The 72089-nt window shown below is 38.5% G+C and overlaps 1 pseudogene across 1 annotated transcript; it reads right to left on the minus strand.

Annotated features, from left to right (window-relative positions):
• Positions 1–4757: 4757 nt before the first annotated feature.
• On the minus strand, positions 4758–47270 carry LOC308517069 (mixed lineage kinase domain-like protein; annotated as a pseudogene). Its single transcript has 2 exons — positions 47181–47270; positions 4758–6081 (listed from the first exon to the last, which is right to left on the minus strand). The product of its transcript is annotated as a mixed lineage kinase domain-like protein (transcript).
• Between the last annotated feature and the right edge of the window lie 24819 nt (positions 47271–72089).

The raw sequence follows: 72089 nt of genomic DNA on the forward strand, positions 1-72089 counted from the left end.
TTGATGTGAGAGAGAAACACCCATCGGTTGTCATCCAGATGTGTCTAGATTAGGGATCAAACCCACAACCCAGGTATGTGCCCTGACCAGGAATCAAACTGGCAACCTTTCAGTGTATGGGATGACTCAATCAACTGAGCCACTCAATCAGGGTGTGAGCAGCATATCTAAGGTCGCACAGGCATTATGCATTGGAGCTGGCATCTAACCCCAGGAAGTGGGACTATATTGAATGAAAAAAAATGTGCATAAAGATATAAAATATGAACCCATTTTTTCAAAAGCATGTGTTATGTATAGATAAAATACATCTATGTCAGTAACTATATGTGTGAAATATAAATATAAACATATTTTAAATATGTGTGTCTACATATACATATATATTTGGACTACCAAGTTGTAACTGTAGTTACTATTGGAGATTAGGACTTGGGGGTAAGCTAAAATAAAGGTTTATTTTTTTGCTTATTCATCTTTAAACTTTATAATAATTACTCTATTTTATCTTTGTATGGAGTCAATCAAACAGAATTATTGAACTCCCCAAACTTAGGTTCTATCCATCACGTAGCTACTGATGCAACCTCCCTCACTTAGTTAACCCACAGTGAAGATATATTTTAGATATTGAAAAAAATTTTTTACGTCAGTTCCCCCAAAGGTTTATATTTTGATTCTAATCTAACCTTTCTGTTTTTCATTATATCAGACATTCTTATTTCAACACTGAGTTTTCTACCCACAGGAACATTATTTATTTATGAGCTCCTGGATTCACTGCGTGATTCCCTGTCACTAGTTTTCGGTTTTCCATCTGAGCTAATCTGTGCGTGGATATAGGTCAGGTGGATTTAACTTTAGCAGCGAGGAGATCAATTGCAATGCTGTCAGGAAGTCTTTCTCTCTGTGGAATTGGTGTGTATTTTGAATGACTGCACCTGCCCACTGTGGGGGTGAGAGATGTCTTTGCAGGGGTTTTGGGGTTATTACTCATGACTCTGCAGGAGAAGGGCTAAGGGGAGTTGTCAAAGGCACAGCGGAGCATGAGGCATCTTTCTGTGGTGGGGGGCAGGGGGGGTGGGCGTAGGCTGGCAGAGAGCACGCAGTCCGTTTACAGTCTCAAGTGCCCATGTGATCTCTCAGTTCAGTACTTATCTATCTGACCTTTCTGACACCTCATTATTGCTGGTTTCCATCTTTAAAAGTTATGGGCATTAGGTGTGTATGACCTCACTTCCTCCTCTTTCTTCTTTTGTTAAGTGGTTATTTCCTACCCTCTGGGCTTCACACTAAGCTCATCAATTTCCCTGGATAGAATAATCTATTGCCCTAACTGTCTTAGAAAAGAAAATGGCAACACCAAAACAGAGCTGGAAGTAGAGAAGGAGAATATGAAGGTCCATGATCCACTTCGAAGGCGGAGCAATATCTAAAATCTTTTAATTTAACTTGAATCAAGGTACTTAATGTATGTCATTGGGGTTTCAAGGGTTGTCACAATAATTAATGACTTCTTGCAAAAAAGGAATGCAAATTATTGGTGTAGACATAGATTTTGGTAGTTATCTAGTCTATTTATTTTATAGATTAAAAAAGGGATGTAGAAATATTGACCAAATATCTTATGACCATACAATCCTACCAGGAAGGAATTTTGTGAGCTGGAGCATACATACATGATGGTAAGGTTTGACTCTCAGTGTGAACTTCAGTGTCTAGGATACATCGACCACCGAGGCAGAAAGAGTCCAGTGTCTTGTCAGACCTGTGGGCCAGAAAACTCCAAATTCATCCCCAGGGCCACAGGCTTGTCTGTTTCCCTCACTTCTTTTTTTGTTTTGTTTCTTTGTTAATCCTCACCCAAGGGTATTTTTCCATTGATTTTTAGGGAGAGTGGAAGAGAGAGGGAAGGACAGAGAGAAACATTGATATGAGAGAAACACATCTATTGCTTACCTCCTGCAGGAGCCCTGACCAGGCCCTGGGCCGGGGAGGAGCCTGCAACCAAGGCGCATGTGTCCTTGAATGGAATCAAACCCAGGACCCTCTGGTCCGAAGGCCGACGCTCTATCCATTGAGCCAAATGGCTAGGGCTGCCCACACTCTTTTTGAAAATGTATGGTTGATGATGACAGTAGGCTCCATTTTTCCAGATTTAGTCTTAATGTTAAAAAAAAGCATGCTATGCCACACAAAACTTTTCTAACCCTGCAGCAGAAAGTGCCTTTTCATATGGGGGCTTCACTTTTGGGAGAGGAGAGGAGATGAGAGGAGAGGAGAGGAGAGGACATGGGAGGGGAGGGGAGGGGAGGAGAGAGGAGGGGAGGGGAGGGGAGGAGAGAGAGAAACCTTATTTGGAATTAGGGTCTTTGCAGATATAACCTAGTTAAGATGAGATCACTAGGGCTGGCCCTTAATACAATATGTCTGGTGTCCCTATAAGAAGAGGAAGATTTGGACAGAAACACAAACATGCAGGGGAATAGATCATGTGCAGAGGGAGGCAGGGAGGGAAATCATGCTGGCACAGGCCGGGGAACACCCAGGGTTGCCAGCAAACACCAGAAGCTAGAAGAAGCAGGAAGGATGCTCTCCTACAGGTTTGAGAGCATCTAACCCTGCTGATACCCTGATCTTGGACTTCCAGTTGTATCTCTGTCAGGGGTCTCTGGCTGGTGGCCGAACCTGAGTGAATTTCTGAGTCCCTCAGAGAATTGGTCTCATTTCAAAATCATTTATTTAAGAATTTATTTCTTTTCTTTATTGTTTATCACATCTTTTATATTTAGCATTTACTACGTACTCTCTTCTTTTACTCAAATTACTTGTAAATTGGTTACCAATTTAATATTCCATTTTCTGTACTTTGTTCTTATCTGTGCTTTTTGTTTATGACATTATCAGAACAACTATTCTCTTGTTAATGTTCTTTAAAAAATTTTCTCAATTAAAACAAAATCAAATCATCTGTGCTGCTTACTTAGGCGTTGATTTATTTCTTTGTTCTAAGAAACATTACAGTAGTCACTCAATTAATTTATCTCATCTAATTTGTTTTGTCATTTTCCTACAACTATCATTTTATTTTTTCACTCCCATAGCACTTTGTCAATACATTTTAACTGTGAAAATAACATGTTTTATGATAGTTGTTCGTGCTACTAAAAACAGCCATGGAATGCTTATAAAGAAATCTCCTACAAAACTCATGTGGTTAAAATATATGAACAGAAATGATGGATGTGTTAATTAGTTTGATTGTGGTAATCATTTCACAATGTGTACATATTTCAAAACTTCACTTAGTATACCGTAAATACAGACAACATTTATTTGTCAATTATATATCATATAAAGCCAGAAAGAGAAGAAATACTGGTTTAGTTGCTTTGAAATTTTTACTAATTTGGCAATTACAATCATTTTGAAATGCAGCTATGTTCTTTTTACACAGCAATAAATTGCTTGTTTAAGAAAATCTATGTCTTTTCCCTATGAAATAATCTCACAATTATGATACATTAAATGGGTATTCAGTTTACCAAAAAATGTGAAATGGATTTTGTGAACTTTTCAATACACCCATTCAAAATATTTAGTGGAATTATTTGCTTACCAATTTATCATTTAAACAGAAGTTTATGTCTATGATACTCTATATGATCAGGTGCTCTTCTCCATTCTATTAAAGACAGACAAGCCATAAGTGAATACCAGTATAAGATCAACAGAGGAAAATCCTGGTTTGCTACCTCTCTGAAGAACCTTTCTTGGATTGATGAGGAACAATTAACAGGACTAACAAAATTATTATTTCTTTTCCCTTTCAAAAAATCACTTTATTGTGGGAAGTGTTAAGCATCTGCAGAAGAGAAGAGCATATGAACCACTATCTTCCCATCATCTAGATTCAATAGTTAGCAACTCATAGCTAACTTTTTCTTTATAATTATTTCTCCTCCCCCTGGATTATTTTGAATGAAACCAGATATATTCAAAATTGCAACCAGATATGTAATTGCATCATCTATAAACATTTCAGTTTGTAAGAGAGAATATTTCTTTTCCATCCTATATAATAAAAGGTCAGGGGCCATAGGCATAACAACTGGAATGACCACTGGACCAGTCACCATTGAGGTGCATTGACCACTTCTCGATCCTTCCCCTCCCCTCCCCTCCCCGCAGGCTCTGGTAGCAGCATGGCGAACAGGGAACCATGGGGAACCGGGTGGGTGGCAGTGGTGGCTGAAGTGAAGCAGCCTGGGCCCCGGGTGGGTGGCAGAGGCCAGAGTGAAGCAGCCTGGGTGGCTAGAACAAAGCAGCCCAGGTCCCGGGTGCCAGAGGGAAGCCGGTGCTGGCAGCCGGGGGAAGGAAGGCCTAATCTTGCATGAATTTTCATGCATCGGGCCTCTAGTTGAAATATAATTGACATACAATAATATATTAGTTTCATGTGTAGACTCCACTTTGCGATGGGAGGACCTTCAAAGTCACAGTGCTAAGAGGTGTCAAGACAGAGAGAGGTATGATTTTTGCAAAACATCTGTCACAGTGACTACCAAAGGCATATATTTGACAATGTCGTTTGGAGGGGGATGTGCTCTGCATGGCTGGAACTGTTTTCTCTTTGTAACAGAGAAGTGCTTCTTCCCTGCACTCACAAATAACTCCATGCCAAAGGCTAGGAGAGAGAAAGATGCCCAGCTTCCACCTCTTCCAGGTTCTTGTCCAGGGACTCCTTAGTTTCCGTTTCAGTCCCCAGCTTTGTAAAAAATAGACAGCTTCTCTGAGATTTCCTTAGCAGAGGGCCGCCTGGAGGGCTCAAATGCCTGGCTCATCAATGAGCTCCTGCAACGGTGAAGGGCGATCTCCACCCAGTGGCTCCTGGTGCTGGTCCATGGGCACCAGCGGGTGGGTCTTCTTAGAATCACAGCCTGCAAACAGGATCTTCCCAGTGACCATTTCCCAGAGGACAATTCCAAAGCTGTATATTTCAGCTTTTATGTGATATTTATCAGAGCCATTTTCCAGAATTTGAGGTGAGATATACGCTGTGGAACTCCCTGTGCTTTCTTTTCTTTTTCTTTTTTCTTAGTTGTCCTGCTGATGGAAGTCTGTGTGTTGCTCAACTCAAATCCTGAAAGCTTCACTTGGTAGCCATTGGTTACCAGGAAGCTCCTGCTGCTGAGGTTTGTGTGGAGTTTGGGGGTTTGTGAATGGTGCAGCCTGTATGAGCCATTGGCTGCCCCGCACGGTCAGGACGATGTGCTCAGCCAATGTGAAGTCATCTTACTGATCCAGCAGTTCCCTCAGGGTCCCGAGCTCACAGTACTCCATGACAATGGAGGATTGAGGTGGGGTCACTGTTTCATCAATACAAATCCCAAATATATGCAGGATATTAGGAGAATCAAATTTCTTCATGGTTCTGATCTCATGGTTGAAAATATGCCTCCCTGTGCCAGTGTTTCTAGCCTGGACGTTGTTGAGTACTTTTATGGCCACTGGAGATTGGTGGTATTTTCCTTTAAAAACTTTGCTGAATTTATTTTTCCTTAGCCGGATCCAATCAGGTTCTAAAAGCCCCCTCCTTCTTAAACCCCTTGATTTTTTTTTTATTCATTTCGCTAAGTGGTGCTTCCTAATATTTTCCATATCATTTTTCAAGTGCTCCTTTGACGTTTTGGTAATTTCACTTCCACTGAGAATTTGGAAGGCTCGCCAGTCCTCTTCTGCATCCTGCCGATCCCCTTGTCCCCATGCTTCTTGGCTGATGCTTGAACTAGGCACCCACTGATGCACCCGAAGCAGCAGTGAGAGCTCCTGATGGACATCGCTCAGCCTGTTGTTCACATCTCTAAAGGGGCCTTTGTCCTTCCTTGATGTTAGAAATGTGTGGAAATATGATGTATTGCTAAAGTTATCTATCTGCTTCTTAGCTTCCTCTAGGGCAGCCTGGAAACTGTTCAGGGCGGTGATGGCCCCAGGGAGCAGGTTCCCCTCTCCTCGGGCCTGGAGCTCTTGCAGAGGCTGCAGCAGGCTCCTTAGATGCTTGCTCACACTGTTTCTTGCAGTCTTGCAGTCATTTCACATTGTTTGGACACATACAAACAATGATGGTGTTCCCCAATTTATCCTTACCTGGGAGAAACTGATGAAATTGGTTAAAGTCCCAGAATCTCCTGCGTATTTACTACTGGCCTACAGGAACCTCAAGTGTGTCTGTGATTTAAATGGCTAAAGAGGTTTCCCCGAAATTTCATGTAAGGTAGAGATGGCTTGCTGCCCAGGACTAACAAAATTATTAAAAACATTTATGATTATTTCCTTATATATATTTTTATTGATTTTTAGAGGGAGAGAGGAAGGGATATAGAAAGAGAAACATTGATGTGAGAGTGAAACATTGATCAGCTGCCTCCTGCATGCCCCCAACTAGCCATCGCGCACGAAACCCCAGGCACATGCCCTGACTGGGTCTCAAACTGGCAACCTTTTGGTACATGGGACAATGCCTAACCAGGTGAGCCACACCGGTCAGGGCTATTATCATTCCCTTTTAACCAGTGATTTTCATACTTGGAAATCTTGTTAAAAGATACAATTGCCTAGCCATACAAATAGTACGTGAGAATATTCTCCTTTAAAAAAATTAGAATAAAGTGAATGCCCCTTTGACCATTAACTCCCAGCTTGGTTTTCTTTTCCTCATTTCACATCTCCATCTGATGAAACTGCCTTCTTGAGTTTGCAGTGTATTTTCCCTATAGAGTACTATGGGGATTTTGTTTTCATTCTAAAAGATGTGTTAATGAAATAGATCTAACAAGTTTTAATCTGTATTCCATAGTATGTGTTTCATACTTTCCTACTGAGGACTTTCAGTTTATTTTTTCCTTTAATTTATTGTTTTTATAAACGCCATGAAATAGACATCTTTGTATATGTCTCCTGGTGCAAGTAGGCAAGTTTTCCTTTACAGCGTAAGATGACATGGTATCTGGTTCACTGGTACCTGGGTAATTATAAGGGATAGTATCTAATTGTTCCCAAAGTGGCTCTGCCAATTTGTTCTCTCATCACCAAAGCATGGAGGCCTATTTTCCCTACAAGTCCCCTTAAGACTCGATATTAGCAAACTTTTTAAAAGGTCTTGTTAATTTACTTTACATCTTGATTACCAGGGCCTATTAGCATATTTTCATGTGTTGAATATTTGTGCTTTTTTGTGACTTCCATGTTAATACACTTGATTCATTTTTGTGTTTGGCCTTTTACCATGTTCATACTGATTTGTAGGACATTTTAAGATCTGTTCAGTTTAAAGAGTGATCTCTGAGCTGTGTTGCTCTACTGATGGTTTATTTTTAGTCCACCAATAGGTACATAGAAAAACTGAAAGTAAGTGGACTGAGTGAATTTATGGCTATTCTATATTACTTATGAAAAATATATTTTATCTGTCATTAATTTCATTTTCCTGGTAATTTGTTTTTATTGCATTCTAAATTGTGGCTTTTTTCATTTGTAAGATCACTGTATTTTATCTTTATTTGCTTTAATAGTGAATATATCTTGTATGCACGAAGTAATTTTAATTTTTATTTTTCAAGCCTTCCTTTGTGACTTTGTATGTAGTCATCCTTTGTAAATGTTGTATGTCTGTTTCAACTGAATGTGCATTGCTTTTCAAATGCAATAAACATTTATGTTATTAAAATCCTCCCTTGTTTTATGATTTAAAAAAATGTTTATTTTCCCTTTTGTTAAGTTTTAAAAGTTTCATAATTGTTAAATCTTTTCTTGTGTGGGTCTCATTTCTTTTTCAACATGAAATATACCACTTTGTATTTTCCAATGATCTTAACCCTAAATTTTAGTTTTCTGACATAAGTGATGCCACTGACCATAACTATATAGGCTTACAAAGAAAACTCAATAAATAATTCTATGAGGTGTTACCAGTGTAGTACTCTGACCTCAGAAAATGCTAGTTTTGGTGACTGATTATACATGAAGGGATGTAAGAAAGAGATACAAATATGACAAAATGTTGGGTTATAACATAAAACAACCTTTTCAGGGACAATTGAAGAGGGGCTAATGAGTTTAGCTTTATTGATGTTAAGATATGGCAAAGATATTTCTATTATGTCTTTGCAAATGGAGTTTTAGAACTCAAGTTCATGAGAGGGGAGGGGGAAGAGGGTGACTCAGATTCAGTGTCTTGAATTCTTTTCAAGAATTCATCAATTATCCAAGAATTAAACAACCAATCTCTTTTCTCCCTCCTTTACTTCTCCAGCATTTACAGAAGTATGTGGGATACAGTAGGACCATGTTAATGCCAGGAAAGAGGCAGCTTTTCAATTTTTTATCTAGTTTTTCTACTACCACTTTCCTTCTTAATCTACCCCTGCCCTACTGGGTTTAAGTAACACAGGAAGGAGTGAAGTTTACTACAAGCTTTTCCACAGTCTCCCATGAAGCAGCCTTCATAGCTTTTTAATGCAGCAAAGGTCTAAGAGAGAATGTAGATGGAGATAAAGCAGGAACAGAAACCAGATGACAGTATGTAAGACACTGGAAAACAGAAAACAGATGCTTTGGATATAAAGTCTTTCAAATAAATTTGTCAGCAAATAATTCTATCAGCAAGAGGAATGTGGCTATTGGAAGCCACCGGTCAAGTGACATTTGTTTGCAAGGAGAACAGTAGGTAGGAGGAATAGTGCTGAACAAACACAACCGAGTTAGACATCAAAAGCATAGAGACAGAGTTGGAAAATGTGTAAATGGAAGAATGATTTAAATAGAGCGAAGAGAGCCCAGCTGGTGTGGCTCAATGGTTAACTGTGGACCCATGAACCAGGAGGTCATGGTTCCATTCCCTGTCAGGGCACATGCCCAGGTTGCTGGCTCAATTCCCAGTAGGAGGCCTACAGGAAGCAGCCGATCAATGATTCTCTCTCATCATTGATGTTTCTATCTCTCTCTCCCTCTCCCTTCCTCTTTCTGAAATCCATAAAAACATATTAAAATTATTTAAATAGAGCAAAGCGAAGGAAGAGCAGAAAGCCAAGGATTAGATCTTGCGAGTAGGAAAAAAAATCATTCGAGGTGAGAGAGGAAAAACAGAGAGGTGTGTGGGGAACCAAAATAACTTAAATAGCCCTGAAGTCAGAAACCTCTGGCATTCACGACATCAGACAAAACAAATGATTTGATATGTGATGTGGGTAGATGTAATTCCCAGGGCCTGACAAAATTCTAACTGTCTCCATTTCACTTTCTTTATTTCTTTCTAACTTAGAATCCCCAGACACAACCCATACTCACACACTCAGTGCCCTGCTAGCGTTTCTGCTTATCCAGATCTGCATTTCATCTCATGCATCTGAGTCAACTTCCAGACAAGGAGGAGCCCCTTTAGCACTGACTAAGCTGTAGTGCAGTGTCTTGGGAGTCTAGGCCAAGATGAGGGGAAAGGCCAGACTGTAGAGCTTGAAGCCAATGAATTGAGAGGAACTGTATGGGGGAGTCATTTACAACCAGGTCACAGACTGGCCAACTCTGTCACTGTTCAGAAGAGGCCAGGAAAAGACAATTAAAAATGCCTGGAGAAGCGAGAGAATCTTTAAGTGTGGGGGGCTGAAGAAAGATTCTGAGTGGAAGAAGAGAAGGACTAGTTGTTTTGTAAAGGGCACTTGGGGCCTGCAGCATGGGCATCTAAGAAGTTGCTAAAAGTTGCCCTAGCCGGTTTGGCTCAGTGGATGGAGCATTGGCCTGCGGACTGTTAGGTCCCAGGTTTGATTCCTGTCAAGGGCATGTACCTGGGTTGCGGGCACATCCCCAGCAGGAGGTGTGCAGGAGGCAGCTGATTGATGTTTCTCTCTCATCGATGTTTCTAGCTCTCTATCCCTCTCCCTTCCTCTCTGTAAAATAGCAATAAAATATACATTAAAAAAAGAAGTTACTAAAAGCTTAGACTCTGACCTGTGTTTCTTGGTCCAAACATGTTTTTTCAACACTGCTCCTCCCCAGTTATCTCAGCTTTGTACCAAGAAAAAAGCAAAAAAGAAAAACATAGGGTTATCTAAATGAAATTTATGATAGAGTTAACCTCCCTAAAGAGTAATTTGCAAATTTAAAAGGAGTGTTTTTTTTTTATTTTCCTCTCAAACCTAAATGAATCTCTAATCAGTAGGATGTATTGGAGGAAGTGAGCAAAACCCTGGCCTGAATCTCGGTAAGTTAGATCAGTTAACTTGTGGCTTCAATTCAACTATATTTGGATCAGAAATCTGTACTTTATTAGGAGGATCCTTTTCTACACTGCTATTCTTCTCTATTTGCATCTTCTCTATTTTCCTTTACTTTCTCCTTAATGCTTATGAAAGTTATTTTCAAATTTTAGCTTTCCTTTGTTAAGCAAGGAGCTAGATGGGAAAGGAATTTTTGTCCACTTCTGGGTCTTGAAGCAAGGAGACAATTCAGTGCTCCTGGAGGCTGAAGCAAAGACAAGAGAACAAAGAGGGAGTGTGAATCCTGGAAAAAGAAGTAATTTGGACAGCCATGTTTTCTTTTTTCTTTTTTTTACCTATGATGATCTCTGTCTTAATCACTTGCACTGCCATAACTAGACTGGGTGCCTTATAAACAATAGAAATTAATTTCTCACAGTTCTGGAGGCTGAGACATCCAAGATGGAAGTGCTGGCACATTCACTGTCTGGTGAGGGCCCACTTCCTGCTTCATAGATTGTTGTCTTTCACCCCCACATGGTGGAAAAAGTCATCAAGGGGTCTCTTTTATAAGGACATTAATCTAAAAGAGGATCTCTACTCTCATGACCTAATCACCTCCCAAAGGCGCCACCTCCCAATACCCTTCATTTGAGGGTTAGATTTCAACACACTAAGTTTGGGGGGGTTGAGGGGCCAGACACAAACTCTCAATCTATAACAGTTTTACATATAGACTTTCCCCTTTCTTCACAGAGTTTTTTGTTGTTGTTGTATTTATTTTTAAAACCTAGCTCTCTGTAATGCTATGGTAAGAACACGGCTGCATAGTCTTGCTAAAACAGAATTTTCAAGATTAGGATTCAAAATTTGCATGTTTATCAGACTCTTCCCAGGATGCTTAAACTGCCAGCAAGGCAGGCTCTGTGAAGTAACATTCTACTCTCAATGAGGTTTTTATTTTATTTTATTACTAGAGGCCCAGTGCATGAACTTTGTGCGGGGTTGGGGGGGAGGTCCCTCAGCCCGGATTGTGAGAGGGTGCAGGCTAGGCCGAGGCACCCCACCGGTGCACAATCAGGTCCAGGGAGGAACACAAGAGGTTGGCTAGCTGGGGAGGGACCATAGGAGGGCTCCAGGGCATGTCCAGCCCATCTCAATCAGTCCCAATCAGCCAAACCCCAGCAGCAAGCTAACCTACCAGTCTGAGGTCTGCCCCCTGGTTGTCAGTGCACATCATAGCGAGTGGTTGAGCGGCTTTAGCATATCATTAGCATATTACGCTTTGATTGGTTGAATGGCCGAACGGCCGGCCGGGCACTTAGCATATTAGGCTTTTATTATATAGGATTTTATTTTTGGGTTTTCATAAAGCTCTTTGGGAGTTGAAAAGAATTCAACATGAAGATTGTAAGAGTTCAGTTATTTCATGTGGGCTAGGAATTGCTCAAACAAAAATTATCTCTCCCCAACTGTCTTATCACTGACAGAAAAATTTATGAACAGTTGATTTTTTTCTTTCAGTTATTTTTTCTAGTGTTCTTACACATCATCAAGAAAAGGAAACATACTAAGTTCAAACAATTTGTAATCTAGTTAACTAGCTATCTATCTGCCGTAACATATTAGACATAGGAAACCTGAGATTACAGGGCCTAGTATATAATGAATGCTCATCAAATATTTATCTGCTGACTGACAGGAAGAAGAGGAACTTTTTCCATGGAGGAAGAAGAGTAATGTGGTCACTAAAAAGAATAAACATAATTTGATTCTGTCCTTCCCAGAAATTTTGCAATATGTTGCCTCTTAGTAGTTTCCTAACACAATTCTACCTCCTATTTAAAATAAAATTTATACCCTCACTGAGGATGTGCTTAGAGATAGGGAAGAGAGAGAGAGAGAGAGAGAGAGAGAGAGAGAGAGAGAGAGAGAGAGGAGAGAGAGAGAGAGAGAGAGAGAGAGAGAGAAACATTCATAGGTTGCCTTTTGTATGCTCCCTTCCGTATGCTCCCTAACCTACAATGAAGGTATGTTCCCTGGAATTGAACCAGCAACCTTTTAGTGCCCTGGACAACACTCAACCAACTGAGCCATTCCTGCTGGACTCTAGCTCCTATTTTTACATTTTTTGAGGTATAACTTTTATATAAAGGATTACACTAATTTTAGGTGTAGAGTGTGTGACAGATGCATATGCCTGTGTTATCCATACCCTTTTGAGACAGAATACTTTCATCACCCTAGGAACTTTCTTCCTTTTCCCTCTCAGTCCATTCATCCCTCACAGGCAATTATTGCCTGATTTCTATCATGAATCCATTAGTTTTATATTCACATAAATTTATTTTTTAAATCATCCAAGTTCTTGAGTGTATCAATAGTTCTTTTTATTACTGAGTAGTATTCCATTGTATGAATACATTATTATTTGTTTACCCATTTTACTGTTGATGTATATTTGTATTGTGTCCAGCTAAGAGCTATCTATACTAATAAAAGGGTAATATGCTAATTTGGGCAGACGTCTTCTGGACATCCATCCGGACAAAGACACAGCAGCTGCAAGGCTCAGGGCTCAGGCAGCCTTGGGCTCAGGGCAGCCATGGGCTCAGGCAGCCATGAGCCCTAGCAACTGCGAGGCCCGGGGCTCATGGCAACTGTGAGCTCTGGTGGCTGCAAGGCCCCGGGCTCAGGCTTCGCAGTCAACATGGTCAGCAGTGGAAGCAGCAGCAGGGTGATGGGGGTGGTGCCTTCCCCTGATCAGCCAGTTGCCTCCAACAGAGGGAGGCCAGACTGCAGCTTAGGCCCGCTCCCAGTGGAGAGCGGGCCTAAGCCATCAGTAGGACATCCCCTGAGGGCTCCTGGATTGTGAGAGGGGGCAGGCTGGGCTGAGGGACCCTTAACCCCAGTGCACGAATTTTTGTACACTGGACCTCTAGTTATGAATAAAGCTTCTGTGGACATTCTTCTAGAAATCTTTTGCTTGTCATGTTTTTATTTACTGGGGTAAATAAAGGAGTAGAATTGCTCAATCAAAGAGTAGATATGTGTTTAACTTTATAAAAATAGTCAAACGTTTCCCACCAGCAATATATGAGAATTTTGGCTGCTCCAAAAGGCCAATATTTTATCAAGCATTTTTATTATAACCATTCTAGTTTGTGAAGTGATATATTATTGTGGCTTGAATTTGCATTTCCTTGATGACTAGTAATGCAGAGCACTTTTTGTTAACGTACTTACTTATCTTTTGTACATCATCTTTGTCTTCCTTTGTGAAGTGTTTACTCAAGTCTTGTGCCTATTTAAAGACTTTTGGTGGGTTTTTTTGTTTTGTTTTGTTTTTACTGTTGTTACTGAATTGTAACAGGTCTTTGTATCTCTTAGATACAATTCTCATGCCAGATACAGTATTCTGAATATTTTCTCCAGTCTGTGGCTTGCTTTTTCACTTTAACAGCTTTTTTTGAGATGCCCAACTGTTTTAACATTGATAGAATCCAATTTATCTTTAGTATAAAAGCATATTTTATATTTAACTATGTATTAATTATTCCTACTCTCATTCCTTCAAGTAAATTAGGATTTCTATATGGTATCTGTTCCTTCAAAAGAATTTTCTTTAGTAATGATTGAATTTTAAGTCTGCCAGTTACAAATTCTTTCAACATTTATCCGAAATATTTTTATTTCCTCTTTACTTTTGAAGGACTTTTTGTGCAATGTATTGAATTCTAGATTGACTTTTATATTTCAGTGTTTAAAATGCTGTTCCATTGTCTTTTGGAATGTATAGTGTCCTATTTAAAAAGTTAGTGATTTCTATTATATTTTTCTTATACATAATATGTCTTTTTATTTGGCTGCTTTTAGAATTTTCTATTTGTCTTTGAGTTTTAGTTTTTTGATAATGACATATCTAAGTGTACTCTTTGTGTTTATCTGAACAGTGGTTCTTTGATGTTGTTGGATATGTGGGCTGATATTTTAAAAAAACCAGTTTTACACATGTTCATCTGCATTTGGTATTGACTTATATATAGATCACAGACCTTTATTTGCTTTCATTTTTTTTTTAAAGTTTGTGCTTCAATTTGCATAGTTTTTTGAAACCAGTCTTCAATTCACTGATTTTTTTTTAGCATGCTGCCTAATTAGTGATTTTTTTTCCTTTTAGATATTGTATTTTTAGAACATCTTTTTTTATAGTTACTATTTATCTACCAAGATTTTTTTACATATTTTTTATTTGTTATATTTTTGTCTCTAAATTATTGACTATACTTATTATAGCTCTATTGATGCACCTGTCTCATAATTCTACTATCTGTGACATCTCTGTGTTTGTGTCTATTGACTGTCTATTCTTTAGTTTTCTCTTTTTATTCACATGTCTAGTATTTTTGTTTGTATACTGAAAGTGGATGTTACATTACTGAAATCTAAAATATGAGGACTCTTTTAAACAATATTTAAGTTTTGTACTGGCAGGTTATTAATTTACTCCCAGATCAACGTGATCTTGTCAAGGCTTGGGAATATCTAGAATAGCTCTATTCCTAAAACTTGGGCTTTTGGAAGTTGGACATGGAAGTCTGGTTTTTCAACGAAGTTTATCTACTCTGCCTGGTTAGAACTCTAGTACTGTTAGCACAGAGAAACCTCTAGAATTTTCGTTTGACTTCTGTTCAGATCTCTTTCAGATCCCATGGTGCCACACCCTGTGCAGATGCAGCTTAATATTTCACAAAAGAATCAATAGCGACTCCATGCAGATTTCTGGATTTCCTTCTCTACTCTTGTCTCTCGTTCCCAATCATCTGGCTCATAAATTTCAAACACCTCAGCAGCTCCAGACCCTCCTGATGTCTGCCTGTTTGCCCAGCATACTATTGCTCTGTATTTTTCTTCACTTCTCTGTGGCTCAGTTTGGAAAGTGACCTCAATAAGAAGCTGACATAAATATGAAGTTCACCTGGCGTGTGCTTCCTTTTCTAAGGACTATAGCCCACAGTACCTGTTCATGACAACACCATTTCATAGCTGTTTATGGTGGCAAAGCCAATCAACACCTATTCTTCAATATAGGCTCTAATCACAATTTCTCTTTACTCCGTGAAAACAAATAGCTACCTTTGCATTGTGGCTTATTCTTTTTAAAGCACTTTCACACATTCTCTAATGTTATTCTCAAAACATTATCGGATGAATTAACCCTTCTGATGATAATCAGGGGAGAAGGGAATGTTTTTATTCTGTTTTTGCTTCTTTCACGTATTCTGAGAAATTCAATAGCAGGTGTGTCTATATTTATGACTGACCTTGTTAGCAAATTATATGAAAACATGAATGACCACTATTTTATTTTTTATTGTATTATTTTTTTGTTAATCCTCACCTGAGGATATTTTTCCATTGATTTTTAGAGAGAGTGGAAGGGAAGGGGAGGAAACAGAGAGGAACATCGATGTGAGAGATACACATCAATTGGTTGTTTCCTGAATGAGCTGCTGCTAGGGCTGGGGCTCAAGCTTGCAAACGAGTTATGTGTCCTTGACTGGAATCCAACCCAAGACCCATCTGTCCGCAGGCTAATGCTTTATCCACCAAGGCAAACCAGCTACTACAGTTTATTTTAATTAAAATTTTGTTGTGGATGTTACAAATACCAGCATAATTTTAGATTTTTTGGAGTATTATTATAATGTCCAGAGAAAGACATTTCATTCCCTTTGTTCTTATTGTAAATTTATCATAGTTGTGATTTAGTATTAATAGGGTTATCTCTACTGCAGTTCCAGCACTATTCTAAGACAGGTAAAGACTCCATGTCTTGTTTAACCACTAGTCTTTACTATAATAGCTGGTTTATCCCAGGTGCTCATTAAATATTTATTGAAAGAGTAAACCATGAATACTGATTAGTTGATATCTAAAACTTTGCATTTAATCCAAAGCATCACAATTTAACCATGTCATGACAAATTGGATGAAATAAAGGGAAGAATGGGAGGGGTGGTGAAGGGTACAGAAAATAAAGTTAACATTAGAAACATTAAACTGAAGAGACCCCCTAATAGGGCATATAATGACTACTTTAAAATATTGAAGTTATTTTATATAGGTTGAGTGGTAGACTTTCTCTGTGATGCTTCATAGAAAAACAGTAGGCTTAATGGATGTTTCAGAGATACAAAATTTCAACTCATAATAAATAGGAATTCTCCAGGTAAAAGTATACAAGTGGACTCAAGAGGCTTAACAATATAGAAGGACCCATACCTTTTATTTTGTTCTAGAGACTGAATCTGTCTGTTGGGGCATACAAGCCATTTTTGCATATTCTTGGATAACAGATCAAGGGAGCTTTCGATTTAATCTCTAATTAAATTTATTGCATTCCCAGTACGTGCAAACCCCCAAGGAAATTATTTTATACTATAAAGAGGGCTTATTTTCAAACTCTCATTTCAGAAGGGATTCAGAAATTATTTTTCCACTCCCTTATTTGGAATTGTGGCTTCCTTTGAGAGGTGTTACTACTAGAAATGTTTGATACATGCACCCCCGCCCCCTCCACCCACACATACACACACAGGAAAAGAACAAAGGAAGCTCAAAACAACTGTTGACCTGGCATGTTCTTAGCAGAAAAGTAGAGTAATTATATTTTCAAAGTATTGTCAATATTTCAGATAATAACTTATAAGGGCGAAAGATAATTAAAACAGATCATGAAAAACACAAAACACTTAGGTAAGGAAGGATTGTTTCTTGTGCATTAAGCTAAGAACAATCCATATAACCTATTTAGGATCAGATTTCAAAATATAACCTTTCTTAAAGTTTTACATCCTCCGTGTTGCTTTGCAAACAATTTATAGAGGAACCAAATTTCTCCTTGAACTGCCATTAACAAGCATGCGGCATAATTTAATCCAAACTTACTTATGTTTGAAAATGGTGACACTCAGGAACTTGAACTTTCTCTGCCTCACTAGCGTATGAGTATACATGCGGTCAGACACCTGTCTAAATTAATAAGAAAGGTGATTACCCTCATCTACTAATAATTCACGTACTTTAGCTACTAATAATTCATGTACTTTAGCTTCTGGACTCATTTGTTAGTCTTCAAGGGCCTGTCAAACATTCAAAAGTCCACAGGTAGAGCCCTAACTGGACATTGTCAAAAACTGTTCTGTGTCACATAACTGTTCCTTGCTGCTATGGCCACTGTCCATAGTGAGGGGTCTGCAGATCTGGGATGCTCTGCCCCTTTGCTAAAGTCTTATAACCAGGCCAAACTCATGGTTCCATGATTCATGTTACCTCAAGGATAGACTTTCCCTAGGAGGAGGATTTTCAGAGGATGATTTTCAGTTTTGTCCCATTGATCACCCCCCAAGTTCTCAGTTATGTCTGAAGGTCCAGGCATATATACGGTAATGTAGCTCTATACACTCTAAGGCAGGATACAAGATACAGTAACTCTTTAAAAATATATATTTTTATTGATTTCAGAGAGGAAGGAAGAGAGAGAGAGAGAGAGAGAGAGAGAGAGAGAGAGAGAGAGAGAGAGAGATGATAAGAGAGAACTATTTTTTAAAAATATATTTTATTGATTTTTTACAGAGAGGAAGGGAGAGAGATAGAGAGTTAGAAACATAGATGAGAGAGAAACATCCATCAGCTGCCTCCTGCACATCTCCTACTGGGGATGTGCCCGCAACCCAGGTACATGCCCTTGACCAGAATCAAACCTGGGACCTTTCAGTCCACAGACCGACGCTCTATCCACTGAGCCAAACCAGTTTTGGCAAGAGAGAACTATTGATCAGCTGCCTTCTTCACTCCCCATACTGGGGTCTGGGGTCTGAGCCCGCAACTCAGGCATGTGCCCTGACCTGGACTTGAACTGTGAAGTCCTGGTTCATAGGTTGACACTCAACCACTGAGCCACGCAGGCTGGGCAAATACAGTAACTTTGGAAAAATCTCTAATGTTTGGAAATCATTACTTGATTTTCCTGGTATACATTTCAGAAATAACCTATAAAACATACATGAAGCTCAAAGGAAAGAAAAAATGTCATGTTATGGAAAAATCAAATAACTGTTGCTTTTTTTATTTTTATTCCTGCCTCTTTAATTCGCTATACTCTTTGAAAATCATTTGGTGCAATCTGGTTAAAATTCTTTCTCCTTCTTCCCACTTGCTTCCAAAAATGCATTTGCTATTAAATTCAATTTTGTAAATGTGATACATTAATGTGAGTTTTCTTTGCTTTTTAATGATGCTGACACCAGCAAATGCTAAGAGGAGGTTGAAACTGTTGGGGTTTTATATGATGATGATGATAGATATTTTAAGGGTTTTTTTTTTGCTGTGTGATTTGAGCACTAGTACCCCCTCCCCCCACCCCATGTATAAAATACCTTCCCATCATGTTTAGAAGAAGAAACAGTGATTAGAAAGTCTAAGCAGACACCGTGGCTCTAAGAAATGAAGGCATGCTAGAAATGAGATGTGCTACTTAGGTTTGACCAAGGGTATTTCAGGGCTCATGGCTGTTTCTGTCAAAGATTATTTGGGTAATAAATACTTCATCTTCTCTTATAATAAAGCCAGTCTGCTTCTGAGTCAGACATTCTGGTAAACAATGAAATGGTGTTTTAAAATATTCTTTGCTCTCTTAAGAATTGTGAAAAGGAAAATGACATCTAAATCTTTCCATATATTTAGTTTGAAATCATACGGCAGAAGACTAATATTTGGAGGAAGAAGGGATTCTTATAAAAGGAGGCAGATGGGTAGACAGTTATTGGGAATGGGTAGAGTCTAATTTGTGCAGAAAAACACTACTATTTAGCTGTGACACTCATATTTTCAAAATTGTATTCTTTCTATGCCTGTTCTGTTTTCTCTTCCTAAATATTAGGCATGCACTTTTTGTTTATGTGCCTATTTAAAATGCTCTCCTTTATTTACATGAATCCTCATCCCCTCCCCCAATTTGTATTTCCAATCCACTCAGATGCGTTGCATGCCTGTGAATTATACCCCAAGTGTGACAGACGATAACTATTTGGAGGATGCCAAGTAGCAGTTGCCCTAGCAACAATAACCAGGGGATGCTTCTCAGAACTTCTGCCTCATCTCTTCCCCATCATTTTCCCAGGTTTGAGAGTTAGATAACATGGTTACCAGGCTTAGTCGAGGCGGTTCCCTTTCCTCGCCCATAATGAAAGAAAAAACTTAGAAATGTCTGCCTTTTCCTTATTACCAGGGGAAATGCAGCGTATCTATGCAGTTCAGGCGGAAAGGAAGGGAGTTCTTAGAGAGAAAAGAGCTGTGTGCTCTCACTAATAAATACTCAGTGGTGGGAGAATTTATTGTAAGGACTGCTACTGCAAACCACTAGTCAGGAGTGAAAACAATCATTGTTGAATTTCTACGCGTGGGCTAAGGGAGCAGGACGTAACTTGGATTTTAAGATGCATTGTCCTGTGAGTGGAAATTTCTGGTCTGTTCTGAATCTGACATGGCAGATTTAATTTTATACTCTTAAAAGAAGAAACCCTAAAAAAAAAATAAAATGGGAGTGTAATCTGGACAATGAGATGGAAAATGTCTTTTTTGTTATTGTTTAAAGTATTACAAATAGTAGTACATATGTCTCTTTTTTCCCCCATTGACCTCCCCCGGGCCTCCCCTACTCCCCAGCACATGCCGTCACACACTCCCTCCCCCAACCCCCATCCCAATATCATGTCTTCTATTAATTACCTGTGGCTTTATTGAGATGTACATCCTTTCCTCCAAATAAATACTCAGATGAAACCACAGAATGAAATTTAAAGAAAATTCTGTTTGCTAAGAAAAGCAGAGTAGATTTCTGTGGAGCAAAAGACACTTAAGCTTCAGGGTCTCTCACTTGCAAGGGCCCCCATCTGAATTTGCATTGGTAGATATACTACCTTTATTCATAAAAAGACGCTCCCTGATTAGATACACTTTAAGCTCCATAGATTCTGGATCCATATCTGAAGCAAAGAGAAAATATAAAGAGGAAATATAAATGATTTATTTGATCCTATGTTATTGCTATTATATCTTTTTTAAATGACATTCAGATTTCTAACCTTGTAGTTGTGTTTTGAATACTCATGTCTGTTTTCACTTTTTTCTCTTTCTTGCTTTGGGGGATATTATAGATATTCCATTAATCTCATGCTTGCCCATCTTTAAACAACAATATTAAAAAGCACGTTGTTTGCATGTGTCATTGTACTTTCAAAAGCATTTAATAAAATTATAAGAGTAAAATAAAGTGGTCAATAATAGAAAGTAAATGGGACTAATCAAGAGTTATTTTAAGATAGTTAATCTATCTACTAGCCATGTTACTTGGAGTCTATTCCATGTAATTTCTATGGAAAACAGATTTTTGACTGGAAAAAAGTTTCTGTGTAACCTTAACAGTAAATATAATTAAACTAGAGGCCCGGTGCATGAAATTTGTGCATGGGGAAGGGGTTTCCCTCATCCCAGTCTGCACCCTCTCCAATCTGGGACCCCTCGGGGGATGTCTGACTGCGGGTCCAACCGGACATTCCTCTCACAATCCTGGACTGCTGACTTCTAATTGTTCACCTGCCTGCCTGCCTAAATGCCCCTAACTTCCCCCCCTACCAGCTTGATCGCCCCTAACTGCCTCTCCCTGCCGGCCTGGTCACCCCTAACTGCCCCCTCCCTGCTGGCCTGGTCACTCCTAATTGTTCCCCCGCCAGCCTGGTCACTCCCTTCTTACTGCCCCCCTCTGCTGGCCTAGTCGCCCCCAACTTCCCCCCCTGCTGGCCTGGCCACCCCCAACTCCCCCACCCCGCCAGCCTGGTCACCCCTCACGCCTCCCCAACCCCCACCGGCCTGGTTGCCCCACACAGCCTGCTGTTCAGTTGTTTGGTTGTCCCTCACTAACCCCTGCCGGCCTGGTCATCCCATGCAGCCTGCTTGTTCAGTCATTTGGTTGTCCCTCACTAACTCCCCTGCTGGCCTGGTCATAGGCAGCCATCTTGTTAGGGCGTGAGGGTTAATTTGCATTTTACCTCTTTATTATATAGGATAGGTGCTTAGTGCAGGTTTCTTTAGAATTCCTTTTCCATATACTTTGAATGAATAGATTTTATTACATACTGGAGGCCCGGTGCATGGAATTTGTGCACAAGGAGGGTCCCTAGGCTTGGCCTGTGATCAGGGCCTATTGGGGTCTTCCTTCCCTGGCTGCCAGTTGCCAACTGGGGCCTTCTTTCATTCCATGCCACCCCATGGTGGTCTACGCACGTCATAGCAAGCAGTCAAACTCCCAGTTGGTTGAACTCCCGAGGTATCAATTTGCATATTAGCCTTTTATTATATAAGACTAGAGGCCTGGTGCATGAATTCATGCACAGGTGGAATCCCTCTGGGTGGCCTGCAGGGATCAGGCCGAAACCCCCAGTCCAATGCTGCCTGCAGATCCTGCCTGCCACTCTCTCTCATCCCGGCCCCACTGTGCCTGCCACAGACTCACGCTCAATCAATCCCAATAGGGAGAGGCACTCACTGCCACAGCAGCGCTCACCAGCCATGAGCCCTGCATCTGGCATCCTCCCAGGGGGAGTGGCCTCTGAGATCCAGCTGAAATTGACTCTCTGACATCCCCCGAGGGGCCCTGGATTGGGAGAGAGTGCAGGCCAGGCTGAGGGACCCCACCAGTGCATGGTCAGGCCAGGAAGGGATTGCAGGAGGGCTCCAGGGTGTGTCTGGCCCATCTCGCTCAGTCCCAATCACCCAGACCCCAGCAGCAAGCTAACCTACCGGTTGAAGCATCTGCCCCCTGATGGTCAGTGCATGTCATAGTTACTGGTTGACCAGTTGACTGTCGGCCCTCTGGTGGTCAGTGTACATCATAGCAAGCGGTTGAGCAGCCTTAGCATATCATTAGCATATTTCTTTTTTTTTTTTAATATTTTTTATTGATTAAGATATTACATATGTGTACCCTCTACCCCCCCTCTCCCCGCTCACCCCCTCACCCCCCCGTTGTCCGTGTCCATTGGTTAGGCCTATATGCTTGCATATAAGTCCTTTGGTTGATCTTTCCCCCTTGCCCCCACCCTCCCCTACCTTCCCTCCAAGGCCCGACAGTCCAATCAATGCCTCTCCGTCTCTGGATCAGTCCTTGTTCATCAGTTTATGTTGTTCATTATATTCCACAAATAAGTGAGATCTTGTGGTATTTATCCGCTCTCCAGTTCCATCCATGCTGTGGCAAATGGTAAGAGTTCCTTTTTCTTCTTCCTCTTCTTAAAGAATACCTTTCAGCTTTTCATATAATGCTGGTTTGGTGGTGATGAACTCCTTTAGCTTATTCTTATCCGTGAAGCTCTTTATCTGACCTTCCATTCTGAATGATAGCTTTGCTGGATAAAGTAATCTTGGTTGCAGGTTCTTGCTCTTCATCTCTTTGAATATTTCTTGCCACTCTCTTCTGGCCTGCATGGTTTCTGTTGAGAAATCAGCTGACAGTCGGATGGGTACTCCCTTGTAGGTAACTGACTGTCTTTCTCTTGCTGCTTTTAAGATTCTCTCTTTATCTTTTGCTCTTGGCATTTTAATTATGATGTGTCTTGGTGTGGTCCTCTTTGGATTCCTTTTGTTTGGGGTTCTCTGCGCTTCCTGGACTTGTAAGTCCATTTCTTTCACCAGGTGGGGGAAGTTTTCTGTCATTATTTCTTCAAAAAGGTTTTCAATATCTTGCCCTCTCTCTCCTTCTGGTACCCCTATAATTCTGATGTTGGTACGCTTGAAGTTGTCCCAGAGGTTCCTTACACTATCTTCATATTTTTTGAATCTCTTTTCTTTTTTCTTTTTCGGTTGGGTATTTTTTGTTTCTTTGCATTTCAAATCTTTGACTTGATTCTTGGGATCCTCTTGTCTGCTGTTGGAGCTCTGTAAAGTATTCTTTATTTCAGTCAGTGTATGCATAATTTCTAATTGGTCCTTTTTCATGACCTCCATGGTCTCACCATATTCCTTGAGGGATTCATTAAATTTATCGGTGGTTTCCATAAAATTCTTGACAAACCTTATAAACGTGGCCTTGAACTCTATATCCAGTCGTCTGGCCTCCTCCGTTTCTGCCAATTGTGACCTGTTTCTTTGTCTCCGCATTTTGGCTGCTTCCCTGTGTTGATAGAGTGGCCTGCGCACCAGGTGTCCTGTAGGGCCCAGTGGCTCAGCCTCCCCAGTTACCTGGGGTGGACACTCTTGGTGCACTCTTGGTGCCTCGCTTGTTGTAGGATCACTGGGAGGAATTGACCTCCAGGCCAATTGGCTGTGGGAAGCAGCTGTGTCTGAAGTGGGAGAATGGACCCCCTCTGACCACTGGGTACAGTGGCTCCTGGATCTAAGGAGGTGCTAATTCAGCCCCTGCCTGAGGCCACACAGCAGGAACTACAAAGAGGCTCAGCTGTGAAGCAATGCAAGCCGCTGCGGGGCCTTGGGCCTTCTCTTGGAAGTTCCGGGTCTGGCTGGCTCGGCTGCAGTTAGGTAATTATCAGGTTGCAAAGTTCTGGGGCATTCACATGCAAAAGCCTCTGCCGCAGCCCGGGTGGGGCGGGGTCTCAGGGAGTCAAAGGGCAAGAAAGAAGCTGTGGCTGATTCTCCGCGCCCGGAGTCACGCGTCTCAGTGTCCCGGCAATGGCTGCAAGCACCTCCGAGGGAAATCTGCCCCCAAGTTCGCCCGCTGCCGCCTGAGAGAGCAGCCTCTCCCCGTATGAGACCTGGGTCCCCAGAGACTTCCCGGAACCGGAGATCAGAGCAGTCGGGAGCTTGTGATTCAAAAAGACAGCCGTGTCCTCAGATGCCACCCCCTTTCCGCGCGCGCGAGCCGCCGCGTACCTCTGCACTCAGCCTCCGCAGCTCCTCTGGCTCTCAGCGTGCTTTTCTTTTCTTCTAGTTGTAGAAATTACACTCAGCCAGCCTTCCTGTTGTTTTGGACGATGTTTGCTCCGTCCTTTGGGCTAATTTTCAATTGTTGTGGGAGGCGACTATTTCCCGGTGTTTATCTATGCCGCCATCTTAGTTTCTCCCTCATTAGCATATTTCACTCTGATTGGTTGTTTGGTTGTTCTGCCGTTTGGTCTATTTGCATATTTCCCTTTTATTATATAGGATATTTTAATAATATTGGAAGGATACACCCCCACAATACTGTAGGGATTTATATAAAATAACCTGTATTTTATAAATAACACATTGGAAAACTTAGTAATTATTTAAACCCAATACTTCATGGGAACTGAAAGAATTTTGAAAGGTATAATAAAACTTAAAAGTCTTAGTACTCCTACTAATTACTCTAATCACAATTTACTCTTTGCAGAAATAGCTAGTTCATCCACTGAAATATATTCTCTTGAAGACAGACAGGGGCTATATTTTAATTTTATGTCCCAAGAGCAGAGTATCTTGAACTTAATATGTTCTAATGGGTGTTTTTTAGTTGAATCTGACATAATCAATGAATTTTTCAAGAACTTTGTTCTCAGACCCTGAAGCTTAAAGAGTTGGCAATGTGAATGCCAGAATAGATGATATGACTTGGAATTTTTATCTATACAAAAATATTTAAATATTTTAAAACAAATTTATATTCAATTAACTTAAAATTTACAGGTACAAAAAGAAATATAAACATGTACATAGAGAAGAACACTTCTTCCCAATGCACTTTCAGAGATATTTTAGGCATACAGGAATAAGATATATACATTCTATTTAGCATAGTATGTGCACTGTACTGTCTTAATTGTTTACACTTAACACTTTTGGAAACTGGCCCATATCTGCAAACAAACAAAAGACTGTGTTCTCATTCTGTGTCATACATATTTTATATGTGTATAGTATAATTTATTAAACTGGTATTTTGTAATGAATGTTTAGATATTTTCCAATTATTCTTACTAGGAACACATTGCAATGAATAACCTTGTACATGGCACCATTTTGTACAAATGAGAACAAATTTATGAGCCATATTCCAATTTATGAAATAAGGGTCAAAAGTTATGTGTTTTTATACATTGATAGATATTGCCAGATTACTTTCCATCTGGGATGAATTAATTTACATTCACAATCAAAATACTCTTTGTTTCAGTCTGGATGGTAGAATGTGCTATCAAACTTTTCAATCATTATTAATGTAGGTAAAAAATGCTGTCAGTACTTTTAATCTTTTTTCTATTTTAGAATTTAGATTTTTTCATACATTTAAGGACATTTGAATTTGTTTTCACTTTGTCATAACACTGTTTACATCTTCTTTGTACTCAATACACTGTGCACTATCTGTAATTATTTTATTTATTTGTGTCATTGTTAATCATTTGTCTCTTCTATTATTGTACAAGCTCCTTGAAGGTCAATACTTGGCTTTCTTGTTCATCATTGATTCCCAGCTCCAGTATAGCACCTTTTCTAGTAAACATTTAGTAAATATTTATTGACTTCATAATGTGAGCTTATCTGGAGATCTCTCATGTACTGCCCAGAAGTCTGTCTTTGATTCTGTGCCCTATTACCTCTGAATCTCCTAAAACAATTAGTTATTTTTCAGGATTTTTTGGAAAGCTTGTTCAGCTATTTGAAATGAAATTGAGAAACACAGTACTTAATATTTTGGAATAAGACTTTCTTACGGCTTCTTCAAAATATCTAAATTGCAATCACAGTTTAGTTTTTCATAAGGGAGATGATTCTCTAATGAGAATTGCAATTTAACTTTCCCACCAGTACTATCATGAAAAGAAAAATGACGATGAATCTAGGAAATAAGGAAAGAATAAGTATATTTATTTATGACCTCAATATCACATAGTGAGACTGTACACGAATTTGTATCACTGACCTCTGACATTGCATAAGACTGTAGAGTTTCCAGAAATGTAATTATCTTAAAAATTTACTATCAATTAATAATTGGGCTTCAATCATAAAATGGATCATGGTTTAGAATTCCTTCTTTCCACAGGAAATATTGTATCTGCATTATGTAATTCTTTCAGCAATTGCAGACATAGAAGTTGTTAAAATTTAAGGTAATTTTGTGTAGTTCAACGACTAATTTAAAAAATGTATAAGCATTACTGTATTTTTAAGCAGAATTCAACAAATCATCTCAGTATTGCTTGAATATTACTGACTCTAGTGTAAAGAACAAGTGATTTCAGGGCCTACCTAGTCTTGCTAATCATATTAGATTATTAGAAGCCCAGAAATGAGTCTTTGTTTTCCTCTGCGGTGCATCAGATTTACAAATCTGAAGCTTATTCTGCAAGAAGTGTTTAAGATGAGAGACTTTAAAGGGCTTTGTCAATTATATCAAAGTCGGGCTTTATTCTGAGCAGGGCTTCATTTCTGAGATGTTGCCATGTTAACTGACTTTGGGATTTGCAACGAGGAAACCAGAGAAAGGAGGTTGGAGATGTAGGCAGTTGGGACAGAATGGTCTCTGATTGCAGGGGACGATAGAAGGTCCTGGCCTCATGGCTTGAACAAAAAGAGCAGGCATAAGCGATACACTCCAAGAGACATGCTACTTTATAACCAATTTAAAAATATATATTTTTATTGATTTCAGAGAGGAAGGGAGAGGGAGAGGGAGATAGAAACATCAATGACAAAAGAGAATCATTAATAGGCAGCCTCCTGCATGCCCCACACTGGGGATCGAGCCCTCAACCTGGGCATGTACCCCAACTGGGAATGGAACCATGACCTCCTGGTTCATAAGTCGATGCTCAACCACTGAGCCACGACAACTGGGCCTATAACCAATTTTAAATTTCATTTTCTGCATTGTAATTCCTTGATCAATCCTTAAGGCTTCAGTTCAATTTGTGAAACCAATAAATCCCAGGTATACTGCTATAGGGAAGCCAAAGAGTGGGTATATATATCCCTGTCTTGGCGTGAAATTGACTAGACAGAACAGGATCAATAAACATATCCAATGATAGATGGACAGAGGCAATAGCTGAAGAATCCCAGCTCTATGGTCAAAATTGAGAGGTGATAAGTAACAGCCCAAATATATAAGTGCAACCCACATTATGGGGACCTCATAAACAGCAGAGATGGGGTCTGGACTTTCTGTATTCATTATGATATACTTGGGTTATAATTAAATGGTAACAGGTAAGGTCAGAAGACTAGGAAAGTTGGGGGATACACAATTATGGGTTAAAGAAATTGCTTATGAATATCTGCTAGTACAAGTGTAGTTCATGAGTGCTTCTTGTCTCATATTTGGTGCTTACATTATCCACTTTCAAAAAGTTATGACTACATTCATGTGCATTAGAACCTTCCCCCTAACCAGATTATAAACTCCTTGAAAACATAAGGCTTAATTTGTAGTATACATCTTGCATACCTCTCATAATGTCTAAGGTGGTACTCAGCCAATATTATGGTGCTTAGCATATATGTATTAAATGAACACTTTATTGGACAATTCTTTTTATGACTATATGGTCCATAGTCTCAAATGACTGTAATAACATGAATAAGGATCTTAAATATGCTTTACATTGCCTTTCTTTTTGGAATGTAGACTTTTTGCTTAGGATGCATTTGCTTTTATTCTTTCCTTACCATCTTCACTTAACTGTTTTTATTTTAATCCTCATCTGAGGATATTCTTTAAAAAAAAAATGATTTGAGAGAGAGGGGGGGGGTACCAATTTGAGAAACAACAATCGCTTGCCTCCCATATGTATCCTAACTGATTGAACCCCCAACCTAGGTATGTGCTCTGACCGGGAGTCAAACCCACAACCTTTCCGGTGTATGGGATGACACTCCACCCAACTGAGCCACCTGGCCAGGACCATCCTCACTTAACTTTGAATGTCCCGCAGTAGCACCTGGTTTTCAAGGTTTCTTGTAAAAACAACAAAATAACTGAACATTTAGTCTCTTATGCCAAAACTAGAGGCCTGTGCAATAAGCTTTTGCTTCCCCTGGATGCCGGCAACGGTTTTCCTCCGGCACCCGGGACCCAGGCCTTTGCTCCAGCCAGAGCCACCTTCAGTCTTTGCTCTGCCGCTTTGTGCCTACATATGCAAATTAACTGCCATCTTTGTTGGGTTAATTTGCATATTCTCCTGATTGGCTGGTTAGCATAGCAAAGGTACGGTCAATTTACATGTTTGTCTATTATTAGGTAAGATGAGATCAATAATTAATTCACATCTGAAATCTATGCTCATGCTTAGGCACAAATCATGAATGCTTAGGTCCATATGTCATGTACTGTCCACCTATTTGCACAAACATGAAACACAACCATGTTCAAAGCTCTGAGCAGACCTATGATCAGTTGACACTTCTAAAAATTTTTTTTTCCCTTCCTAATAATCTTGTTCTTTAAGTTTTATAAGTCTAACTTCTATAACCATTCTCAAAGGTATATAAGGTTAGCTTGTTTCTTATGAATGTGCAAGCCTTCAGGTTATCAAGTGTCAGGTACAGTGGTAGATAAATAACTCACATCTCAGCTCCTCTGGGGGGTAGGAAGGATTGAGGAGGGAGGACCGGAAAAGAAAGCAACTGGTGGTTCAATCTCATGTGCACACAGTCCTGTCACTGACGGGAGTGCTGGGTTTGATCAGAAATCCTGCCTACTCCAGCCCATGAGTTAAGAGACAGAATCCCCCCAGGATGGATGTGTTATTTGCTTTTCCAATCATTCCTCAGAATAGTACAACTAGTACTTCCAATCAGGTTGGGCTTAGGTGGCTATATCACCGTAGTGATGTTCCAGGATTGGCAGCTGAGAAAAGGTCTTCTCCATAAAAACAGAAAAATGGAGGGCGAGCATGGGGAATGGGCTTGGCCGCTCCCTCTGCTGCTGCTGTTGCTTATTCACAGCACGTTCCCAGAGCTTGTGCAGCTGACGCGCAGCAGACTTCTCGTTTTTGTTCAGGTCTGGTTTTGATCTGCAGCGTTCAGGGATGAGCAATTCCTTTCACGTTATTTGCAAACCTTGTCACAGCCTGATTGCAGCATGACATTGATGACAGACTGATTATTACTTGTCTCAGAAAGCAGTGTAAGAACATATTGGCTTTCATGCAAACATCCAGCTTGTCATTAGCGTACGGTGCAAATGGCAGCGGTTTTATACCGGAATCCTGGAACCATAGGCAAAAGGAGGCGTCTCTGTTTCTATTGATTCTGGAAAGATTTCAATAACATTTTAGGGACAGTTTTTGTTAAGTGAGATTCCTACAGCACCGAGAAAATAGTCTGAAATTTCATTGATTATTTTGAGAGACATTTATTCCAGTAGGCTAGACAGAAAAAATTAAGAAGGGATATACAATAATATTAAAATGCATAAACTTTCTTTTTTAGTAAAGCAAATCTACTAAAGCTTAGAAGTGAGTTCAGTAGCAAAGTTCTGCTTACTTGGAAGCCCTAAGTAGTAACTAAGTTTTGATAATTTTTCAATAACTCAAGCCAGACACACCCAGATGAATAAATTAGCTACTTGTGATGAGAATTAGACCTTACAGTAGGTATTTATGCTTTTCAAACCACAGGAACGCAATTACGTTAAAGAAACATAGGCATTCTGAAACCCTTTCTAGGAATTACAAACTCTATGATTTCAATTTTATATATGAGTCATCAAGCTTACCTGAATGTCTATTTGATACTTAAAAAAAATTATTGGTTGGAAACTAGTGTTGTCTACAAATAGGATATCACATTGTCTCCCTACATGTGTTGCATTTGCTATTTCTTTCTTCTCTTGGTAGAAAAATAGGGGATAATATCATAATCACAGGCCAGAGCTACTCATTCACAGAATGAACCACCACCTCAATTTCTCAAAAAAATACTAACTCTGCAAGGAGATGACATGTTTTAAGCTAATTGCAACTTTCAATTGAAAAGAATATGTTCATGGCAATATTTAAATAAAATATGTAAATGGGTTTTTCATGAAGGTCTTTCTTAATACCTATCCTAAAAGGCAATCACTGATATTAATATATATGTTTATTGTCCCCAATTTTTATGTAAACTGAAGTGGGACTCAACATGGTATATTCTTAACTGTGTGGGTGTTTTTTTTTTTTTGTTTTTTTTTTTTTTTCCATAATGACATTAGAAGCCATGGAGATAGGACTTCAGGCAGTTCTGAATTTATATCTTACTTGGGATGGTAAAATCTCAGAGGTGACTGGAATTGACATCTGATATATTTTCTCATGAATGTGTTGAACTGATCTATGTTAGCTCACAAACTGCTAAAATAGATAGAGGTAATTATTTCAAGAATAAGAAACACTAGAACTCTGGCATGTTTATATAATGAAATATTTAACAACAATGAATACTAACATTACCTGTAAACACATGTAATGTAGAAGAAAAAAATTGCATGTCAGAAGTAGGAAGGTCAGTAGGAAGGTCAGTAGGAAGACAGAAATTTTGGAATCCAAGTTTTACATCTGCATAATAGGTAGCAAATAAATATTTTGTAATATTGATAAGTCAATAAAAAGAGGTGAGGCATAAATACTGGAAAAGATGAAAACCAATTGATTAAATAGAGATTTTAAGATTATATATATTATATATATATATATACATATACATATATATATATAGTTTCATAATGAATATTTTAAATTATAAAACATAGTTCATATTTGAGTTTACTACATATGAATTAAAAGCTACAGGACTCCCATTCTGCTAATGTTGATGCATATGCAACAGAACAACTATTAGAAATATAGCAGAAGCTAAAACCTGTCCAAGAAATGACTTCACATAGGCCTCTGCTGAAAGTCTTTTCACAGACCATCCTCAGTGGACACCATTCCCTGGAATCTCACACAAACAAGCATATGCATTAGTCAGTGCGTAAGATTCAGTGGGGAGAACTTGGCAGCAAGACAAAAAAGAGTCTCCAAACTTCTTTGGAAAGTGTTTTGCCACTTATCTTAAAGCTATAACTCTGCCAACTGGAGTTAGTGGGCTATTATAAATTTATATATGCATTTAATCTGCTTGGAGAATTTTTTTACTTATATGTTACGTCAACATTTCAAAACAACCTTGTAAGACACAGAATCTTCCAAGAGGAAGGCTCTTCATATGTGAGAGGCAGCTTTCCTTCTGAGGGACAGCAATGACTAGTTTGTTTGAGTACAAAACTGACAGTTGGGAAAGTCTGAAATATAATTCTGGCTTTTCTACTTCCTTAGGTTGGCCATACAGAATAAACACGAACCTGTTAAGCAAGCAGAATTTTGGAGAAAGTACACACACATTTTGAAGGAGAGCTAGAAACTCTTCTGGAATATGAGTTAGCGAAAGACCTTGAGCACCATTTGAGTGACCTTGACTAATTAGATCTGGAGGGAAACAATTGGCAAAATTAGCACACAGCCATCCTGAGGCTTTGCAAAACGAAACGAGAATGAGTTAAAAGGAGTCTGTGGAAAAGTACACAATTCTGTGAAATTCTTTTGTCTTTATAATCTGAAAAGACATTTAAAGTATTGTAAATGATTGATTTTTGAAAGTAATACATTACTACAAAATTAATAAAATAATGTTACAGTCTGAATGAAAAGTTCTTATAGAAATTTATTTTGCTGCATTCTAGAAGAGGAGTGTTAGTCTTTGATCTTTCTATGTAGATATTGTTCCCTTTCAAGATATAACCTTCAGCTTTAGGTATCTGAAAGAGATGCTGACCCTGAATTGTTGGTTTAGGTACATTCTGCAAATAGTATGACTAGTTACTCATAGGAAATATTTGAAGGCTCTATAGTTCATAAAATTTGCTGTGGAGAGCCAAATTCACCATAGAATCTGGGAAAACTTACCTCAAGTTGTATCTTATGGAAAATGCAAATGAAAAAAAGGGACCCAAGCTCTCAACAGGAAGCAACTAGGGGATTATGGGATTAAATAGAGAATATGGTAAGTTGTTAGAGTTCTCAGTAGAAGGATTTCAATGTTAAGGAGACCTTTTCTTTCAAATGGGCCATCTAAATCCTGGTTTAGAAATTGGCAGGATTATGAAATAGTTAATCAGTTCATTATATTATTTATCAGAGATTTAAGCCTCTTCAAAATAGAAGCCTAGTCTCTTAAAGGATGATTATCAAATTCAGTCTTTAGCCAAACCCTTGAAGTAGGCTAAGATATTAGGCCAGGAAATGAAAATACTTGACATAATCACATATGATTTTAGCAGTTCTAGGTCCATAACTTACAAAAGGTACAGCTGTGACCATTTCACAAATCCTAATGTGACACATCATAATCTGATTGAGGAGATCAGGACTCTTTATAATTTATAAGAAAAGGAAGGTTGATTGTAATGATTAAGCATGTTGTAGGCCCACTGTTATAGGAATGATAACAAGCTCTTTGTTATGGCCCCTTTACTGCATTCATTGCAAGAGGATTCAGTAGAACAATCATACCATGGTTTTTATGTTTATTTGTGCCGGAGTTATATGATCTAAGATTCCTTGAGCTATGTTAGACTATATTTATCACTCATTTTTTAAAACTAATCTAGATAGTGGGATTATTCCTAGGCCAAGATTTCCAATTTCTATCTTTTCGATGATGACTTCCAATCTCTGGAATCTAATTCTTGACCCTCAGACCATACATCCAATTATTTGCATATCTCAGAGGAATGACTTCAGACTCATGATGTCCAAACTGAACTCACATTTTATTCAAACCTTGTCCTACTTCCCAATTTCCTGTTTTAGGGACTAGGATTGCCATGTGCCCAACTACATGGAGAATCTCTGTTCTCCTCCACCATATATCACACCTAAACCTAGATTTCCTTTTCTGACGCAGGTGGGGAAAGTCATCCTTTGTTGTAATGATTAAGTGAAAAATTAAGGCTAAACACTTCACTCACTTTAAAACATTGTGAAAAACTCTTTTAGTATAGGCACACACACACATACATATACCAATATACACACACGCAAGGTTCATTTTGCAGAAGAAAAGTAACCAGAATACCATTAGCATAAGCAAACTTTAAAAAATGCTAGGTATGAGAAGACAGACTTTCAAGGAAAAATCTTGAGAAAGAGGATGGAATTCTTTATAGGGTTTTAGCAGAAGAGCATCAGATGAAGTTTAGCCAATTTCAGAGAAAAGTTGGTCAAGGATGGTTCTCAGAAGAGGCAAGAATTATTCTTCAGGAGGAAGAGTTAGGGGTTAAGGTTGTGTGCAAAAGAGGGTGGGTAAGAACATCTATGGGGATAATGACATGTGAGTGCCACCGTGGAAAAATCCCTCAGTCTTCAGGGTCTCTTACAGGTTCTAAAAATAATAATAATAATAAAGGAGTCCTGAATAACCTGTATACTAGAGTACAATTAGCAAACTCATGGCATCTGGTTCTTTTATAGTATTCTACATCTAAGGCTTTTGATTTGAAATCTTTCTTATTAAACTAGGGCATGCTTGTATTCATATAAATTGTTTAAATATGTCTATTTTTCATCAAAAGATCATGTTTAGAAAACATCTCCATGACCTTCTTTTAAACAGAAATATCAAAAGTACTAATTACAAATGTATTGCACTGCATGGTGTCTACATTCAGCAGTTTATTCCTGCTGGGTGTTCAAAGGACAGTATGATATAAATTCAGTATCTGGCATTGTTAGTTGTCTTGGCTTCATGCAGGTTAAACCTGGATTTTCACTGATACAGTATAAAATAAATAAAAAGATATATGTGCCAATATATATTTTATGAATGTTTCTGTATTTGTTAACAAAGCCTCTGATATATGATTGTACCTATCATTCTAAATCTAAAGGTAGAAATAAAACACAGTGTCTATGATTTCACTATTTTAAAAAAATGTGAAAGAGTCTACCTCCTTTACTTTTATTTAAAAAGTTTTTCTGGTGGGTTTGGGATTAAGGTTAAAGTGTCCTCCAATTTGCAATAGCAAAATTGGTATACATACTCAAAAACAGGCATCCAATCCAGAGGAGTAATACAAAATATGTTGAAATCCTTGCAATCAGAAAATGAGAAACACAAATAATACTGAAACCTCTTGACAACGAATAGCAACACTGATGTAAGAAGGGATTTTACCAATAACTGGGATCTAGGGTGAAATAAGACAAGTGTTAGAAGAGTAATAAAAAATCATAAACAAATTTAAAATCTTGGCAGATTAAAAATCTGATAGCACTAATGGGGTATTGGAATATGTGTGACAGGTTGAGGGTGTGAGAGAAGGAAAATAGGAGAAAAATGTTTAATAGGTTTGCCATAGATTCAAAATAAAATAAAATATCTAAGCAGAAGATCTGGATTCTCTATAGTTAAAAGAAGGAAAAAAAAAGATGTAAGAGTAGAAGAACCATGGTCTTCTGTCAATCCACTCTGACTTTCATTTATGTTCTCTTCCTTGTCATGTCTCCAGCTCTCTCATCTACTTATAGTCATCTCATGGTATTAAGTTTTACGTTGTGCCCTGAGGCACAGTTAGTTTGGAATGCCAACAGTCTTTGAAGATTCCTCTCAAAATGTTTCATCTTACAGATTTTCAACAGGTATGTATTTGCCAACACATTAGATTGAAAAGTTTGTCAGTTGAGCAACATGAAAGTGAGAATGATTTCTTTGCATCAAGATTTCTGAACTAATAGCATAGTCACTCATTCAGCTTTGGCAAGGTTATCACAAAAATGATGTTGTGTTCTTCCTAGTACATTATATCAGGAGGCAAGGGATGGTGCTTTGTCCTATATTGAAGATATTAACTTTCATTTTTTTTTTTTTTGGTAGGAGTGGCATTACCTAGGGTTCTCCATAGTGAAGTTGCCATTTTCCACTTAGTAAGTAAGAAGTAGTTTGTGGTGGGATTCTATGAGACTGAAATATCCTCTTCATGAAATTATTACTCACTATTTTAGCATTCATTGATGATTAAAGATTGGCTACTAATTCCATAATTATGTGCTTATTAGTTGGTATTTTACTGTAAGAAAGAGCAACTTGCCATCACTCCTTTTTTTCTTCCCTCCCTCCATCCCTAACTTCATTCTTCTTCCTTTCTTCTCTCTCTCTCTCTCTCTCTCTCTCTCTCTCTCTCTCTCTCTCTCTCTCTCTCTCTCTCCAAGGATTCTCATTTTATTCTATTCAATGAATTGATTATCATTATGTATTTAGAGGCCACGATCTTCCGATTTGGCCAGTGAGAGCCCCTTTAAGTCCTTTTTCCTCCTAATATATTAGATGATCTTTGAGTGCTGTCTTACTATCTGAGCAAAAAGATGTCCTAGAAAACGTCCTCTTCTGCTAAGATGTCCTGGAATCCAGCCTGTACTTGCCATTTAGAGTGAAAGGGAGTCAGGCTGTGTTAGGACTTCTCTGTGGCTTCCTCCTGACTTGATGCTGTGCCCCATCCAGGAGGATGAGTCAGCCCCTGTGCTTTCATTGGCATGAAATCATTTCCTCTCAGCCTAGCAGATTCATTAAAGAAGCTAGAAGGTGTGTGACAGCTCTTTTAACTTCCTTAGAGGATGAAGCCTTTAGTCACTTGGTGTTTTCTCAGTCTTTGCCATGGATGTCAAAGGTGAAGAAGGCAGACAGCCTTGCTCACTATGACCTTCCTACTGGAAGCCAATTGATCAATCCATGGCTATCCAGTGAGTTATTTTATTCAAGGTAACATTTTCTTAAAAGAAAAAATACTTGCTTTCTTCATCATTTAGGATCCTTACAAAGCCTGGGTTCATCTCAGATGGCTTATCTGAAAAGTTTTTTTTTTTAAAAAAGTAGCACATAAAGTTGTGAGCAGGGATAAGTTAGCAAACAAGAGTTTGTGAAGCACCACAATATTAGCAATATTAGGGAGCCTAATGGCCACAGAAAGGCCACAGAGTTATGGTAGGCTACTGGAGTGAGGACCATGGAGGAAGGGCTCTCAGAAGAGAACATTAATTGTGAGAGATGTAGTCATTCCCACACTTGTGGTACCAAAGCAGGGAGGCAAGGGAGGGTCAATGCAGATTTTTATCTCCTCCCATCCTCTACTCCTGATGATGATATCATTGGCCAAACCTAATCGAAGGTCAGCATGCAGGAGAACCAAGGATATGCAATAATCTGTATGAACACTGTATTAGGGTTCTCCAGACAAACAGAACCAATAGGGTCTCTCTCTCTCTCTCTCTCTCTCTCTCTCTCTCTCTCTCTCTCTCTCCCCCTACCTACTTATTTTCTATCTATCTATCTATCTATCTATCTATCTATCTATCTATCATCTATCTATCTATCTATCTATCTATCATCATCATCTACCTATCTATCTATCATCTATCATGGAAGCTGGTATTATAATTCATCTGAGTCCAAAGGCCTGAGATTGGGATGGGGTGAGAGACCTGATGGTATAAATCCCACTTTGAGTCCAGATGTCCAAGGGCAGCTCTGGCAGGCCCTCCAATAGTTTGTCTATATGGGTCCTCAACAGACTGGATGATATCCATATGCATTGGAGAGGACCACCTACCTGCTTTACTCAATCTAGTGTTCAAATGCTCATCTTTTCCAGAAACACCCTCATGAACACACCCAGAAACAATGTCTCACCAGCTCTCTGAGCATCCCTTAGTCTAGTCAGGTTGACACACCAAATTAACCATTGCAAGTGAAGACAAGCCAGAGAAGGGAGGGAAACAGATTCTGTGGGCAAAGGAAGAAGAGCCAGTGCTTATTCTCAGACACAGTCTTCCTCACCATCACCGGGGACCCTGGTGCAATTTGTTCTTTAGCAAGGTTGTAGATGCCGAGTTCCCTATGCTGAATGTCTCAAAAATGCACTTTTAATTTGGTTCAAAAGAGTCTCTTACACACAAGTGGTATCATATTTACTTTATTAGAAGGAGCTTGTACTTCTCTCCTGCTCTTGAAAAATCCAATTTGTTGTTCCACAGAGAGAAAGTATGTCAGGTGCATATGTGGATAAGGCTGTCATAAATAAGTCTCCATTCAGCTCACACAATCTAACCTGGTTAGAAGCCATCAGTTAGGGTATTTTCAGAGGGGACTGAAGTTGATTATGAGAGAACAAAGAAGCAAAAGTCATGCTATATAATAAAAATGGAAATTAGCTGAAACCCTCAGCTCTATTTGCGGAGCCAATGAGCATCCAGTTCATGTTCTGCACATCTGTTTGCTGAGGTGGATCTATAGTGATGTTCCGGGAAACGAAAATAAAGCCCAAATAGATTTCTAAGGTCATCCGCCAAACTGAAAACACATATCTTGGTCTCTCTGTGGGCAGATTTAGGGACATCCTCCTTGGGGTTTTTGTGAGGGTTGTGATTCCCTCATTTTTACAAGAACTATAAAATTACAGTATTTCCCCATTATATTTTCCCTTTTAAGCTTGGCAAGCAAACGGCACTGATCCGGTGCCAATATGATACTTAAAGCCAAATGTCTGCATTTTAGAAAATTTAATTATAAAGAAATGAAGAAATTATAAAAAGCCTGCTACCAATAGAAATGTTTTCATTAAATATATTTTCATCCAATTATGAACCCAAGCAGGTCTCTTTTTTCCCCCCTTCTCCCTTTCCTGAACCATTTTGCTGCTGTGTTTATAGCCTGGTACTGTGTCGCTGTGCTAGCAGGGGAGGCTGGGAGGCAGACGTGACCAGACACAAAGGTGATAAAGGCTTGTCTCATTTCAATGTTCAACCAGAGTGGAATGCAAACAGCAAGCGGTGCGTGACACAAAGTAAATAGGTTCTTTAAAATCCTTCTTTTCATAATCTTACATGGTACTGGCAGCTCAGGTAAAGCTTTCCTATGAATACAGGATTTTTAGCTCAGCAGAATCCCCTTAAAAGCCAGATAAGGAGTAATATAACTTTGTCCCTTCAATATAAATGGCATTTCTCCTTTTCTCCCCACACTAGCTTTTAAACACACAGATATATACACACCTACGTCTTTTTCTGATGGCTTCTCATTCTTGCCTCATTTAATTATAGACTCTCATAGCAAATGCTCTTGAATGCCTATTATGGTGGAACACTGACCTGGGTACCGGAAGTGCAAAGGGCAACAAGATACAAATGTGTCCTCTGGGAGATCACAGTCGCCTGGAGGAGCCACCGCAGAGACAAGTAACACTCCAGTGCTCCGATACTGGTGTGAGTACAGGGCTTGTTGGAGCCCAGCAAGGAGCAGTGGTTCTGTGTGTCCAAAACTCATCCTTAGGATAAGATTGTGAAAGATCAAAGGGAAGGGATTTGTCAGATGTAATAGACAGAAATTCATTCTTCAGCAGAGGGAACAAAATATTCAAATATACGAAGACCTATGATGATGCAGTCCATTCCTAGGTGTATCCATTTGGTTAATTTCAAGATGACATAAGACCTTCAGGAAGACTAACACTAGCTCTTTACACTCTCTTGAGTTCAGGTCAGTAGAGCTTTCAAACGAGCAGTGAGATATATATTGAGGTTGACCCATGTTTGAATTTTGATCCAGCCTTGGGTCACGTGGCTGCTAAGAGCTTTACTGTTCTAACATCTAAATAGTGAGAGTAATTACTCTGTTAGAACACCCATGCTGTTTTGATTAAAGAATACAGCTTGCAGACATTCCAGAGCACCTGAGAGAACCTTGCAAAGTGACTTATCTATGCAGGAAGTTGATTAGCACAGGTTTGGGAATCAGATAATCTTGGGGCCTCACTCTCTCTTGCATCAATTAGCTGAGTGAGTCTGGGCAAGTTAACCACCTGCTCTGAATGTCTGTGTTTTTCTCTGTAAAGTCAGCACTAGGGGGCTTAGTACTGTTGGGAAGATTGTCAATATTAAACTGAAGGTAAGCACGCTGGCTGGCCCGTAGCAGCTGCTCAGTAAATGAGTGGCCGAGGAAATGATGCAGAGAAACCAGGCTACTTATCCTACTAACACATGATGTAGGGCCAATACTTTATTTATATGAGAAATCATACATCCCCCCTTTTCAGGAACCCATGCCATCCTGCCTCCTTTCTAAAAGAATATTTTGTAGCCCCCACCACTTCTGAGATGGCATTTGCATCTGCCCCCTCTATGCTGCAGTGTGTGGGGAAGATGGTGGAGAGCAGTAGGGTAAATACCAAGTGGAGGGCAGAGATAAATAGGAAAAAAGATGGACAGGGCATTCTAGAACCTTCTTCCCCCATCCCCACCTTCAACACAATAGGTTTCTGACATACGGACACCCAGGTTCTGGTGCAATAGATCCCTACACCGTGTTTCGGAGAGAGATGAAAGTCGGTGTGAGGAGCGCCTCTCCTATTTTCCTCTTGGAGCGGGTTTCTTTGTCTCCTGCAGCCACGCTCAAGCTGAGCTTGTCAGCAGCAGCGCCGGAAGATTTGTGATCTGCATCTCGGGCTTGAAGTTGTTTACCGGCGAGAGCATTCAGGCATCATTGCATTTTCCTCTCTCTTTAATATGTGACTGGCAGTCGGATGGCTTCAAGCATTTCTGTCCAAATGGAAGGCTTTCCTGCTTTGTTCTCCCGTCCCTCTGCCTCAGATGCACGGCCACCTGGCATATGCTGTGTGTGCTCCGCGCCGAGGCTGCCAGCAGGCAACCAGAGCCGGGGTGGACACGCACGGCCAGGGCAGCCGCGGGGGCTGCGAATGCAGTCAGATCACTGGCCAGTCGTTCCAACGTGCAGATCCAGTGTTTTCTTTGACCGAATTAACCAGAGGAACAGGCGATCCTGTCCTGGGTAGACACACAGAAAGGACAGTAATAATTCACAAGTGTCTTTGCAATGACCCGCTTTATGGAAAGACAATTCCCTAAAAAACGTTGACATTTAAAAATTCAAAATACATCATGATGGACACATGCATTCCAATTCTTTAGAATTTGCCAGGGAAACAGAGAGAGAAAAGCCAAAATTGCTGGTTCAAAAGGCAACCCCCTTATCTCCCTGAGAATTACAAGGGTTTTTAGAAAGCTTTGTAATAGCTGTTCTAGATAGAACAGGCATATTTCAGGAGGTAATTTCTCTGTCTAAATTATAATAAAAACCATTCGGAAAGAAAAGGGAACACATTTGCAAAAAGTAGCTAATAGGATTTTTTTTAAAGTGGTAGCCACATATATTTTTGCCATTTCTTCTTCTTCTTTTTTTTTTTTTTTAAGGTGATACTTAATATAGCACAGCTTGTTTTTCATAAAGAGAAACAAAGAGGATATAAAAGATTCAGTGCCTCAATTCCCTTGGTTTTCTAAATTTACAGTTTACTATTGAAAGATAAATAGTGTTTTATTTAGAGCTTTAGATGGATGCAGAATTGTTGCTATTTTGGCTAGGAATAATTTGTTGGCAAACATGGTATCTCTCACTAAGTTTAGCCTAAAACCGTGTATTTACAGTTACAATAAGACAGTGCTTCCCCCAATGGCACCTTTCCCCCCCCTCCAAGTGCAGTAAAATTAAACAGCAGAGGCCATTGAACTGTGTAAGAATATTGAAGCTAACTGCTATGGTCTCAGGTCTTTGAAAGGCACAGTGTATGGAATTGATATGTGAGCAGCATTCATAAGACAAACCACAGACAGGTAAGTCAACATAGCTATGCCCTTGTCATGGCTCAGGGAATCCAAATTTCAAAGAAAAAACAGGCAAATGCCATAGACAATAGCAGCCATAGTAGACAGAAGTCACATTAACTATCCAGCTGTGGACAGACAGATCAATTCAATTTTGTTGATTACCCTCTGTTGAGTGGTAGAGTTTCAAAATAGATAATGAAGGGCCCTACCTTCAGTAACCTTGTCTGGCGTATGCAAATAAATCAAAATAATAATACAAATAATAGATAAAAGATGCCAAATCAATGGCTTCTTTGACTCAGCTCTCTCTTCTCTGTTTTTTCCCTTTTCTCTACTTCCATTTCCACTAGCCAGATACCAAATTATGTAGATTGTCTTTTCTAGACTTTTATATAATCTGAATGGAAATTATCTAAGTTCAGGTTGCCAAAACCCTTCTTCCACACTATGTCAGCATTCTATTATTTCATTTCTCGGCCTTCAATTTGCCAAAATATCTATGCCATGTCTATATCTTATCTATATCTATATCTATATCTATATCTATATCTATCTATATCTGTATCTATATCATGACTTGCTATATCTAGAGCATGACTTGTAGCTGTATCATTTATTTATGCTTTAATATATTCATATATTCTAAAGAAAAGCATTGTATATGAATTTTTATAATACACTTTCTAAGCTAACTTTCCTACACAATATTTTATAATGGATGCTCCTAACACTCTTTTCTCCAAGCTGACTTTTCTACTTTATTTATTATAGTTCTTCATCTTGACCCCCATTCTCTATTCAGATCAATTCCTCACATACAGAAAAATACTTTTTTCATATTCTGTCATTGATCATGCAATTTCCTAAGCAGCTAAGTGTTTTCTCCATTTCATTTCTATGTTTGCAAATTCTATGCATTTTTTCATGTTTGACTTAAGTATAATTTATACCATGAAGCTTTTCCTGATTTTCTCAACTCAACTATTTTTATAGAACATTTATTTATTTTTATTGTTGATAGTATAACAGATACCTTCCATTCACCCTCCCCCCCCCCTTATCTCCCTCCACCTAGCCCATACCATCTCCCCCACCAAGGTCTTCACTACCCTATTGGCCATCAACTCTCTACTATTATAGCATTTTTCCATATGGTTTTTTGGGTTATTACTTTGTAGTTGTATTTTTATTGAATTTATTATGTTGCAGTAAGAGGTGGAAAATCATATTGCCCCTACCCTCAAGGTGTTTACAATCTTGTGAGACAGACATGAGAATAAATATGACATCATGTTGAAAATGCTCTGGAAATATAAAACAACAAATGCTATTATATACATGAATGGCTATACTATTATCTAGGACATAATGAAATATATCATAGAAGGAAAAATGATTGGACTGAGAATGAAGGTTGAACAAGAGTTCACAGTGAGCCAGATAGGGTATACAGCAAGGTGCAACAGGGCATTCCAGACAGATGAACACATGCAAAGACATATGTTTAATCACATATTTGAGGACAACTTAATAATTCAGAATGCCTTGAACTTAAGTTGTACAGAGAGGGAAGTGGTAAGAAGTAAGACAGGAGAGGCAGTGAGATGGTGTTAAAAACCTTAGCTTCTATACCCAAGAGTTTGGAGCACAGCTTGTAGGTAAATAAGGAATACAATAAGATGAACATATTACAAATGCCATTTTACAAAAGTTATGGGATGAGGGGGAGCATTCAGATAATTATTTAGTGGGAATAATTTAGATTAGGTTTTTACCTAAAACATGGGGAGGGGGGATAGTAAGATAAAGACAGAGGAGTTAAGAAGGTTGCTATGTATCTGTCTTGGGAGATATCATTACTAAAACAAGAGATGCATGAGAAGGCTAGGTTTGGTCCAATTAGAATTAATAAAGCTACAAGTTGGGTGAGTTTAGTTTTCACCATTTATCCAGATGTTTCTTTAGAATTATTACCTCACCTATTACATGCACACACACAAATGACATGCACACACATGGCAGGATCTTAGCTTTTTCTTCTATATAGTTCCATGACACACAATCCAGGGGCTTGCAGGTAGCAGTTGAATTGGGAATGAGTAGACCTGAAAGAAGTCTATGTAGGTCTCAGAAACTCTTCTGGTCTGGCTGCTCAGGTCTACAATAGACCACTGCTGCAATTTCAGAGGCAAAGAAAGTTCAAGAATTTATTCCCTGGAGAGCATTATGCTAAGCGAAATAAGTCAGTTGGAGAAAGATAAATATCACATGATCTCACTCATTTGTGGAATATAATGAACAACATAAACTGATGAACAAAAACAGATCCAGAGACAGAGAAGCATCAGACTGTCAAACCTCAGAGGGAAGGTAGGGGAGGGTGGGGTTAAGGACTTTGATGCATGCATATAAGCCTAACCAATGGACAGAGACTCCAGGGGGGTGAGAGCATGAGCTGGGGATGGGTGGGGCAAGGGGGAGATAAGGACACATATGTAATACCTTAATCAATAAAGAAAATAAAAATTAAAAAAAGACATCAGATTTCTAAGACTTGGGGCAGAGAAAAGAAAACAAAATATTTCTGATTATTGTTAATATTACTTGTTGAAACAATATTTTGAATATATTAGGTTAAATAAAATATATTTTTAGCATTAAGAAAAAGGAATTTATTCCCTTCTGTCCAAGGGGTTTTAAACGAAATCAGTGATTAGCCAGAAGATGTTCCAGACAGCTGTGCTCTCTTGCAGATAATGTGGAATCCCCAGAAGGCTTTTGCTAATTCATGCATCCTAAGAAGTAAAAACAGTTGATTGGTGATCAGTTATGATTTTGCTAAGCCAGCTCATCAATTTCTGGATTCAAGATCCCAGAAAATACTGAATGGTTTTAAGTGATAAAAACTATTAATGTATCAATATCTCAGGGGCTATATCACCTCTGGAAGCACCAAGATACCTAAGTTTAAATCCAAAAAATCCCTGGAAATATACATCCTAAAAATTTCCCACATAAATTGTGTTTGAGCAACAAAACCATATCCATTATATATTGGGGTGGAAAATAAGGCAGCATTAGGGGTACATGCAGGGCAATATGGTTTTCAATTTGTGTTCATCTGAGATTAATGTCATGACTTATTTATGGATCTAACATAATATTTATTATTTTTTGTTACCTTAGTTCAACTTTTCTGTATTTGTTTCTGGTCTACTTTGAAAAATGACTGATTTTGTTTCTTCTAACAACTCCTGTCTAGTTTTAATAGCACTGAAAAATAGCATTTTAGTTTCAGCTATTTCTCAGGAATGAAAAGAATTTTTTAATTGATGGGATTTCAATTTCCCAAGAACAGCTGACCAACTTATAATTTTTAAAGCATTGTTTTCTACACACTACTTATCTATATACAGACATTTTCTAGTTAATCATCTATGTCTGAAGGCTGGGAGCAAGGAAAAGGGATATAATTGAACAAAGTGGGGCACATTTTTTTTTTTTTTTTAGTTTTGTAATACTTGAGTGAAAGACAAATAATTTGCTAAGTCATTATTGTAGTATTACTTTTTAAATAATCCTCACCCAAGGATATGCTTTTATTGATTTTAAAGAGAGAGAGGAAGGAGGAGAGAGAGAGAGAGAGAGAGAGAGAGAGAGAGAGAGAGAGAGAGAGAGAGGCATCGAGAGAGAGAGAGAGAGAGAGAGAGAGAGAGAGAGAGAGAGAGACATCAATTGGCCATCTCCTGTATGTGCACTCACCAGAGATGGAACTTGAAACCCAGGTATGTGCCCTGGCCCAGACTGGAAGTTGAACCCACAACCTTTTGGTGTATGGGACAGTACTCCAACCAACTGAGCCACCCAGCCAGGGCTGCTGTATTACATGTTTTGGTATTGTTTATAATAATATTATATACCATTATTTTTGTTTAGATATACTATAATTTTGCACATGATGATTTAACACAATAATAAGAATAGAGTAGACAAATACAAAGAGAATATTTAGATACATTTTACATGTCATTGACATGCTACATACAAACAAATAGATTATATAATAAAAAATTAGTCAAGAAAAAAGAGTAAAAAATTCAAAGCAGGTGATATCCATGATAACTGAGGATAATTAGACCAGAATTCCTCTGAAGAAAGCCGCCCAAACTTCTGCTGGCTCCCATGCTACAGCAGCTGTTTCAGGCCCACAAAGAAGTGAGACCGTGTGTGATGGCCCTGGCTGAAACTTGTTTTTATTAACATGATTCCTTTCTGGCTAAAAAAATTCCATTCTGCCATTAGGAAGTTATACAATTTTATGATGAAAAACAAATCGAAAACGTGTACTTTCATGTATGGGAAATAAAGGTAGTGTATGAACCTGTGATTATATAGGAGTGAGGATATGTGGGGCTATTGTTTTAGGAATGTTGATTCCAAGGATGGTGCAAGAGTTGAAAGGGTTTGATCATTTTCTAGACAAGAAAACCACAGTTTTAGGAACGTCTCCATGGAAAACAAAGAGTACATTTAGATTATGGAAAAAGACATAGGACACTCCACCAAAATGGCGCACCAGCCACATTCCCTGTTTCCAGAGGATATATGGAGATTGTAATGAATGTGGCAGTCTTGCTCTCAAGGAAATTCATTCAATCCATATTTTGAGATAATGGCTATTTATAACAGTCAGGATCTCCTTCACTTGCTATTAAGGGAAATACGTGGGTATCAAATTCCTGTTGGATCTGAGGGCAAAATATGCCGTTTTTTAAAAAAATTATGACATGCAAATATTTTTATTGAATAAATGGAAAGATCTCATACTTAGGACATTTATTCTCCTTGGGAAGAACTGCTGGCCTCAGGGACAGGAGAGATTTTGTGTACTTTGCTTATTTTTCTTACTTTCTCATTTACATCAAGGCAGGAGAATTCAGAAGTCGTCATCCTCTAAGAGGGCTACACATGGCCTTCTACCTCATGTCTTTCCTCAGCATGGGTCAGTTAAGATAGAACCATATTTGTGTACATATTTGTATAGGACTCTTAGGATGGCTATGGAAATTACCAGGGAAGTAAGGAAGATCTTATTCTAAGGAATGATTCCATAAAATGCAGATGGAAGTCGTACTTTAAGTATATAACTATAAGTCTCACAAAAATCATACTACATCACAAATTACCAAGTGCCATAGAGAAGGAAATATTTTACCCATTGTTTCAATTGAGCTTAATTTTATGATACACAGAACATTTTTTTCTGGGGCTTGTCCAAAGGCCATATCACAATGTACAAAAGAATAAAAAAGTAATTTTTATAGATTTACATTGAATAGATATTAAAATATATTTATGATTTCATTATGATGATAATGAGGCCTGAAAGGAATTTTTCTATTGTCGTTTGCTTTGAATCCCTTTGAAAGAGTGCTGGTTTGTGAGTTTTTCTAATTTTTATTCTTTACATGATTTGATATATGTGATTTAAGAATTGGAAAAACACTTATTTATCATTTGTGTGTTGCAGGGAAGCAGAGGATAGAAGGGCTGATAAAAAAGGTTGAATAATGGCCAGACTCCAAAACTATCTTCCCAGGCCACAGTGTGGTGAACACTGAATTAAATCACACACCCATGGAATATTAAAGAAAAAAATTGGACTTGAAGGGCGCCTAATCCAGCCTCATCATTTGTACAGATCCAGAAACTACTAGTAAAACCAGGGAATTTAGTGGCTCATCCAAACAGTCACAAGCAAGTTAGTAACTGGACCTGAATCAAAACCCAGATATTTTGTCTCATGGTTGTTTGTTTCTTCAAATCCTCCTACTTCTTTAGTAGTATAGTCTAATTTTTTAAAAAATTAAAATACTTTTTATTGATTTCAGAGAGGAATGGAGAGAGAGAAATAGAAACACCAGTGATGAGAGAGAATCACCAATTGGCTGCCTCCTTTATGCTCCACACTGGGGATTGAAACTGCAACCTGGGCATATGCCTTAACCTGGAATTGAACAATGATCTCCTGGTTCATAGGTTGATACTTAACCACTGAGCAATACTGGCTGGGCTAAAAGTTTTTGAAAAGGTACTAGAACCACCTGGTTCAAAATTTATGAAAAATATACAGTAAAAAGTACATTCACTCCTTGACTCTTTTATTTACTTCTCATCAGCCCCTTTCTTAACACACCCTTAGCAAGGTAACCTCCTTCAAAGCATTACTCAAAATCACGATCTCATCGAGGTCTCCCTTGCACATTCCACTTAAATCATAACCCATACCCCCAGTTCTCTGGACCCCATTTCCCTACTTTAATATCTCCATAGAACTAATCACCCGCTACCATCTTTCACTTGTCTCTCCACACAACAACAATTCAAGATCCACAAAGGAAGGAGTCTATTTCTTTAACTACTATATTCCCAGTGTTAAGTGGAAACTCAATAAATATTTGCGGGCTTGAATTCAATTGAACAACTGTGAATCTAACTGCTGGTGTTTTGGTAGATTTCTCCTTGAATATGCTATAATTTATGCTTTCTGAATAACAGTGCTATGCTATTTAGTACATGGATGATCATAGCTATTGCGGTATCTTATAGAATTGTAAGGTTCCCCCTTTCGTTTTTACCATGAGTTCCATCTTGGTTGATAATGACATCATGCCTCTGCTTCTTTTGATTTCCATTTGCCTGGTGTTCTTTTGCCCATCCTTTTATTTTCATACTATAGGCCCAGTGCATAAAAATTCATGCACATGGGTGGTCCCTCAGCCCAGCCTGAGCCCTCTCACAGTCTGGGACCCTTGAGGGATGCCCACCTACTGGCTTAGGCCTGCTCCCTGAGAACAGATGATCTTAAAGAAATAATCATATCCTTGGGTAAGGATTTTAAAAAATATATATATTTTACTGATTTTTTACAGAGAGGAAGGGAGAGGGTTAGAGAGTTAGAAACATCAATGAGAGAAAAACATTGATCAGCTGCCTCCTACACACACCCTACTGGGGATATGCCTGCAACCAAGGTACATGCCCTTGACCGGCATCGAACCTGGGACCCTTCAGTCCGCAGGCCAATGATCTATCCACTGAGCCAAACTGGTTAGGGCTAGGTAAGGATTTTTTAAAAAGGTAATGGTCGCAAGAACATTCACTGCCATCTTGTGAGGGTGTGATGGTCAATTAGCATGTTTCCTCTTTATTATATAGTATTCTTATTACGCTTTCTGTTCCCGTCTCTCCATGTATTTTGTACACTTTCAAATGTAGTCTCTTTGATTTTGGTGTATGTACATGTGGTGTGTATGTCTATGCAAGTACACACATGTATTTAATGTTTAGAAATACTTGTTTTTTTCTGTTGTTATAATATTAACATCCTTGTTTTTTTTTTTAACTGATTTCAACAGTGTCTATTTGTTCCCAATAATAGTAAAGTTAATACATTTTTCTATTTCTTCCCCTCTTTCTCTTCCAACATTTGATTATCTTTTTTACTCTTTGCCTTTGTACTATTAAATATGCATGAACTTATATGAATTGACTTGCTAAATTTAAGTGATATATTTAGTTTTCAGGTATTTTAGGTGAGATGGTGAATAAGATTTGCTGTGGATTCATTTTTTTTCCATCTCCTAATGAAGTTTTATGTCATATTTATTATAAGACATTAGAAAATTGGTGAGAAAATAAATTATTACACAAATTTGGGAAATTGGTAACCTCTGTGTATTGATTTCTCATGCTGCTGCAAACAAATTAGTGACTTAAAACCACCCAGATTTATCATTTTATAGTCCTGGAAGTAAAAAGTCCAAAATCAGTCTCACCACTTCTAGTCAAGGTTTTGGTAGGGCTGGTTCCTAAGGGCGGCTCTTTGGGAGAATCTGTCTCCTTGACTTTTCCAGCTTCTAGAGTCAGCCTGCCTTCCTGGGCCCATGGCTCCTTCCTCCACTTTCAAAGCCATCAGGGTGCTATCTTCAAATCTCTCTGCTTCAGTCATTATACCATCTTCTCTGACCCTGATCCTCCTGCCTCTATTTTATAAAGGCTGTTATGATTACTTCGGACACACCTAGATGACTCAGGATCATCTTCCCTTTATTATTATTATTATTATTATTATTATTATTATTTTAAATCTTTATTGTTGAAAGTATTGCATAGCTCCTCCTCATCTTCTCTTCTTGAGATTTCTAATTTAATTACATGGGAAAGACTCTTCTGCTATACAAGGTAAGATTTTCACAGGTCCCAGGATTAGGATATGGACATCTTGGAGGTGGCATTGTTAGGGCACCATTCAACCTTCCTTACTATTGGTGACAAAATATTCAATAAAACATTCACTTACTGTAAATTGAACAATTTTAAATATACCTAATGATTTTATAATCCCAGGTAGAATGGAAGGGTGGGCAAGATTGTTCCAGGAAGAATCTCAGAAGTATAATTTTGTTGCTTTTAGCTAGGTATGCTAAAGAACTACAAGAAACAAATGAGCTCAGAAAGGTGAGGACTTAAAAAAAAAAACCTTTAAAAATATATATATTTTTTTAACTTCAGAGAGGAAGGGAGAGATAGAAACATCAATACTAAGAGAGAATCATTGATTGGCTGCCTCCCGCATGCCCCCGACTGGGAACAGAGCCTGAAACCTGGGCAGGTGCCCTTACTGGGAATTGAACTGTGACATCCTGGTTCATTGGTCGATACTCAACCTCCAAGCCAAAAAGGCTAGGCAACCTTTTTTTTTAATTGACATAAACTGTCATATAACATTTTATTAGTTTCAGGGGTACAATATAATGGTTTTACATTTGTATTATTACAAAATAATTACCTTAGTAAATCTAGTTAATACTTGTCACCACAGAGTTAATTTTTTTTTCTTGTGATAAGAACTCCTTTTTTCTTTATTGATTAAGGTACTACATATGTGTCCTGATCCCCCTTTATCCACCCCCTACTCCCCCACTCATGCCCTCACCCCCCTGGAGTCTCTGTCCATTGGTTAGGCTTATATGTATGCATACAAGTCCTTTGGTTGATCTCTCCCCCTTATCCCCACCATCCCTTACCTTCCCTCTGAGGTTTGATAGTCTGATCAATGCTTCTCTGTCTCTGGATCTGTTTTTGTTCATCAGTTTATGTTGTTCATTATATTCCATAAATGAGTGAGATCATATGGTATTTATCTTTCTCTGGCTAGCTTATTTCACTTAGCATAATGCTCTCCAGGTCCATCCATGCTGTTGCAAATGGTAAGAATGCCTTCTTTTTTACAACGGTATAGTATTCCATTGTGTAGATGTACCACAGTTTTTTAATCCACTCATCTGCTGATGGGCACTTAGGCTGTTTCCAAATCTTAGCTATGGTGAATTGTGCTGCTATGAACATAGGGGCACATATATCCTTTCTGATTGGTGTTTCTAGTTTTTTGGGATATATTCCTAGAAGTGGGATCACTGGGTCAAATGATGAGAACTTTTAAAATTTATTCTCTTATCAATTTCTGAATAACAATACAGTACTATGAATTACTAGAGGCCCGGTGCATGAAAATTCATGCACTGGAGTGGGTCCCTCAGCCCAGCCTGCCCCCTCTCATAGTCTGGGAGCCCTCAGGGGAGGCGACCCAGCAATCAGGGGAAGGCGACACCCCCATCACACTTCTGCTGCTGCCACTGCTGGTAGCGCAAGCCTCAGCCAACCCTGGTTACCTGAGCTTTGAGTGGCCCTGGGCAGCTGGGCAGCCGCCATCTGAGGCTTGTCTGCACCTAGGGCTGGCCCTGGGCAGCTGGGAGGGTGAGGGGACTGAGGGACTCTGGAGGCAGGTACATGGAACTGCCAGGCCAGTGCGTGGAGGGCTGGGCAGTCAATTAGCATATTCCCTCCTTATTGGCTGTGGGCACCACCATCTTTGAGGGTGGGACAGTCAATTAGCATATTCCCTCTTTGTTAGATAAGATAGTCACCATGCGGTACATTACATCTCCATTACATTTATTGTATAACTGGAAGTTTGACTCTCTTCATCCATTATGGGAGGGCTGGTTTTCAAGGCTAAAACTCAAGAGGCCTTGTGTGTTTCTTAGGCCTCTGCTACAACCATATGATCACACTGGTCTCGCTAGTTCACTGTCCTCAAAAGGATGACAACCATGTGGAGAAGACTTGGACCCACAGACTTGTTTTCTGAAACAGAGCTGCCCCAGCCAAACTGCAGATTCTTGAGTATCAAAGATTTTTGTCTTAAGCACTAATTTCTTGCATGATTACAAATGGGTGAATTACAAATACTATATCTTATGTATTTATATTTCTTTTGTCATCTGTAAATAACATTCTTTGGCTTCCACATATTTCAAAAGAGACGATTAAAAAATTCCTCTTCCTTTCTTTCCCTTCTCTTTCCTATTTTTTCTTTTATTCTTTCTTTATCACTAGGGAATATACCTTTGCCTACTGTGACTTAACCCTAATCATTGCGCTTGTTTTGCAGTTAAAGATATTCATGCTTTCTTCCAGTTTTCTTCTCATGTTTTCCCCAACCTTTTCTTAATTAGCTGAAGTCTCTTCCTCTAGCGGTTTTCTGAAGAAGGCCTCTTGGGAATAAAATTCCACATTTCTTGCATGTTTGAAACAATTATCTGTGAGTTTTATGCCTGAGTACAGCTTGTCTGAATATAAAGTCCATGGTCCATGCCTTCTCTTCTTAAGTATCTTTTAGATCATGGTTCCACTGACTGCTGGGATTGAAAGTTTCTGTGGAGAAATTGGAGACCAGCAGGGTGTGTTTTCCTCTTTAAAATATTGTGATTCCTTTGCTCGTCTCTGTATCTTTAATGTCCAGTGATTTTAATGGACTATGTCTTCATCTATGCTAGGGAAGTTTCACAGAGTTCGGTAACATTAAGTATATCCACATCGTTGTGCAACCTTACCACCATCCATTGCCAGATTCGTTTTCATTTTCCCAAACTGAAACTCTGTACCCATTAAACCCATTGAACCCATTAAACCCATTCCCTCCTCCATTCAACCCCTGAAAACACTATTCAGCATTCAAATTTCTGTCTCTAAGAATTTGACTTCTTTAGATACATCACATAAGTAAAATCATACAGTATTTGTTCTTTTGTGAATTTTATTAATTTTTAAAAAATTATATTTTTAAATGTATTTTTCTGTGTGTTTTTTTTCCTCTTCAGGGACTCAGATTATGCATATATTGGGGGCACTTTCACCTAAATTAAATAACTAATGTTTTGAGTCTTTATTTTCCATGTTTTACTCTTTTGTTCTCTATATTACTGCTTTTTTGAAGTGACCATTCTTCTCCATGGCCTGCATGTTCATTTCCGCAATTATTTTTTCTAGTTTTCTTCTGTGGGAAGACCATGTCTCAGCTCTCAAATATTCTTGACATCTTTTACCTGAGTTTTTTACTTGTGATTCTAGTCTGATGTTGTAAAAGTAGAGGCTCTCTCTTATTTCATAGTTTGCCTTTTACTATGCATGCTGAAATATTTGTTCGTGATTTTTGTGGGCACCATAGCAAATGTGTTTACTCTGTCTTGTGCTTTATGCTTCATTTTGTATATTATCTTTGTATAGATGCTGTCCTACTTCCATTTGTATTACTCATCACTGAATAAATTGGACTTTCCCCGGACAAGTTATTCTCAGGAAGTTTCTGTAGGGTCAGATACTCCAAATTATCTTTCCTCTGCTGACAAATAACCCTCTAGGCTGCTTTGTGCTAAAATTTCTGGGAAATTTTACTTAGCGCTCCCTCCTCTGCTTCTTTCATTCAAACCACTTCAGGTTGGGGCGGGGGGCAGGATGGCATCAGACCTGTTTTCACTCCCATTACTGCAAAAAAAGGGCTCTAGTTTGCCAATTCACAATGAGCCACTCACCTCCAGGAAATACGTTTTTGCTGGTGCTTATGGAAATATGCTGCCACTGCGCATTTCTGTCACTCCCGCATTTCTCTGCTATTTCTTCCATGTAGCTTCTCTTCGATACATACATTTCAATTCTGCCTCCTAGTTTCCCTGAAAATGAGGTTAGAGAGGTTTCTATTATCCCTGTGGCTTTTGCATGATGTCTAGGAGGAGAAAGAGAAACTCAGATGCTGACTTATGCAGGGAAATACCCTTCATCATTTCTTATCTGAGCTCCAAAAAGTAATATAAGTTTCAAATTGGGAAACAAATGACCTTCACATTGTATTATACAGTACTTGAGGTTAGGTTTCATGACATGACATTATCTATAGTACACTTCCCGATCACCTCTAATATTTTCTTTGTGTTTATCTTCTTTATCCCTGTATTCCCTAGAGTGCTCTCTTCCCCAGCTGCTGGCTGCTGGCCGGAGTCTTCCTTCGTTCCACACTTATTATAATATCTGTCTCATAATAAGTGCTTAACCAGTGTTTGATGGAATCTAATTGATTAATGGATTGTGGATGCTTTATATAAAAACCGGTGCACAAAAGTCATGCACGGGTAGGGTCCCTAGGCCTTACTGGTGATCAGAGCCAATTGGGGCCTTCTGGCTGCCGGCTGGGGCCTTCCTTCGTTCCGCACTGCCCCCGATGGTCAGTGCACGTCATAGTGAGCAATTGAACTCCTGGTCTCCCTGTCGAACTCCTGAGGGGACCCTTTGTATATTAGCCATATATATATATATATATATATATATATGGATAATGGTGAATTTTTATGTTTATCTTACACAAAAGATGAGAAATTCTCTACTCACTCAAGAATCTTTTACCTACTCAACTACCTAACCAGTGAGCATTTTAGCTACCCAACTATTTCTTACTTGATTTTTGCTAAAATTATAAAGCAATAATTTTAAATATGACCATTGAAAGACTACAGATTTAGACATCAGTGGTGCTAACATATGAGGATAATTCCAATATATTATGAGAAATGCATTTTACCAACTATACAGATTTGATTTGATGTGCAAAATAAAACAATAATATAACAAATGTTTTATATTTGCCTCTGGATGTGAGACCATTTATTAGAAACATTTGAATTTATCTGTTCCTTTCCCCCTAGTTCAGTGGTTCTCAACCTTCCAAATGCCACGACCCTTTAATACAGTTCCTCATGTTGTGGTGACCCCCAATTTCATTGTTACAAATTGAACATAATTAAAGCATAGTGATTAATCACAAAAACAATATGTAATTATATATGTGTTTTCCGATGGTCTTAGGCGACCCCTGTGAAAAGGTCGTTCAACCCCCAAAGGGGTTGTGACCCACAGGTTGAGAACTGCTGCCCTAGTTCAATAGTTTAGAAGGTTCCACACTATGGAAATGAGCTGATCAAAAACAAATTGAACCTCTTTGCTGTTTTCTTAGTAGAGGACACAATGTGCCATTTATATGGACATTTCCCCAGCAGTTAAATGTTTATTTTAACTTTATGGTTTTCTTGCTCTATCTTTATGTAACATTTAAATTGACATGATATTAGAGAGACAATTTGTATAATTACAAAGAGTTTTCTAATCTCTGGATTTACACTGATATGTAATCTTCTCAAGATGAAATAAAAGCTTTTGGTTAGTATGCTGGGTAAGAAAATGTCAATTTTTAATTATCATTCAGTATAAAGTAAGCCTACTGAGCATGAATACTGTATATTATGTTAATCATATTAATGTAATTGCTTTTTTATTAATTTTAATACTTAACAAATGAGATCATATCAGGAATGGATTTTTTAAGAAGCTTTGCAGACATATATCATCACCCCACTTGAATTTTATTAGGACACATATGAAATGTAAAAAGCATTTTGCATTATTCACCTTTGCATATTAAAATAATTCTGTTTCTATTACTTAAGAATAGTTTTGTTGGTGCATGATCAATTTTTAAATATGTATTATTAATACTTATTCTTCCTGGAATATTTACAATGTCAAATGCAAAGGCATTATTTGATTTATTTCCATGTGAGAAAAAATATAGTATTTCCTCATACCCCATTTTGCTATATGGAGAATATATGCACATGTATATAATTAGCTGACCTCCAAAATTAATGTTTCCAATTGAGGAATAATTAACCCACATGAATAAATTCTAGAAATCTAGTGTACAACAATGTAACTTATACTTAAATGCTGCATGACATTCTTGAAATTTCCTAAGAGGGTTGATCTTAAGCTTTCTCAACACCAGAGACACACAAAAAAGGTAACTGTGAAATGATGGATGTGCTAATTAGCTTCATTGTGGCAATTATTTCACAATGTATATATACATATCAAAACATCCAGCAATATACCTTAAACATATTTGTCAATTATACCTCAATGAACATGGAAAAAAGACAGGAATTTTTAAAAAGTTAGTCAGTTAACCCAGCCTCCTTATGGGGAGGAGATTACACCAGGCTGGGACTTCCTGAAGGCAGGGACTATGGCAGGCTATTTTAGAGACTGTTTACCACAGTCATCAAGAGTGATCCTGAAGACATTAAGGTAGATTTTATGAGGGTACTTAAATTCTTCCAGTTCCAATTTTTTAAACCTATATTAAATTTAAATATTTAAATTGACAGCATGAAGATTGTTTTCATGGAGCTTTATTCAGAAAGTAAGATTTCAAAGAGATTCTTTACAAGATAGTACTCTACCAACAAGATGGTTTGGTGCCCTGAAGATGCTTAGTCAACCCAACCGTTTACTTCTGTATTTTTGGAAATACAAGTGTATATAAAACTTTCCTTTCTAGCCAAAACCGGTTTGGCTCAGTGGATAGAGTGTCGGCCTGAGGACTGAAAGGTCCCAGGTTCGATTCCAGTCAAGGGCATGTACCTGGGTTGTGGGCACATCCCCAGTAGGAGATGTGCAGGAGGCAGCTGATCGATGTCGATGTTTCTAACTCTCTATCCCTCTCCCTTCCTCTCTGTAAAAAATCAATAAAATATATTTTTTAAAAAAACAAAAAAACCAAAAAACTTTCCTTTCTAATTGTTCCTCATAAGTTTAATTTTTTTTTTTTCCTCATAGGCACCAAAGTTATCCCATTGAACAATTGTGGCCAATTTCTTCCTTAGTGGTATAAGATAATTTAACATTTAATATTCTAGGACAAACTAATTTTTTTGAGTCACAAGTATATTGTGAGTCCTTATCTTACAGTATCCAACCATAAGGCACTTTATTTTTATCTCTTCTTTAGGTACTATTTCTGTAATTTTCAACTGCTTCTTTCCTCATAATTTCTTTGCATCTTAAACATCTCCTAATGAATTTGGTGACTAAGCATAAAACCTGTAACCAAAGTACATGGTATTCAGTTCTCTTTCCAAGAGACTAGAACAAGTTTCTGTTTGGAGTGATCAAAGGGACGGAACAGCTGGCAAATATCGAGTCATGAGTATGGGTTAAACATTACCCTGCTCCCTCTTAGGCCAACTGCTGAAAGCCATTGGCTCAGAAACAATCTCAGTTACTTCTTTTGGATAAAGTTTGTGTTTTAATTTTATTGATCTGGACAGTTATAAAATGCAGTCCTTTCTTGTGGTTCATAACTAATAAATTTCCTATATATGTCAATGGCAGAATGAAAATTTATAGTACATTTTCCGGGAACCAAAGAGCTTGCATCCTGCTGAGGTATCCATAGCACAAAACCACAACTAAAAGGTCTGTGGTGATTCCCAACCCAAAGCAAGTGCTAGCGGGTTTTCTCTCCAAATACCCCTCAGAAAAGACAGAGATAGGGCACTCCATACTTGCCGACCCCTGCTTCTTTCTAGAAAGAAATCTAGAAAGCACTAGGATAGCACCTATAGCAAAAATAGTCTCCCGTCTAATTTATATGATTAAAAATAAATAAATAAAGCTTGTTGAAAAGAGTTGGCTACATCCCATCCTCAGCAGGCAGGCAGCTGACTTCCTTCTTTTAGTTTTCTGGTAATATTTTACCTCCTTTCACAGATCAGGGGCACATTCATGAACCAAGAGAAAGAAAAAAGTCCCCCCCCCCCCCTTTTAATTCTAATTTAGCTGTTTGTACTAAAGAAAAATTAATAAAACACAACAACAACATAGTACAGAGTAAAAGTAGGTGGGTGACCTGGAATTGTGTCACTGAAATACATTTATAACAGCTAGAGAGCATTTAACTCGGTGTGTGTTTGCTAGAAAAAGTTAGGCCCAGCTGGCGTGGCTCAGTGGTTGGGCGTTGACCTATGAACCAGGAGGTCTTGGTTTGATTCCCCATCAGGGCACAAGCCTGGGTTGCAGGCTCAATTCCCCGTGTGGGACGTGCAGGAGGCAGCCAATTGAAGATTCTCTCTCGTCATTGATATTTCTCTCTCTCCCTCTCCCTTCCTCTCTGAAATTAAGAAAAATTAGTATTAGTTGGTTAAGTAGGCATTTTGATAAGTAGCAAAACATACCTCGTTACCAACGTGTGCAAAAGACTAGGCGTTAAAGCTATGGGAGCAACAAAAAACACCCTAAAATAATCTATGCTTTGAAATATTTTAGAAAAGAGAAATCTCTATATTACTAAGGAGAAGTTTTCTGTGGTTGACCAGTTCTCTCAAAGGCAGAAACACGAAGAAGAAAGCAGAGATATCAATTGCATTTAACCTGGATTTATGTCTTTGGAGTCAGAATAGCCTGAAATCAAATCCTGGGTAAGCCTCATAGCAGCTGGCATTGCATTGGAGCCTGTTGCTTAACTTCTCTCTAAGCCTCATTTTCTTTACCTCGATAATGGGGATCAAAGAACACATTTCCCAGGGTGACTGTGAATATTGTATTACAGGAGTGACACAAATTTTGAGCAACATGTTTTACATTACTAATGTTAAGTTTAGGTTACATAACATTTGTTCAAAATGAAATTATTTTGCTGAACTTGTACTGACAAGGCCTTAATAAAAATTTAATAGCTAACAACAGAATGGGAGTTGTCTTAAATGGTCACATTTCCCTAAACAAACTTCTGCTAAGCTTAGATTGTCAAGTTATTAAAAAGAAAGATACAGTTGGCTAACTTATACTAAAATGTAAAACCAAAACTTGAAAAATGTTTCACGATGATTGGTTTTTATTTGATTGTTTACTGGGGCAATTTACAGCTATCATGGAGTGCTAAATTGGAGACATAGGTAGGCAGTGCTTCGCATGCCAACCACAGATGTTTGTGATCAAATTAAGCTAACTGCAACTTTCTGAGTTTCCTGGATTTACTTTATTTGACAAAAATATCTGAGACCTTGTTAACTGTCTGAGGATTATTTGGACTGATATGAAAGGACTAACAAAATATAATGTAACTTTGACATTGTAATTTGAATAAGTTATAGCTCAATCGTGCCTGGATCTTTTTTATACTGGCACTTAAAATTGCCAGCAATATTGTAAACTTTTTATAGAACATATAAAATATACATGATCTTTGAGGTAGGTCTTTCCAATGATCTGGTATGTTTTTTTCTTAATTATTCTTAGTCCTAATCTTGCTGCACTTCAGCTTTAGTTATAAAATTACTGAAAACAGGTACTAAATATCCCTGTGCAAGTCTTCAAGCTCCTCTACAGGATTAGAATCAATACGGGAACATTCTGTGAGAAAAATGTAAATAACAACCACAGCAACTGGAAAAACAAAATACAAAAGAAACAGAAGACATGGTTTATGGGAATGAGTTTTCTTACATTTATTGTGCTACTTTGCAACGGAAAGTGTTCAGAAGTGTGTTTTTTTTTTTTTTTTCAGGGAGTTTGTTCCTACTAAAATAATGATTACTAGCAGATTCATCTAGTCTGTTATTTAGGAATCACCACTCTGTGCTGCTTTAGCCACAGTCAAAAAAGAAATAATACCCAAGCACTATTCAGTGATAGCTTACTCTATCCTTGTATCTTTATCTGATTATAATCCTTATTAGCTTACTGTTTTCCCTCAAAGCCAGAATGGAACAAGAAACAGGGCAAGGGAAGGAAGATGACTAATGAACCATAAAGGTTCCTTTATGGTTTATTAAATAAATACAAGCTAATCTTTTAACAAAAAAAAATTGAAGTTCCTAGATCTTTGGGGAACACTGTCATTTAAACATATCTGAAGCAGGGGGACAGAGAGAAAATCCCCGAGATCAAAAAGAGGATGAGAATGAATGTTTAAATCTCATTAGGAAAAAGAAAGCAAATGACATCGAGAAAGAGCAGTTCATGACTCCAAATGCTTTCATCAAATAAAGCCCTCTATTTCTAGCATTACTCACCTACCAATTTAGCATCAAGATGTTGGTCTGTTGTGTAACAGTTCCCTGAAAGGAATAGAAGTGTTTTGTTTCTAAACAATATCTGCTAAAAAAAAGCAAAGGAGACCAATCTAAAGTAGACTTCCAAGCATAGTAGAGATCTAATGGTGACAAGTTGAATATCAAAAGTTTGATTTTGGCCAAAAGGAAATAAATACATGTTTGAAGGCTTTCATTTGATAGTTACATTTAAATAATGGTTGGGCTTACCGTAAGCCTATAAAATGTAGTTTTAATGTGAGGGAAAAATGACTATGATGAGATGTGTTCATATTTTATTAATTTCAAAATAAGTTGGAATGTTGAACTATCAAGGCATTTTCTCATAAAATAACATAACATTCATGTCTGTCTATAAAATATATGTATAAATTTATCGGCAGCTGTGCAAGTAAATGAGGGTGGATCCTGGGAAAAGTGAATAAGCAAACCAGTTCCATAAAGTGTAGGAAGAGAAGTCAGGAAAGAGTGATCACCCCCTGGAGGCCACACATAGCAATCAGATGGGAAAGGGTCGGCCCACGTGTAGCAAGATGATGAGTTCACTTTTTTAGGAAGAAGGTGACTGCATAGGGTCTAATTAGTCCACTCTCCTCAGCAATGAAACTCCTGCGTAAACATGGTTATTATTAGGGAGAGGTTGATGGAGTTAAATAGGTAATAAACTTGAGTGGGCATCATTTGAGCAACTGTTGACAGCAGCAGTGACAAAAAAAGACAGGGGGGAAGAACCCTGGGTGGAGGAGGAGAGACAAAGGAGAGACCTCTGGAATGGATGTAGGGGGAATTCCTGCATCACTGGATTCTCTAGTGAGTCATGGGAAGAAGTAAAAGCAGTCGGGGCTTCCATGCTTTTGTCTGGTTGGTAGGGACAATATCTGATTGGACAAAGTATGACTAGGAAACAGTCTTTATGGTAGAACTGATTTGGTAACAGTGGCTTACAATTTTATAAAGGTTTAGTTCTTGGAAAAAGATTCTAAGTGGAGGAAGGTCAATATGAGGTATCATTTATGACACAGTTACCTATTTACATCAATTAGTACTCAGTTAATGTTTAATTTTTTTCCCTTTTAGCTATATAATAGATCTATCTATCTATCTATCTATCTATCTATCTATCATCTATCTATTTCAGTTTCAAGCAAGTCATCTAATTTTATAATCAATACATTTCCTGATCTTTAAAATGATTATAACTATGCTTTTTTAATGTTGCCTTTCCTAGAAATCAAATAATGGGGATTTTTGAGGCATTTATCATGAGTGAAAATGCTTTGTGTTTTTCCCAGGAAATGTTCACTTTAAAGCTATCATTGCTCCTATTTCATCTTTAAAAGGTCTTTTAACCTCTGTAGAATTTTATACAATCCAAAGTGTAGGCAAAAAACAACAACAACACACCAAAACAATAAAAAATAATCATAAGCTGAACAGCAAAATATCATTTAAGCTTAGCTCCATTACATTACTTAAGGACTCTCTAAGAATAATAGAGACGTTAAAGGATCATACAATATTCATCATTCTAGCTAAAATAATGCATAATTGAAGCAGTCAGCGCTTTATTTATTTATTTATTAGCACTTTTTATACTAGTTCACTTTCAGCTTGGCCGATGACTTTGAGCCATTGTTTATGTCAGTGTACCAACTCTGAGGGAGATAATACACATTATTAAACTAGTATCCATGTATCTGCATAAGCCATCCACTTTTGGAAGGTCTAGTACTGTTAGGCGGAGACATTTCAATGAAATTAACAATTTTGACTTCTATTTGATGTAGTAATGGTGACATTAAAAACTAAAAGTTTTATTTTAAATTACTTTTATTCAACAACAACTACTACAAAAAATAAATCAATAACAATCAGTGACATTTCCATGTTATCAATAGCTTTTGGATCACTAGTGACTAGTAAATAGTTACCAGGATCCAGCTATATTCAGATACAGTCTCATTTGATACAAACATAAGGGGGAAAAACTCCAAATGATTTGATCCTTACTTCTCACTCTAAGATACCGAAAGAAAGAAAACCATAATAAAAATAACAAGAATAGTCACATGCATAATGAGATGAGCTATCTTGCACAAATTGTACTATTATAGAGAGTAAATAATGACTCTACTTAAAACTAGAAAACCATAGAATGAACTGCCATGGCTTCTATATTTGTCACTTACATAATACATTTCTCGAGTGACGTCTCAAATTCTGAAGTTGTGTTTTGAATGGGTTCTATACTGTTAAATACATGTGGGTCCAAGTCCTACCTCTCAGCTGGGGATAATAGAGAAGGAGATGATATAGGTTCTATATTTTTTAATTTAATGTAGCCCACAAGTTTTCTGGGCATTGCATGCTGAAATGGGATCAAGGAAGGGAGGTAAGACCAAGAGAATGGTCTTCTTGGCAAACAGGCCAGATAAGTGAGAATGTAATTAGAGATGTTGGTGATATTGACAACCAATAGCACTTAGGAAACAGAACCAGTAGTAGGGGTGCAAAGCAGTTGAGATTAGGCATGTCAGGATCTAGATATATGACTCTGGGCTTTGTATCTATGCTTGATTCAGAGCATCTTGCCAGGATTAGGGTAGTTCTTCTTCTAAGTATAATTAAATCTGACCAGAGCTAGGAAAATCAAAAAAATTTAAAAATATATAGAATGTAATATTCACTGACAACTTATATTAGGAACAAGTTTTGTGCACAGTTTATTAAAAATAGGTAAAATCTAGAATATATGGCATTATGAAAAAAAAAAGAAATTTAAGTGGAAATTGACAACATAACATTAAGTTTAGTCAGCATTCCACTGTCAGCATGCGTTTGACTCTAGCAAGTACTGGATATGGCAAGATATTGCAGCCTATTTGAAATTTATGTACAAATAAGGTCATAAAAATAAGTTTTCAAGGAAAGGATAGTAAAAAAAAATATGTGGTATGTATGTTTAAATAAAACACTAAAAGCTCTGGCAAGATTATATTCTTTGAGTCTAAATTTTTACTTCTTTTGTTACAAAATTAATATTAGGTCCTGGACTTTCACAAGAGCTGTTTGTATTTGTTCAAGAAACCTCAAATTCATGACTGCTAATAAAGCATATAATTGCCCACAGAAATGGAATAAAGCATTCCTGAAAGGTTTAAGTGATCCTTCAGAAACTTAATGAGAAATACTGCTTAGCTGATAATGTCACAGAATAGATATTCAAAAACTCAATTGAATCTCAGCAAAAGTGTTTGTCGGACAATCTCACTTATCTGCTCAAGTGACTCCTTTTTGCATACTGACCTTTATATTCATGACTCGGCAAGATTGCACACCACAAAATGGCATTGGCCTTAAAGTTTATTTTGAAGGTTCCAAACCTCAAATATTTAATCGATGAAAGATGTGGTCCATTGCAAAGCACTACATTTCAGAGACATTTTATAAAAGTCTATTTTGCGTTCCACAAATCAGTCAGTTTCCAATCAAATTAAACATTCTTTGTAAGATCTTATACTCTATAATAAAAAATGCATGTCAAGAAATTAGTTCTTTAAAGAGAGGTGAAAAGTACTGTACTAGCACAGTGTTTATTTAGATAATTTAATAAAACTATCTGGATCACATTGTATGTGTATATATGTGTATACATATATGTACACACATATATATCTACATGCATATAATACATAAAGTATATATGTATACATACATACATGGACAGATAGATTTCTAGTGAAATGATTTTTGTTGAATGTACTGTAAAAAAACTTTCAAAAGTCACAGATGATGCTTTTGTTGGTATATGCTCTTAAGTTGGGGAAGGATTCTTAAGAAGATTATCTAGTAAATTGTCACCTACCTGGATTATACCATTTATCCCAGGTAGTTAGCTACAGTATAATGTATTATTTGACTGGAAAATAATACTTGATCCCTTTCTCTTATCTAAACATTGAATCATCACCCCAACATTCCAAATAGATTTTTAATCCAGTCTCTGTTTGAATTTATCAAGTTTGTTTCTGAAGAAAGTGTCCTGACCTATGAACCTGAAGTCCAAGACTCTGAGGTCCAGTCTTGAAGCTCCCAGCCTTCTGACCTTTTCCTCCTTTGCACTGAGTGTACTAGAGAGACTAGTAATATCTCATCTGATTCTTGGATTTTATGAACGTCTTACTCTCTGACAGCCTGAGAATCTGTTCAAACCCAGCACTGCTCTTGCTGTTGGAAGGGCATTCCTTGGATCCAGCTGAAACTTATCCGTCTGTACCTTTAGCGTCCATTCTCTGAGTTCGCTCTCTCTCAGTCTTCAGAGCGCCAATTAAAATCTAAGTCCTGACACTGCTCAGGAACAAGTTCTAAATTCTAACACTCTTTCAAAGCCAAGGCAATCTCATTTATGGGTAACAATATTCTTTTGATGAAAGTGAAGTCAATCTTTGGCTCTCTTCTTAAAGAAGCTAAAACAAAGGGGCCATCACAGACCCTCTCTGCTGGATTACACAAACTATTATGCATGATGGGAGGAGACCCCCACCAGTAGGCATGGAGATCACCTGGAATGTCCAGATGGTTCCTCAGAATGGAGGTTTTCAAAAGACCATTGCTAGACATATGTGTCTGCTTAGAATGTTTAACCTTCATGGTCTTTAATCATGTAGCATTATGTGAAATGCCACTGGCTGACTGGCTTGATGGAGTGTTTGGAGGCTGTAGAGGTTTCCAATCTCCTGGCCACCACCAGTGGCCCTGCAGCAACTGGGAATGTGGTCCCTATGGTATGAATGCCTCACTATTGGTCTGTGAGAAAAAAGGGCAGATGGAAGTCAGCCTTCACACTGGCATAAGGAGTGCTATGATTAAACAAATGAATGAGAGAGAGAGAGAGAGAGAGAGAGAGAGAGAGAGAGAGAGAGAGAAATGAAGGGAAGAGAGAGAAATCAACCACTAATGTGGGAAGGAAATACCTGAAGTACTGGATTTTGTTCCAATTCTTTCCTAATCATTGCTAATCTTCAAGATATTTTTCCTTCAAAATTAAATTCATGTAGAGAAGATCCTCTTTGGAATTTTTAATTCTCTGAGGGCAAAAATATCATGTCACGGAAGTTCATTACTCTGTACTCCATCAGTACCGGTGACACCAATGGGGATGAAAAGCCCATAATTGTTCATTTGAAGGGCAGCTGCAGTGCAGGGGAAGCATTTTCAGGGAGAACACGTTTGCATCAGACTGCCCTGACCCCGAGTCTTGACTGCCGCTGTCAGCTGGAGCTGGTGTCTGACCTTCTCTGAACTTCAGCGCTCTGGTTTGCAAAGTTGGAATAATTTCAGGGTTGTGGTGAGAATTAGCTAAGAGTAGCCATGCAGAGGGCTCACTGCAATGTTCCAAGCTTAGTCAACTCATCAAGGGTGGCTATTATTATTTATTAGGATTATAATGACCCTATTGTTCTCGCAAGGCATGTTGATAATGCATTAGCGGCAGAACTTGACCTAGGACCTTCCTGTGTCAATGCCTTGTCCTGTATGTGGTCCTAACTTAGACCATTTCAGTATTCATTTATCTGACATGAAGTCTTTTGGTTTCAGATTTTATTTTTTACCAGACCTCGCTGTGATACTTCTGAAGAGCCCTGAAGCTTGATGGCAACCTCTCTTGCCTGCTTTTTAGAGTCCCCACTCCATCCAAGTAGAAGCATATGTGCTCTCTCTTTCATTTGGGGGGATCAGCATCTTTGTTGTTGTTGCTGAAACTCTGGAAAGAGGGTGATTCGTGGAGCTGTGCTAGCCAATTTGGCAGTGTGCTTTTTCAGCCCACTTGGCTGTGCACAGTATTCTGTCTGAGTTTGGGGAGATCTGTCTGCTTTTCTCCTTTGTAGAGAGGCTATGAGGAATGAGGCAATGGATTTGTCTTATACAACAGCCTGGAAAAATAGGCCGTGGCCTAACAAATAATGAGAATTACATGGCCTTCTTCCAGAGCGTTCCTGGCTGGAGACACGAGGACAGGTTGAGCCGCCTTCTGATAGATTTTGCACTAATTGCCCTCTTTCCTGAAAGGAGTCTTGTGTTTAAGATAAAAGGTGGGGGATGGGGTGGAAAGGGGGAGGTGTGGATTCTTATCTAGCCTGAGATCCTTGTAAGAAGAATCAATATTATGCAGATTGAGAGGCACAGGTCAAATCATGTTTTTAAAGCATAGCAGCAAACCCTACATTCCTCATATATGTCAGTGAGGTGTGATAAGGGACAGGTTTGACCTCGCCCCAGATGCTCCTCACCTGAGACTGGTCTAACGCATCTCCTTGTCACAGAACTTCAAATGGTCATACCCTATGTCTGCTTGCTATGTTTGTGCAGCACCCCTTACCCTGGTAGGGTCTGCCTGATCCCGGTGACTTGCTATATTTTTCTCCCTGTTGTTTTCTTTTTCAATCAGTGAGGAAGCCTCCGACAAGGAGTGTAATTCCTGTTTATCGCTCTGTATTCTGCCCTGCTCTACAGATACGCTGCCGTTTTAATTGCTTTTTCCCCCAACAACAATGGCACGACGTCTTTCCTACGGCGCAACCTCTGTCATTTTGGTTTAGAATTCAAGGAATGAGAGGGGCCGGGATCCCATCAATCTCCAGCGGCAGCGGATCTGACTCAGCATCTGCATGAACAATATTGCTCTGAAGATGAGGCAGTCCCCTCATCACGGCTAACACCTAGGGATTCCGCCTTCCCCCAGTGTGTCCTTCACTTAACTCCTTGACTGCTGCATTGGCTAGGATGGCCGGGGACCGAATCTCCATTTCTTCATCTCAGAATAATGCTCTTCGGAGCGGCTTTATGGAGCTATTCAGAGATCAGAGCAGTCACCAGCCCAACAGCATGGCTTCCTTTTCTGTATTCCGTGACATTCTCGTCTCCGCCGACTGTGTCTGGCAGCCGCACAATGAGGCCTGCGTGTGTCAGGGAGATGGATGGTATCTGCAGTGTCTGCATCTCCACGCTGACTCCAGGAGCTCCTGCTGAACCTTACCTCGGGGATGCTGGGTTCTGTGCCATTGAATTGGAAAGGCGACCCGCCCCCTTCCAAGCGATGTCTTATTTTCTCCCAATACAAAATACTTTAATGGGAATAATGACACGCATTAGGTACTGTGATGGATAGCACGGTGTTCTTTCATCCTTAATATTCCTGATGATATAGGGCTCTTTGTTTTTTGTCTTATTCCTCTGTTATTATGTTTTCAAAGCGAAAATGAAGAGGCTACCCCTATAGGTAATAGCTTTTTATATGTCTTTCGCACATCTTTGCTTTCTTCAACGGGAAATATCAGGGAAAAAGAAATGAGAAAGGGTATGTGAATGAACCTCTTTTTTTGTAGCAGGGAAGCAGCCAGTTAATATGGGGGAAAGTCTGTTCTGGTCTAAACGGGCTGGTTTTTGTTTCAGCATGAAATCAGTTTTGAGCCTTGCACAAATATACTGCATGGGGTTTTTGGTAATGGATTATCGGTGAGATCTCAGTGCTGCTAGGACCATCCGGGCACATCTGAGCAAAGTGGGATTATGCGGGATATGGACCAAAGGACTGACAACAAAGACCATGTGTACCATCTGTTTCCCAGGGCTGACCTCATGGACATGTAACTTGCACTGTCACACAGCACCCCACACTTAGATGGGCAGTGTAGTGCTCTGTAGCATCATCTTGAAATTCTTAATAATTTGTGAGCGAGAGGATCTGAATTTTGCTCAGGCCCAGAAAATTATGTGGTGCCAGACACTTCTCTATGCCTTATGAATAATAGATTCCTCCTCAGTTTTTGTTCCTTCTCGGTTTTAACTGAGTCACAACAGAATAGATGGTAGGATAGCTGTTAGGATACCGACCTGCCTGCCCCATAGGAAGGATTCCATTAGAAGGGCCATAAGAACCTGTTCTGTATGTCTTGGACCCTTCACCCAGATTAAGGGTCTAAAAGGGGGCTACAGAGAAAATATATGGCAAAATATCTCTTCGGAGAGAGCAATTCCCTTGCTATGAAATCCTTCTCTCTTTTGTGTTTGGAAAGATAAGGATTTAAGAGTGACAGAAAGGATGGGTATCTGGCTCATGCCTGAGCAAATTTCAGTGGACTATGTCTCAGATGTAACTCATACTTGGAAATCTATAATCTAAGAGAGTGGCTAGATAGAGGATCAAAGGGCGGTGATCTAGCTTGTTGGAATAAGAGATGATGTGTGAGAGCTGGCTGTGGGCCATCTGGAAGAGAACCCTGGTGCAGAATTATTTTAGGTTTTCCAACATCTATCTTGGGATTTCTGGAGGCATGAGAAGACCCAGGGGAAGGATGCTCATCTAGTGAGTAAAATAGAAATGTATCTGATGAGACCAAGAGAACCACGAGAGAGATTGCCCATAGCAACTATTTAATAATCCCCCTAAAGGAAACGTTAGCTATAATAATTTGCATGGCCTTCTATGAAGAGCTGCCAGGATTAACTATCTGCCCAGACCAGAAAGCAGAAAAGCAGCCAGGTGTCACTTCTTGCTCTCTCCCGTTTTGATCCTGAAATGCAGCTGTGAAATGGGAGAAATGGTTAGAAGGAAGGAAGAAGTACCAAAGAACTGGTCTATTTGTAAGTCCCAGCATGAAACAGGTGCCAGCTGGTTGAGGGGCTAACTTGCATGTTAAATCAGATTTGGAGCTTTGACTATTCTATCAGACTAAACATTCTGGTGACTGAATTGGACCTGTGTTTTCAATGTAAAGTCATATTTGGATCTCCTTTTACCTAATAATGAGAGGGAGAGCAGGGCAGGCTGTCTGAGTGTTCACTCCGGGGACAGCGGAAGGTTATATCTTCTCCTGCTCTCTGTTAAACTTTATTCAGTGATCACAGTGTACACACAGCATGCTTGTTGACATACTGGTCACATCTTTATTACCCATTCAATCATCCTGATGTTTTGCAGAAAGTACTATCCAAATATTGAAAAGGAGAAAAAAAAAGGAACACAGACCGTAGGAAATTAGTAAATGACAGAGCTAGAATTTGAATACAGGTTTATGGTTTTTTTTTCAGGTTTATGTTTTTTTAGGTTTATTCTTATAATAATTTGACTGATTCTCTTTCCTAGATTAGAAAAAAAATACCACTTATCAAGTACTTACTATATTCCAGGAATAGTGCTAATGGCCTCACATATATTATTTTCTCCTTACATAAACTATGAGTTAGGTGCTAATCTTGTTATCTATAGAAAGAAAAAGAGACTTGGTGGGTTTCAGTGACTAGGCAATAACTTATATGAATTTACATAGTCATGAAATTACATAGCTCTTGTCTGTCTGACCCCAAATATGTGCCACCTCTTAAGAGAGAGAAACAGAAAGCGGGGAGGAAGGAGACAGAGTTATAGATGAGTGTGAGAGACATTTCTTCTCTACTGTCTTCTCAAATAAGTCACACCTTTGCTAAAATAATATATGTATAGAGGAACTCCTAATTATATAGACAGTACTAGGCACTAAAAACAAACAAACAAACAAAAACAACCCATAATTATCAGCTAGATAGAGACCCATGCAGAGGTTACCATAAGTATGGAAAGAGAAGACCAATAGTCATGACAATCTTAGTCCACAATGAAGTGACCAATTAGGCCTTGCTCACTCTAAGTGAAATCAGAACATTTGAGAGAGCTGCTCTCTCCTGTTTGCAGTCACCATGGAAAAGGTGAGTCATTAATAACAGTTTTATTTAAATAGTTGCAGAACAACAAAAGCATCTAGGATGGGAGGTGGCAGCAAAATCAAAATCACAGAATTGGGAATAAATAGAACCGATAAAGGAAAGAATCAGAGAGAGTTTTTCTTCCAAAAAGGTTGCTTTGTTCTCCAGGAATGGGACATATGTTTTGGCTGCATTATTTATGCAGAGAGCTGGAGTCAGGCTGATGTATGTGAACAAGAAGGGATAGGAAATGAGAGTCGATGACAGGTGCTTCATCAGGTGATTAAGCAAGGATAGCTCAGTTGTCGAAATATCTGTCTGAGCGTGGTATGCTGATTACACCGGGGTCACAAAGGAAATTGAGCCAGTGAGAGCGAGGTGAAGTTTGTTAGAGTCGTTACAATAGGGCACCTCATTTGGAGAATGGACTTTTGGATTCTCTCGGCTTTCCTTCCTGAGCATGCAAAGGAATGCGGGTGGGACTAGAGTGATCTGGATTGTAGAAATGTAGATTCCCGATATGTACCTGCAAACTCTAAGAGCAGAGTTGTAGACTGAAACATGTGGGGAGAGTTTATCATTGGCTGTTAAACAAAGCACACAAAACTCATAGTTCAATGAGCCAAAATTCCAATATCTATAAAAATGTAGAAAAAAACTCATCATTGTGGTACTGGGAAGCATGATGTGCTAGAAATAGCAATGAATTAAGAATAAAAATAACGTGTGTTCTTTAGATGCCCAATATCACTACATAGAGAAAACTTGTCTATCCTTCCTTCTAAATATTTTAAAAGCAGCATACTATTCTAGTTTATTAACTACTGCACTTGAAGACAGTGGACTATTCAAGTAAAATCCTGAATATACTGACACTTATGGATAAATGGCTTCCATTTAAAATTCCATAACATCCTTTCTGGAGTTGGAATGCCAAATCAAAACTTAGCATCAAAGGTTTTGTTGCAAACTGCCAAGGTGCCCCTGGATCAGGTGAAAATGAGGCAGGGAGGGGACTCTTACTTTGCTTCAAACTCCTCTTAAAGTATCTGAATAATAAGCTTGGACATACTTTTGGGAGGAGGGAGGAGGGGTGGGAGGCGGAGTAAGTCATTGATGTGGCGCTTTTTCCAAATCTCTCATTGGCAATATCCATATCATGGTTTCTATTTGAAGTGTTGACAATGGAGAAAACATTGCTAAGAAGTGGCTGTGATGGATCAGCCAATAAAGCTCAAAATCGCCCTTTCCTTTCACATTCACTTGTCTGGTGTGTTTCTGACATGAAACAGAATCAGCTTCGAAGGGGCGAAGTAAGGTTACCTAGGATCCCAGACAAATTTTCTTTTAAGTTTGGCTTATTCCTTTGAATGATTTCTTTAAAAACTGACCTTTCTATTGAGGCATTTTCTAGAACAGTATGATGTCTTATTGAAGCATGCCTGTTGAGTCTTTGAAAGCCTCCCGTCTCCCCCAACCCCACTCCCCCCCACCCCACACACAGCTGCACAAGCCTACTTTGGCACTGGACCAGAAAAAACAATGTGTTATTTCCCCCCTTCTTTTGAATATTTGATTTCCATTCTCATGAATTATCATTTATTAGAAATAATATATAAATGCATTTTTGAAATCAGATGGTAATTTGTGTTCTTACTTTCAAAACACATTTTTTGTTTGTTTGTTTTTTTCCCCATACAAATAATCAATCCGTTACACCCCTGGAAGTATAATGCATACATGGCTGATGTCTTTAGCAATTTGTCTCTGGAATAAATACATACTGTACTTAAAAACCCGCTCCTGAATTGGTAATAGATATAATCAATTATTTGATTAAAATAAAAAAGTTCTCAGAAACACCATGTACAGTGGAGGTAGGCAGTTTTACTTAGATTGAAATGATGATTCTCTATAAAACCTCTAACTGGCTCAAACATTTTACTTAAAATGTAGGGCCTCATAGGTCATACTTTTAAAAAATTGACACAAATTAAGATTATTGAAATAAACATTGTTTGAGAAATCTAACAGTGCAAATAAATGTGTAAGTGCTAAGTAGCTAGTGGGAGAGAGGACAGAGCCGCTGGGAAGGGAAGAAGAAAAGCATGGTTGTTCTAATGGAAAGTCCTGCTAGAAGAATCCCACGGCCTAACTGACACTTTTGATACTAAAAGCTTTGTTATGGTTACTCTCTCAATTCATTCTTAGTTCCTTAAAATAGTTGTGTCACTGTCAGTAACCTGCTCTGCCACAGAAACGTTCCATCTTGTTTCTTGTAATTAGTCTTGAGCCAGACAGAAACATGTAAAAACTAACCAGGATCCATGCTAATAGTATTCTATAATGGAACTTTTCCCCTATCATTCATTTTCTACATGTTTTCATATTCAATGTTCTCCTTCCAAGATTATTGCTAATGCAATATTTGACACGAATAAGAATCATTAGGAGTGGCTAATTATATGACTCTTTACACAAGAGGAAATAAAAAACTCCCTTGAGTCACCCAAAATTATAATGGCAGAGATAAAACTTCAGAAATTCTGTTCACATTAAGGTGAGTCATTCTAATATTATGATACACTATTTTATACTTGTCAAGTACTTTATAATTATCCAGGTAGGTATATATTGTATGCATATAAATATGCTGTTTTATTGAAATGAATAATAAAAATCAATGAATACTCACTGTGTATCAGTCTATGCTTGGTGATGGACATAGAATGATGGCTATTAACCGACCTAACTCTACGTCTTGTGGTCTCCTTACCGCTCTTTGTGAAACAGGCAGGATGAGTATTATTAACTGAAGACCAGAAATCCATAGCTCACCCAGGGTTCAGAACCAGTGAGACATTCTTATTCCCAGCTCAGTTATATTCAGTACACTTATATTTCTCAAACTGTGTTCCACCATAGGCATTCCACCAAAAGAAGTTTGAATTGCCAAAGAGCATTTTAGAGATGTCTTAAGCTTCATCTTTGGGGAGATTCAAAACACACATGAGCACAGT

The sequence above is a fragment of the Myotis nattereri genome (genome assembly GCF_964212035.1).
Source record: "Myotis nattereri genome assembly, chromosome: 3".
Lineage (NCBI taxonomy): Eukaryota > Metazoa > Chordata > Mammalia > Chiroptera > Vespertilionidae > Myotis > Myotis nattereri.